Source organism: Cornus florida, unplaced genomic scaffold (assembly GCF_030987335.1).
Source record: "Cornus florida cultivar Cherokee Brave unplaced genomic scaffold, ASM3098733v1 CherokeeBrave_3.0.0_Hap2_Chr01, whole genome shotgun sequence".
NCBI classification, from domain to species: domain Eukaryota; kingdom Viridiplantae; phylum Streptophyta; class Magnoliopsida; order Cornales; family Cornaceae; genus Cornus; species Cornus florida.
In genome coordinates, this window is record NW_026775571.1 from 97335640 (window position 1) to 97407728 (window position 72089).

Consider the following 72089-nt stretch of genomic DNA (forward strand, 5'->3'; position numbering starts at 1 on the left):
AGGTTTCAATTCTATCATTATACAACCAGACACAAAATAAATTGAATTGACAAGAGTTGGAACAGACAAAATTATTCCAACTTTAATAAAGTAAAAGGATACCATATATTAGGTAATCATTTTTATCCCATGTTCTTGTTGCCCATCTATGAATGCCATTAGCACTTTTTTTTTTTTAAAAAAAAAAATTATGACAAGAATGTTTAGGTTTAGTTGTTTGCGGAAAGGAGTGATGGGAAGACTCGAAATCAGACTCTCATTGAGAGCAAGGAGCAACCTAACATGACAAAGACCTACAATAACATGGAACATGAACCTAAAGTCCAAATACAAATCCCTACATTAACATGGAACAAGAACATAAAGCCCAAAGACAAAGCCAAAATAACACGAAACATGTCCCTAAAGCCAAAAGTACCTAAAGCCCTACTAATACATGGAAACATGTACCTAAAGCCCAAAGGTAAACAATTGAACACTCGAGCCCAAAAGTATAATCAATTACAAAGACTAATTATTAAAGACCGTCAAGACACTTAGTAAGACCGAGTCGGAATGGAGCATGAGGACATAAAGTCACCATGATGGAGCGATTCGACCGTGATTCTTCTTTAGACTTTTCTTTTATCAGCAACAAAAAAAAATTTCTAGGGTTGGTGTGGAAGGCACTTTCTTTGACTCAGGAAAAAATATAAAATAAAACAGAAAAGTGGCGCATATTTCTTTAGGCAATGGTACTTTTTCTTCTTCAGATATACATTTTCTTCCTTAAGACAATATTTGTCTCCTCACGTGGGAGTAAAATTCTTCCTCATAATGTGTCACACGATGAAAAATGATATAAAAACAAAAAAAAAAAGGTCCGAATGTGTTTGAGTATCAATTTTTGTAATATTTTAATATTACGAAAGGTAAATATTATGATAGGAACACCTGATCTAATGATACCTTGACACATCACTTAGGAGGAGATTTTTATTGAAAATTTTGGTGTATGATTAAATTCTTATTTCTATTTAACTAAGAGCATTTCCCACTATTCTGTATATTTTTTATTTTTTGTAAATCTGATTTAACTCCAGCGGTTATTTTATAGTTTTTGTGTAAAAATATATCTTCTAATAACAACCAACTAGTGTCATGTCTGGACCCCATATAATTTTTACAAATTTACTTAATATAGAATTGATTCATTAATAAAATGATAAAGTTGGAGAAGAAAGAAAATATGCGTAAAATACACAAAAATTTTACATATTGGTAACGTTGCAGTGTATCTTAACAGGTCTAATGTAAATAAAAAAAAAAAATTACACATCATACGTGAGTAACGTGGTAATATATATTTTACACAAAAGAGTATTTTAACATACCACTGGAGATGCTCTAAGTAACCAAAATACTTATATATTATACTACCTCCGTCCCATATTAATTGTACTCTTTAAAAACTTTGGCTCACCATTTTTGTGAGTTAAAATTACAAAAGTAGACATCTAATATGGGATATAGGTAGTATATAAGTATATAAAAATAATATGACAACAATTGACATTAAATGACTCAAAAATAAAAAGTGGTAGTGAGTCAAAAGTTTTGCATTGGACAACTAATATGGGACGGAGGGAGTACTTTATATATCATTCATGAATCATATCACAATATAATTTATGTAATCGTATCATAACATAAATAATAAAAATATAGCAATATAAAATAATAGGCTATTAAATCATCAAATTAATAGAACATATTAAAGTAAAGTAAAAGAGGGTAAGAAACTTTTGGCGTGTTTAATGGAGAGACATGTAGCATGCGCTATCCTAAAGTCCTTACAACAGTCTCCCTACATATAAGGCGGCTCAATATAATTTGAGACCTTAGGCGAAAATTATAAAAGTGATCTCTTAATATATTAATAATATTATTTAAATAAAACTATTTGAAAATAGGACAACACAAATCTGAATAATATATATATATATATATATTCACTATTGTATTATTTTAAAATTATTTAAAAATTAATTTTTACAATTATTAATTAATTGTTCTAGCTTAACTTTATTAGTAAAATATATATTCAATAGGAACGTGGAAGATGGGAGGAGGAAAAAAAAATTAGATTAGGATATAATTGTGAATCTTGATAGAAAGTGAAATAAATTTTTTAAAATTAATCAAATTCCTTAGCTACAAGGAGTATAATAATATAATAAAATAAAGAAGTATATAATAACTATATATATTGTAAATAATAATAATAATAATATAACAATAATAATATATAGTAAGGAAGTAATAATTTTAGGGCCTTATAGTATGGAAATAGTTACAATTAGTTGGAATTAATAATATAATGAAAGAAAAATGTTAGGATCTTACAAAGATAAAATAATAATTAGGGGCTTTATAATATAAGGAAATAAATTTTTTAAGAAAGTAAGAAAATAATAATTTTAGAGGTCTTTTTATTGGCTCGTCTACCTAATAATGTAAGAAAATAAAAATGTTAATAAGTTGAAATAATAATTTTAGGGCCTAACTAATAAAGGAAACAAAAATTTTAAGAAGTCTAATACAATAAAGAAAGAATACTTTTAGGGCCTTCCTATTAGTTAGAGCCTTAGGTGACTGCCTAAATCACCTAAGGGTTGAGCAGTTCCTGCCTACAAGTAAGCTCCGACGGACTGTAAATGACTCTAAAATACAACACTAATGTTCTTTATGAGCACATTCACTAGGCCTTATAGTGTCATATTGCTCATAAATTCAAATATATATACACTAAAATATATTTAATATAGTGTTTTGGAAAAGAGATTGAAAGAGAACAAGTAAAAAAAAAAAAAAAAAATTCTCTATCATTTGTTGGTTAACTCTATTATGTTATCATGTACCTCTAGTCAATAAACCCAACATGTACATGTGTCAGTCACCCTCTCATTTTTACTCATATCCCTTCATTAATGAACTGTTACATGAAATTTTAGAAAATTTATAGACGTGTTTGGTTGCATAAAATTAGAATTAATGAAATTTGAGATAAATAATTAAAAAAATTGAACTATTTTTTCTTAAATTTTACAAATTCTAATTTCAAAACTTCAACTTCATGCAAACCAATGCACTCTATGCAAATTCCTCCTTAGATTATATTTGCACGAGGTCATTGCACACAATGTTCATCTTGCTGCTATTAAGAAATTTATATGATTAAAACCAGTGTGTATATATAAAATAATTTTTTTCAATATATATATATATAAAAGAAATTATCAACTCTTGTGAACCTCAAGAGTCAAGAGTCAAGAGTCAAGATTTTAATTTCCATGGTGGGGTGTCCATTACCAAAGAAATTAATAGATACAATAATCGTCCACTTCTGTGACCTGTATCACTTTCTAACGCATTATATTGACTACAGCAGCTCCACATATTTTACCATATTTCTATATTTGATGTTCAAGGTATGTGGATTCCACACAGCGATAAATACATTTTGTTTCATTGCCGCATGTCATTAATGACTACATCAGAGTCTTTATCACCATACTATTAACAAGCTGCCCATTTTTAAAAAATTCAATTTTTTATTTTTTATTTTTCAAAACATGTGCTTATGACTCTGGTCATCAAGTTGGTTCTAAAAAACATTTTCTTCTTCAAAATCTAAAATAAAATCCACTCTTGTTGAACTAAAGCAAATATATTAAAGATTTGTCTCAATTTGAAATAATAGGACACACCTTAATTGACATTATTATATAAGAAAAAAAGATAAGGATTTTTATGCGCGTGTGGTTGTCACAATTTGTACCAAGTCGTTTTCATTTTTGCCAAAAAAGGAATATGTGGTTTATTCTTTTATTTTTATTTATTTTTAAAAGTCATTTTTCATGTTTGCCAAAAAAGGAATATGTTGTTTATTCCTTTTTTTTTTTTTTTTTTTTTTTCCCGATATTTATTACTACTAGGGATAGCAACGGGCGGGGTGTGGCGGGGATTCCATTTTCCATCCCTATTCCCGATGCATTTTTCATTCTCCAATTCCACCCTTATCCCCGCTTAAAATTTTGCCAGAATCCCCATACTCGCCCCCGCCTTCGACACCTTATCCCCGTCCCTGCCCCGCCCCCGGCCCCTACCTCACAATTTTTTTTATTAAAAAAAAACATATTTTTTCTTATTTTCATATATATAATAAATCTAATTTAGTAATAAATTATTATATGTAAGAGTATATTAGTAACTTCACATTTAATTGGGGCGGGGCGGGTTTACCTTATCTCCGCCCCCGCCCACGGCGGGGATTCATAATTTGCCCTTATTTCCATCCTGATTTAGCTAAAAGGATCCCCATCCCCGTTATAAGTGGGGATGGCGAATTTGCTATCCCTAATTATTACTATAACAATTTTTATTTATTTTTTAAAGTCATTTTCATGTTTGTCAAAAAAGGAATATATTGTTTATTCCTTTTTTTTTCCCCGAAATTTATTACTACTGTAACAAAGCGTTATTAATTTAGTTGGACCACTCGAGGAGTTTGTATATTCACCACCACTACCGAAAATAGAGATATATATAAGATTTTTTATTTTTTTGTGATCCCACATATGTGTGGACGGACCATGCTAGAAGTGTTTGATGATTTGAGCCAAGAAAGGGAATAAAATTTGTAAATATATATATATATATTATGAAAATGAAGAAGTGTGTGGTAGGGTGCAACTTAAATGGGTTAAGGCGTCAATTTAGACTTAATTTAATATGATTTCGTCTTCAACCCCGTTTCGAGTTGATATTTTAGTATAGAAATCTTGGTAGAAATGATTTCCATATCAAATACAATAAATGATAATAATGATGATGACAAAGATGAGAATAATGATGATAACATTTTTGCAATATGAATGTAAATATATATATATATATATATATATATATATATATATATAAACAAATTATTAAGAAATTAATTGTCAAAAGAATAAATCTATATTTATATCTATATCTATATACTATTCTAAAAGTGTTAGGAATTACTTAACCTTTTTTTTTTATGTTTTAAAAAATAAAAAATATGATATTGAAAGTGACTATTTAATTTAGAATTTAAATTCACTTTAAATATGAAATTGAAAGAGAATAGTATTTAATATAGAAGTTGAAGGACCACTTTTCAATTTAAATTTTTACTTATTCTTTAAAGTTTCAATTTTTGTTCATTCTTTAAAGATAATACAAGTCACCATTTATGATAAAATTAAATCAAATCTCCCAATAAGAAGGTTGCTTGATCTATACATTATATATCCGTTAATGGATGGACCAAACCAAATTCAACTTTTTTTTGGTATTTTGTTTTCTTGTTTTTTCTAACGTATTTTATTTAGTCTTTTGTGATTTCAATTTTTTTTTTTTAAATAAAAAAATATATGAAATTAGAAAAATAGTATTTAATATAGAATAATTTCAGTTTTTATTCATTCTTTAAAGATGATACACCGATTGACCATTTTAATCATTGTACTAATTGTTGCTTCACTATCCAAATTCCCGTTATACTTGAAAATTTAATTAATTTTATGATTGTATTTTCCTTTTTAACTCATGCAATCTCATTGCAAACTTTCGCGTTGTCATTCATGGTTTGTTTCCTTGGATCTTATATTTAATTTGGATTCTCTTGGAAGCAAATGTTGTCTTTTTTTTTTTTTTTTCTCTCTCTCTTTTTTGGTGTTAATTCACGGATTTATCAAAAAATTAATTTTTTTAGTAAAATGTGGTGCAGTTTCATTGCAAGAGATAAAAATAACATGAGACAAGATTGAAGCAATACAAAAATTACAAGAACCTCTTGCAAAGAGTTGGAAAAGTTTAGTTTCCTTTACTTCTATTTTGATACAATAATTTTTTTTTTACCCCAAAAAAAAAAAAAAATTGAGTATCATTGTATTAAATTGTTTCGTTTGGTGGTGGTTGCAAATTTAGATGAAGATTTCTAACTCATGCAATCTTAATGCTAATTGTACATTTTTCTATTTTTATTTTTTTGAGTTATTTCCTTGAATTTTATATTTAATTTTGATTCTCTTGGATACAAATGTTGTCTCTTTTTTTTTTTTTTTTTCTTTTCTTCTTTCTCTTTATTTATTTATTTATTAATTCTCCGATTTATCAAAAAAATTAATCTTTTTAGTAAGTGGTGCAGTTTCGTTGCAAGAGACAAAAAAAATCATGAGACAAGATTGAAGCAATACAAAAATTATGAGAACCTCTTGCAAAAAGCTTGAAATGGTTAGTTTTTTTCCTTCTATTTTGATACAATAATTTTTATTCACCCAATTTTTTTTTGAGTATTATTTATTAAATTGTTTTGGTGGTTGCAAATTTAGATGAAGATAATATATCATCTCACTCCTTTGCTCAACAAGAGAGAGAAGAAAGGAAAAAAAGATAAAAAGAAAAATGGTTCCCTAATTTTTTCTAATACAAACACTAATTTTCACGATTGGTACTTTTAATCCTATCTATCTTGATGGTTTAGTTGTATCATCAAATATGGGTGTTTGATTTAAGTCTTAGAAGACACAAACAAAAATGAAAAATTTGTTTTGTGTTTTTCTTTCTTTATTAATTTTTCAGGAGCTTACATAATCACATTACATCAAGATTAGAGTGCCCTATTGTAATGAAATATTTTATGGGAGGTATTGTCATAACGAAATAAAGGTAATGCTAATTGTACATTTTTCTATTTTTATTTTTTGAGTTATTTCATGATGCATGTGAACTTTATAGACATTTCATGAATTAGTAATCATATCTTTTATTTTTTAGTACGATGCTTTGCTTTGATAGTTATTGTGATGAAAGATATATTTATGAAATTAATGCTCAAGTGAATTTAAAGAACTAACATTTTTATAATGATTATTTGTTATATTACAAAGATTGTGTATTTTTATTTTTTTAAATATTTTTTAATTCAAATTTTGAGTAGTAATATTGAACAATATTTATTTAAAAAATTGATTTAACTAATTTGAGGAATAACTAGAGGGCAAAGTTTAAACAATTTTTAACCCTTTGTTATTTGTTATATATATATTCATTCATATCTCTAATTTCTCTTCCAAAGAGTAACCAATTGAAATTTGATACAAAGATAAATATGATAACACACATGCTTTTTGCTAATATACATAAATAAAGAATCAAAAAAAGAAAAAAAAGAAGGAAATCTTGATTGTAAATATATATGATATTTAAAATTATGAATAAATAAAAATGATGATAAAGTTGTTGACAACCCAACTGCAGCAAATTCAAGTTAAGATTGTGCTGAGATTTTTTAATCCTAGTCTACTAGAACTGACTTTTTACTAATTGTAAAAATGGTTGCTCAATTTCTCAAAAATTATCAAATTGAGTCCGAATTAAATTCTGATTGACCTACCCAAATTATATCCTTGATGTGCAGTTGTTAATTTCTTTTTCTTTTTCTTCTTCTTCATTTTTTTTTATTTTTTTTTTTGTAAAAAAAAAATTAAGTTTTATCTTTCCACAAAATTCTAGTAATTTAAATAAGAGTGATTATTACGCCAAGATTGAAATGAAAGATAGATTTGGTTTTTTTCTAAGACTATTTTGTGAGAGTTCATTATCGTGACAATAATAATAATAATAATTATTAAACTATGAACAATTTGAATAATAATATTGTTTTTCTTAGGATCTTGTTTCTTTATTGTTTTTCTGTTTAAAATATATTGTTTTTCCTCGTATCTTGTTTCTTTATTCATTGAATCTAATGGAGTCTACATTCGACTAACCGAAAGGAAGGTCCCTAAATTAAGTAGTTGCTTTTTTTAAATGATAAGAAGTTCCATTGAAATTCCCGGAAAGTCGAAAGAAAGTTCACAAAAATTAAAAAAATTACTAAAAAGTCCAGTCAAACCGGTCTTTCTTTTTCTTCGGCTCGCCATGACGAAAGAGATGAGCGACGACGCCGAGCTACAGCCAATGGGCTCTCGCCACGTCACCGCAACACATGAGGGTGGGCTACGGACGTAAAAGAGTCCAGGTTCAATGAACCTAAACGGCCGCCCTCTCTCGGGCCAGTATTTAACCCCCTTCCGTTCTCTTCTCTGTTTAAAACACTCAAATTAACAACAAACGCAAACACAAAAGCTCACGGAAACTAATTATAGAGAGAGAAAGTAGAGAGAGAAAGTAGAGAGATTCATCAATCAATGGCATTCTCTGTAGCTTCTTCTTCTTCTTCCGCAGCAATCTCTGGTTCCATCTATTCCCGGTCCAGTCATTTCCATGAACAACCGCCCAAAGGTACTTAATTTGATAATTAATACACATTATTGTTGATTATTTGAATTGGATTTGTTATTTGTTATCTTGATTTTCATGTTTTGATTTTTTTGTGGTTTGAGAGTCTAATATGGTTGAATTTTGGGTTTTTCTTTTTCTTCTCTGTTTTCAGCTCTACAGTTCGGTTCTTTTCAGCCGTTGGATCGGCCTCATTTTCAATCGACGGCTGTGAGTTATTCTCGGAGGAAATCCTCCGTGAAGCCACTCAATGCCGAGTCGAAACGGAACGATTCCATTGTATCTCTCGCAGCCACCATTGCTTCTCCTGGTAAGCTTATTTTACTTAGATTATATCTCTTTAAATATAAATATAATATAACATGTATGTGTGTATATTAAATAGTAATATTTATATATGATAAAAGATAATTTTTTTTGATAGGTTTTTATAACCGACTGTTATGGCAATGCTCTATCTTAAAGACTCCTGTTTATTGGAGTCACCAAAAAAAAAAAAAAAAAAAAACCGATTCGGCATTGTAGTATTACTCATTTATGTGTGTGTGTGTGTGTGTGTGTATGTATGGAGAGAGATATAGAGTTGGAAAGATGTGAAATGACGGGTTTGGACCTTTTCTTGTGGTGTATTTGCAGAGGTGGTAGAGAGAGTAGAGGTGGAGGATTATGAGCAACTGGCTAAGGTCCTTGAAAAGGCTTCCCCTCTTGAAATTATTGACAAAGCCCTTGAGAAATTCGGAAATGACATAGCAATTGCTTTCAGGTATACTTTTGATGAATTAAATGTATGCTTTACAGTAGTTCTTTGATGAATTAAATTACCACATTTTGTTTTGCGCTGGTTGTTAGATGAAATTATGAATAAGTCACTGGCTTACTGAATATTCTTTGTTCTAAGGATCTAATTTGTATATTCTGTTACCTTCAAATGTATTGAGAATATTCGAGAATATGATATATTTAATAATTTACCTTTCTTTAATGGAAAAGTCATGAAAACCTATGTCATACCTTCACTCGTTGGACTATCTGTTTGCTGCTAGTAATTGTAGGTATTCGGAAGCGAAGTGATTTTTTAATTAGACTATCTTTCAAATTAATTGAAAGGATATTAAACATATTGGAAACAGAGATTAGGGATTGATCAACACTAATATTACAAAACAAATTTTTATTGATGGTAAGGGCTAGTTATTGTTTTGTTGTTATGTCATGTTTATGTAGGATGGTCTAATATATAACTAACCTCATTCATTTTAGCTGATGCTAATTTTGAATGAAATTGTTATTTTCTTTTTCGTTATAATTCAGTTTAAGACTAAAGGAACTCATGAATCATCCAATAGTCTATGCTGGGAGAGTTACTGTCAAAGTTGAACCAATTTCTTCTATTTGCGAGCTCTGAATATTTCTTCTGCTTGTTACTTTTCTTTCTCAAATGAAATTTGTGTTCATCTCTTTATTTTTTCGGAGTATCTGAGTAGAATATCTGAGTAGGTACTCTATAAGCTGAATTTTTGGCTTCCAGCCAGTTGATCTCACTTCTCACACATGTTCATTTCATATATGAAACATTGAGCATTATTCAATTTGTTGTCTGTTTTTGGTTTACTTTGTTACATAATGCTCGTGAGGTTAAGAAACAACCCTCTGTTTGGTTCTCGTTTCTGAAAATATATGCATCTTTTGCAGTGGTGCTGAAGATGTTGCCTTGATCGAGTATGCACATCTAACCGGTCGACCATTTAGGGTATTCAGCCTGGACACTGGGAGGCTGAACCCCGAAACATATAAATTATTTGACACAGTTGAGAAACATTATGGTATTCACATTGAATACATGTTTCCAGATGCTGTCGAAGTACAAGCCTTAGTAAGGAGCAAGGGATTATTCTCCTTCTACGAGGATGGCCACCAGGAATGCTGCCGTGTGAGGAAGGTGAGACCCCTTAGGAGGGCTCTCAAGGGCTTACGTGCATGGATCACCGGGCAAAGGAAAGATCAGTCCCCGGGTACTAGGTCTGAAATTCCCGTAGTACAGGTGGACCCTTCTTTTGAGGGACTGGACGGTGGGGCTGGTAGCCTGGTAAAGTGGAACCCAGTTGCAGACGTGGATGGCGCTGACATCTGGAACTTCCTCCGGACAATGAACGTGCCTGTTAACTCATTGCATTTGCAAGGATATGTCTCAATTGGGTGTGAGCCATGCACAAGGCCAGTCCTACCAGGACAACATGAGAGAGAGGGACGGTGGTGGTGGGAGGATGCCAAGGCCAAGGAGTGTGGCCTCCACAAAGGAAATATCGAAGGAAAAGTAGGCCAAGCCAATGGCAACGGGGCTGCCAATACAAATGGAACTGCCCCAATTGCTGATCTTTTTGACACCCAAAATGTTGTAACCTTGAATAGGACAGGGATGGAGAATTTGGTGAAGCTGGAGGACAGGAAAGAGCCTTGGCTTGTCGTCCTCTATGCACCTTGGTGCCAATTTTGCCAGGTAAATAATGTTTTGAACAAAATTGTTTTAGTAATCAGTTACCCCATGTAAAATTTGGATCTAACGAATTTCTGTTTAAATTATGAGCAGGCCATGGAAGGATCTTATGTTGAATTGGCAGAGAAATTGGCAGGGAGTGGTGTGAAGGTCGGAAAATTCAGGGCAGATGGTGAGCAGAAGGCATTTGCACAAAAAGAATTGCAGCTGGGAAGTTTCCCCACGATACTTTTCTTCCCTAAACACTCTTCGCAACCCATTAAGTACCCATCGGAGAAGAGAGATGTCGATTCATTGATGGCTTTCGTGAATGCCCTCAGATAAGAATAAAATTCACATAATTGTTTATGCAACCCTAGTTCAACTCATCCGTGGATATCCAAGGTTCTCATTGATTTTCTACATTGGAAAACAAACATTAGAGGAGTGCGCCTTGAGTCTCCCAAATTTTATTGCTTCTTTCTGTTCTGGGCTGGACAAACAGTACTGAACCTTGGGTTTTCTGGTATATTGTTGACATATTGCGTTTTATCTTTCAATTGATTAGAGTTCCCTCTGGGGGCAGTTTTTGGCTTTTATATAGATTTTGTAAGGCAGAAAACAGATGTTTTCTTGGATGTAATGCTTGTGTGAAATAATAAAAAGTTGTTGCGGTTATGTGAAATTAAAGTTGTCACATAATTTCTTCCACTTTTCCCCTTGTTTTTTGGGGCTTTGATACCATTCCTTTCTCCATCTTCCTTGGGTGTTGGATAATTGAGACACGTAATTTAGAATGCCTTACTTCTTTCACTAGAATATCAAACAAAACTAAATACAAATGTCTCATTTAAAATAAATTTTCAACAAAATTAACCTAATAATTCAACATAATTCTAGTGATAAAACAATTTTAATTAAAATAATTCAAAACAATTTTAGTTTTTTAGTGACAATTTTAGTTATGACAGACACCAAAAAAAAAATAAAAAATAAGTAAGATTATTCACAACAAAATTAACATAATTTTAATTATTGATGAAAACAATAATACTGAAACATCAATTTAAGTCATCTTAATTTTCAAATCCAAAGGCAATGGTGTTATTTCTAAATAACCGGTACATTTTGTTCAAATCCAAATGGAATGCAGTAAAAACATAATTCCCACTATAGAGTAAAAAATTTCTTTATCACACTCAAAATTGTTCAAATCCAAATGCAATGCAGTAAAACGTAATTACCAGTATGGAGTAAAAAAGTTATCATCAAAGTCATCAGTATTTGGTTGCTTGGTTGCCCTTTCTATAGGTGAAAGTTTAGAATGATGGGAAATGTATAGTAATTTAGAATTGAGTAGCAGGATGATCCAAAGAATATCCAAGACATCTCTCTAAAATGATTATATTATTTTAGAAAGTTTTATGCTTTGTATATAACTAGATAACTTCACACAAGGGTAAGAAGTTTAGAATGTTCTGGTCATGCAAATTATTCCGTCGTGAAATTATTATATGATCCGAGATTACATGATTCCGGCTAATTACAAGTCGACACAAAAATAAATGTGTTTACTTTATTCAAATTTTTACTTGTGTGTCAAATTGTGATTGGTCAGGATCATGTTAAAAAAATTTCATGTCATCATCCTATTATTTCTATGTGGCAATTGCATGACATAACATTCCACGACGGGACGTGACAACACTCTTCAAATAGTTGGCAAAAATGGAGGCAGGCTTCCATTCCTTCACCTTGGGGCAACAATTGGTTTCTATTTCTCCATGTATGTCACACTGTCAAAGTGAAAATAGCTGTCCAATTTGTGATTCAAGTGTTTTACTTTGGCTTTGTATTGAGAAAAAGAAGTAATATAATCCCAATTATATTTGAATAAATAAACTAATTAACAACTTCCACACAGATTGAGCAAATTCTGAATAAACAAAATAGATGATCAACTGAATCCCCTCCTTTCATACAAATATGATACAAACAACCGTTCCCAAAGTGCCCACCAATTTTTACAAAATTTTGTTTGTTGTTTTGATATATCAAACTCGAACTAATTGTATACTCAAAAGTTTGAATTTGGGTTGGTTCCTAAGAATTGACTGGAACTAGTGTTGGGCTCAGTCCTCAAGACTAATCATACATAACAGATTGGGTTGGCTAAGTGGGCTTGATATTGGCCCAACCTAGCCTGTAAAAATTACATCTGAACAATTTGGAAACTCCACAAATATTTGCTACATCAATTGTGGATACAAAAGGAAAAGTTCATTGAATCATGAAAAAAGTACATCTCATGGTGGAAAAGTGATGAACATCCACTAAAATTTTGAATATTGTGTTAAAAAGTTTATTTCCACGAGTAATTTGCATACTTTTCAAAAAATTTTGTTTCTTGCATCTTTAATATTTATCTCGACCTGCGGTTTTACTAGTCAAATTATTCATCCACAAGATTACGTCAAAGCTATGAGTATAGTCAAAGAGAAGAAATGTAGGACATTTTCATGATGAATTCGGATCCTCTCATGTGCCATTTCACCCTGTATTGTGTTTTACGTTATTACATTGTTTATACATACGTTACATCACTTATGCAGTAACAATTTTTTCTTGTATCTTTTGCACTAACGATGTACCAACAACACAGAACCAATGAGGGGATCCGGATTCGTCGGTGGTTGAGAAGTAACAGAAGAGTTGCAAAAAATGAGAAAAGATGGAGGAGGCAGGCAAGACCCTTCAGCAATGATCAAACCCTGTTTTTCTGAAAGTTGTTGCATCTGTTTCTTTCTCGTTATTGTTTTTTTAAAGCCTTTTAGGTTATACTAATAAACATATAAAATTATGCAGAATGCACTTTTTGCTATTATAGTAGAATATTTGCATTTAACTTGCTCACCGATACATCTAAGCCGTCAGTGGCATTAATGATACCAAATTTCTGTACCAATACTTTATTTTGTGACCACTTTAAATTAATCATCACAGGTCCTTTTAATTTTTTTAATAGGAAAACCTTTTAATTTAATCTAATTTCTTATCCCAGTTTAAAACAGACTAAATTTTTTTCTTACCCAACAGTAAATCAGTCTCCTTAAATTACTGATGCACTTTAGAATAGTGTTGTAACGTTAAACTTGCATTTCAATATATTCCCGATTTACTATTGTGCAGAAGAAATTTTTTATCCATTTAAAACACCCACCAAAGAGAAGAAGTTATAATGACACTGTACAAACTTTGGCTTCATATATATATATATATAGAGAGAGAGATACATATATATTGTAGTTGAGCAAACACTTAGGTAGTTGAACAGTATTTTACTTTTAAATATATATATGTGTATATATATATATAGATTCTGCAGCTACCCTTTAAAAATTCTCTGATCATTTCTATGTAAAAAAAGGATTTGAACCAAATCAGCAGCCTGCAAGAACCATCCCAGTAACCATCTTTAATACATACAATACATACATATTCGTATGGAAAATGATTGGAGTAATGCTTAAAAAATGCATTGGTTCTTTGTGCGACTCCAAATCTAATAAAGACTCTAGATAAAAATTCCGATTTTATTATTAAACTCATGTGACAATCATTGTTATAGATATTTTAAGAGGAGTGAGACTAATTATTAGAAACGCACAAAAGAGAAAAAAAAAAAAAAAAATGATTATTAGTATTATGATGATGTTATGAATTCATAGAATGAGATGTGTGGATGTTGGTTAGAAACTTACTTAGACTTTACACTAGTAGAAATGTGTCGGATGGGAAGAATTTTTTTTAAAACATACTAAATTAAGGAGAGTGAGACTCGATCACGGCCACTGGAGACAGGATGCTCTGTGATGGGCAGAATTTAAGTCCAAAATATGCCAACGGATAGAAACTTATGGGGTCCATTGTAGTGGCAGTGGTGGCTCACTTGTGATGCAAAAGTTTGAATAGTGTCCTCGTGACTCACTGAGCAGCTGATTGCAGTGCCCCGGGTCTTTACCATCTCTATGCTTCAAGCTTTAGGCTTCTTTTGGCTGGCACTGCCGGTGGAATTTACATTTTTGCCCATATGTTTTTCAAATTGGGTGTATTTATACAAGAAAGGTGGAAGGTATACTGAAAATGTAATAATATTAGGCAATATGAAAGTTGTACAAAAGAATACTAGTACTCTCCTTTCAATGGATACTATATAACTAATATATTCATTTTATTTTAAAAATAAATAAATGTTTTCAAACCCTGGAATTTCCTTTGGCCAAAATTTTCACTTTTCATCAAATGAAACTGTCAAAAAGTTATATATAAAAAAATAAATAAATTCATTTCCTTCCTAGTTGCTTCACATTGACAAAACGAACTGTGATAATAACACATTCAAACAAAAATAATAACACTCTTAGTTAGGTAGGGCGATAAACGAGTCAAATTGAACTGAGCTTCAGAGTGTTCGGGTTCGGCTTGTCACAGGCAAAGGGTTGCTCGAGCTCGGCTCAACAACTCGTTATGCGAAAAAAAAAAATTAATTCATTCATATTTAGTATTTTGTTAGTTTATCAATAGAAAAAAAATCAAGAAATTCAAATACTATATTTGATAATAAACTTAATAGTATATTCATCCAAAACTAATTAAGCAACTCTCTAAACCATCCAAACGAACCCTGACCTAGAGGACATTTCTTGAAGGGTGGTTGGGCTAATTACACACAAATTTTCATCTCTAACTTCAACTGCCAGCCTGGAATTCAAGAACCTCTCAAGTCAAGTATCCAGAAGAACTACATGCTACTCCCGACCACACCATAAAACTACCAAAAAGTCCCTCACAAATCGTACTTATTTCCTCCCAATCCTTTCCCACCCACCATCATGTAAAGCAAGAAACTCCAAACTCCACAAAGACGCTTTCATCTTTCAATGTCGGTCCAGGAGGTCATTATAGTCATTTAGACCCAAAATCATATATCCTTCTGGTCAGCAATAGGATCTAGTAACTCTGCAGTCTGCAACAACACTCTGATTCCTCTTATCACTGTCCTCTTCTTTCTTCTTCCAAACAGTACATCTTGTAATCAAGCAACAAAAACCCAATAAAGTAAAACAAATAATTTCCGAAGATAATGCAACAAAGCTTATCTGAACCACAAGCAGAGGATGAGAGAAGAAGTAGAGCTCAAGCTTCTCTTTAATGGCGAACTCTAAGCTCACCCTCTTCACTCTCCTCTTTATCATCTCCTTGTCTTCTATAACATCCACATTCTTACCAGGTAAAAACCCACATACCCACTTCAAAAAAATCAATCTTTAATAGATTGGTATACTAAAAAGTCAATCTTTACACACATATATGTATATGTATAGATTTGTATACTGAATTAGCATTGTTTCCACAAACCCATTTGAAAAAAATCAATCTTTACATATCCATTTATATATATATGTGCAGATTTGTATACTGAATTTGTATCGTTTGCAGAGATTAAAGCGCAACAAGATGAAGATGAGCCTTTTGTTGGAGTCAACATAGGTACAGATATATCCAATTTGCTGTCACCAGGGGACTTGGTTTTGTTTCTACAGAAGCAGAAGATAACACATGTTCGTCTCTACGATGCGGACGCAGACATTCTCAAAGCTCTGGCCAAAACCAAGATCCGGGTCGTCATCAGCGTACCCAACAACCAGCTCCTCGCAATTGGGTCCTCCAACGCCACCGCCGCCGCCTGGATCGGCCGCAACGTCGCCGCGTACTATCCTCAAACGCTCATCACCGCCGTCGCCGTTGGCGACGAGGTCCTGACCACCGTGCCCTCTTCCGCTCCCATGCTGATGCCGGCAATCGAGTCCCTCTACAGCGCTCTCGTCGCCGCCAATCTGCACACCCAGATCAAGATCTCGACGCCGCACGCGGCGTCGATTATTCTCGACCCATTCCCGCCGTCTCAGGCGTTCTTCAACCAAACCCTCGTCCCAATTATTCTCCCCATCCTCCAGTTCTTGTCGAAGACCCAATCGCCTCTGATGATGAATTTGTATCCGTACTATGTGTTTATGGAGAACAAAGGGGTTGTCCCTTTGGATAATTCCCTGTTTAAGCCCTTGACACCTTCCAAAGAAATGGTGGATCCAAACACTCTGCTTCACTACACCAATGTGCTCGACGCAATGCTTGACTCAGTTTATTTCTCTATGAAGAACCTCAACATCACTGATGTGGTCATTCTGGTCTCCGAATCGGGTTGGCCTTCGAAGGGTGACACCAAAGAGCCTTATGCAACCATTGACAATGCAGACACATACAATTCGAACTTGATCAAGCATGTGTTTGATCGAAGTGGCACTCCACTCCACCCGGAAATGACATCCAGCGTGTACTTATACGAGTTGTTCAATGAGGACATGAGGTCTCCACCGGTGTCCGAGGCGAATTGGGGGCTTTTCTATGGCAATTCGACACCGGTGTACTTGCTTCATGTGTCTGGAAGTGGGACTTTTCTGGCGAATGACACGACGAACCAGACATACTGTGTGGCCATGGATGGCATGGATACGAGGACGATGCAGGCGGCATTGGATTGGGCTTGTGGACCGGGACGGGCGAATTGTACAGAGATTCAGCCAGGGGAGGATTGTTACCAGCCTAATAATGTGAAGAACCATGCTTCTTTTGCTTTTGATAGTTATTACCAGAAGGAAGGGAAGTCTGCAGGGTCTTGTGACTTCAAGGGTGTGGCCACAATCACCACCACTGATCCAAGTGAGTTCTACATTACTAAATTTTTGCACATTTATTTCAAAATCAATCAATATAACACATTTGTTTCAAAATGAATCAATATAATTAGTATGAATTAAGTTGTTCTAGTGTTAAAAATGGCTGTTTTGGGGATAAATTTTGAGTTTTGGGGGTGGAAGGGGAACATGACACTGTGATCATTTTTATTAGTGTTGTGGACCTTTTGGCACAAAGTAGTAATGCTTTGAGGTTTTAATGGTAGTCTTAATTGGTAATGGTAGGCCACTGTTTTTTTTTTTTTTTTTTTTGGGTTAACTTGGTAGGCCCTGTTGTTAAAGAAAAGGGTACAGTTCACCACTCTCTAGTGGCATAGTGTCTTCTGATGTGGTATGGTCTGTGGCGCCCACTCGACACAAGCATATTGGCTCCTGTAAACTGGAAGGATAGTGTGGTAATAGCAATTCTAGTTATTCTGGTATGTTTTTTTTTTTTTTGGGCTAAAAATATGAAGAAAAAAAAGAAAAAGAAAAATGTCCTTGTAGTTTGTTTTTGCTTGCCTTGATTTTTGTAATATTACCATACTTAACAAAAAAGAAAAATATATATGAAAAAAAAAATTGATAGAAACAAAAGGAAAATGTCCGACCATGAAAAAAAGAAAAAGAAAAGAAATTGTCCAACTCAAATGAATAATTTTTGTTGGTTTGGTAAAATACTCACACGCATTGTCGGGCTCGAACTCTGGCCTCACTTTGAGGGGGAGAGGTTATACCATCTGCGACAAATGTCAGTGGCCCCGGTGGGAAGAGGTTTAAACTTCGCGTTTATAAATTGCGATTAAGTAAAAAGTTGTATTTATTTTATTCCCTTAGGGTGTAGGTTTGTTGGCTCTTCATTTTAACTTTGTGATTTTACGCGTACTTGAATTCTGAATTTTAGTGGGAATCTTTAACGAGGGGAAGAAACAGAGCACATTGAATCGAATCTATTCGGGAGATTGATTAGGAAAATGATGCGGTTTGTGTATTATTGCTGTGGCAAAAATGGGTCCATCAGTTTTTGTGTATTTTGTGCTGTCTAGCGTCTGCAGGTTTCCTCTGATGTTTGTTCTTTCTTTTTTCCTTTATTTGTTTAATTCATTTATTTTTGTGGGGTATATTTGCAGGTCACGGGAGTTGTATATTTCCTGGAAGGTAAGCAAAATTCAGAGTTTGTTAGTACTCAACACTACCTTCTTTGTCCCCATCGTTTGAATTTTCCCAGTATCAAAAATCCCTCAAGATTTGTAATGTGTTTCGATAAAACAATTTTGTAAAACAATGTGTGTGTGTTTTAATTTGTGAATGCAGCAAGAAAGTAAGCAATAAAACGAGGACGGTGGTGAACTCAGCTCAGGCGAGTGGCACCAACACAACAATAAGATTCATCACCCTCTGCAACACCAAAATCGTGGCGTTGGACAAGGTTTCATACATTCTCTTGGGTGTCACTCTTTCTCTGTTATTCGATTCATTCCTTCCATGACCACATTGTTTGATTGCAAGATCAGTCTTTTTTGTAAAAAATGTTGTAATTAATATAATTCCTGCAAAGGGTTGGTACCATATAGGGTTTTATTTTGTTGGTGTGATGATAAAATGGTACCATGTTGGGGAGTGCTACCACTAGGATAGAGGAGAATTGGAGGATTTTGAGGCTTAATAATGGGAAAATGAGGGAAAGTGAGAGAAAATCATATATTGGTGGGATGATAAAAGCTGGAGCTCCAAATTGTACCCTTTAAAGTTTTGGTTGCTTTATTCAATTCTTTTTCTTTCAGGACATGAAATTTCAAGAATGCACAATCACTCTTTTGTTGTCTTTTTCTTATTATTCCTTGTTTTGTTTTCATATGTACTTTTTCACTATCAATTTGTTTATTTATTTATGATATTATTAAACATTAATAATTATGAGGGAGACGGTTGCTTCCTCTTGATTGATTCTGGGGCCACTGGGAGATATAATAGACCCATCAAGTGGGGTGTGGTCTCAATTAAGGTCAAACGTGTGGGAGAGAAATTGAGTCCACATTTAGGGTAACAATGGTGTCCCTGTCCTATTTGCACTGTAACGTATGAAGAGCCTATTATGTGTCAATTTATTTTTTTATTTGCCACAAAATCAGAAAAATAGGAGGGCATTCGAAATAAGAAAACTATATCTTCGTTTGCCAAAGTAAAGACTCCGGATTTCAAAGCCTCGCATGCTAAGTTTGCCCTTTTAAACTTCGATTTTTTTCTCTTCCTCATAAGCAAAGAAGCAAATGTTCATTTTTCTCATCTCAATTACAACTTGTTGGAATTTTTTTTTTTCAAAATCAGTTACGTTAATGATGTGTATTGTATATATATGTATTATTATTAATAAACAATTAAACATCAATTTATTGATAAAAAAAATATATATAAAAAATAGATAGACTAGGAGGGTTCAATAAATTAGACGCAATAAAAAGCTTTTTATGAAAAACGTCATCTTGGAAATGTGAACTATTTTTATGCTTAAAATGGTTGCTCTCCCCCGACATGGTTTGCATAAATAAAAAATGACACATGCTACAAAAGAGGTACGTTTGTGCATAACAGTGGTACTTACATGCACATAATTAACATATTAAACATTATTTTCAACAAACGAACATTATTTAGATTTTGATCAACTTTATTTTTTAAAAACATCATGACTTACTCATAAATAATAAATAAGGGTGCACAAAAATAAAAAAAATAAAAGCGCTAATGACAATTGTCATGGATAGCATTACTATATATAATACCATATCCTTCTACTTATATTTATTTGTTTCTTTTTCTCTCTCTTTTCTTATTATTATTATTATTATTATTCAAACACAATACATTGTGGGGGTTCTTTAATATAAGAGATTAATACAAGTAAAAGTGGGTGATATCTAAATACAAGGTATGATGAATTATGAACAAGAGCCTAAAACATAGAAGCTGGAAGCTAGCTAAAAATCTCAACTCCTGTCCTTGTGCATGGAGGTCTCTATTTATAGTCTTTGCCATGAGCTTGTTTCTAGAGAGGGAAGCCCTGAGGCGACCCACCTTAGTAGGTTAGTCATCATGACCCTATTAGACTTGATAGGGTTAACTCGGTATTTTAGCTCCAGGGTGAGTACCGATACATTTAATGTACATCCTTTCACAAAGCGGCGGTAGATGAGGCTCATTAATGTGATATCAGTCGAGGCACATGGCTTTATCATATCTTTGGTTAGGCCTATAGAATAGGAGGTCATAGGTTAAAGGCCCCCTTTTCGGCCCATCCATGATCCGTATCCTCGTGTGAGCAAGAGAGACACTCGAGCCTGGCTTGGGTGAGCTCAAGGTAATTATCGCAAGAAGGCTTGAGCTTGGAATCACAGGGGTGTGTGACGTGGCTGTGTGTGGGTTACATCCCCTACATACATATATATTGAATTAGGAGTTACTGGTATTTATAAACAAACAATTATAATAACACTCACTCCCTATAAATGTCTATTAATTTGTCGAGGAGTTGCTCATATTTATAAACCGCAGCCACCATGATAATGACTATTCTCTAAGAGCAACTTTAATAAGAGCATCTCCAACAGACTCTCTAAAATTAGGCTATCCAAATTTGCCACATCAGCATTTTTCAATAGCCACATAAGCATTTCTCATAGTCACGTCAGCATTTTAGAATCTCCAAATTTTAGCTATCGCATGTACTTCAATAGTGCATTTTCGTTCTTCAAAAATATTAATATTTTAATATTTTTAAAATTTAAAATATAATTATTTTATTAAAAAAAATTAAAAAATAGGTTTTTGTGTCAATATAGCCGTTAAGGCACTATTTGGGTCAGCCAAACAGTGCCTAAAACGGCTATATATGAGTAGGGTTGCAACTTGGGCGAGCTAAACCAGCCCAACCCAAAACCCAAAATAATAATAAATAAAAAAATTCATTTTTTTTTTCTCCTTTCTCTTTCCTCTCTCTTCTTTCTCTTTCTCCCTCTGCCGCTGTCCCCATACATACAAGTTAGTAGAGAGAGAGGAGGGCAAGCTTGAGAGTTGAGAGACATCGACTGAAGCTTGCGAACGGCGAACCCGAACTGGAACAGCGGACGATGGAAACTGAAAGATCTGGGTTTTGATTTTTTGAACAATCTGAAATGATATGCCAATATGGGTTTTGAACTTTTGATTCTTGCAGACAGATAGATAAAACTGAAATATATGGGTTTTGAACTTCTGATTCTTGTAGATTTTGTAGTTTGCAATTGCAGAGAGAGAGAGAGGGCAAATTCAGAGAGAATAGAGATGGAGGCGATTAGGGAGGCTAAAATGATTTGTGATAGGGAAAAATAAACCTAACCTATCTTGACCTAACGATAAAGGCAACTAAGTGTTGACCAGCCGCCAGACCTCTTCGACTTTCAAACGATGATATTTCCATTGGATAAGAATGATAATATTTCATTATCAAGGATAATGAAAGATGACATGGTTCCACAAGGTAAGGATAACCTTAGCACAATTTGAGAAAGTCAAAGGGGTAAATCATATCTCCGACAAATCTGGCAACAAACGAATCTCCTCTGATCTCGCACAAGCGGATCTCCTCGGATCCCGCAAATAAACTGAGGGAGAACGACTATAAGAATGAGATCCTACCTATAACGACCCAAAAATATACCAAAATAATAATAATAAAACAAATAAAATTTCGACATGACCTTCGCAGAAAAAGTCCCTCTACGACCTGTTGAAATACACAAAATGCAATGGCCTCACTGGGCCTTAAAACTAATCTATCATGTCCCAACGCACAATACAGATATTATATCACATTCCCAAATGTTTACATACATAAAAAAAAATTCCGTTCCTCCATCTTATCTAAATAAGGAACACACCTTAGTTACATCAAGTTACAGTCCATAATTTGTAGCTAAAATTTAAAAGTCCATAACTTACAACATCATACTAATTAAACTAAAGTTTCACAAAATAGTTAAGATTACATTTACAAAATATTAGAATTCTAATACAAAAGATAGCAAAATAAAATAGGTTGCCAATCTCATCTAAATTTGTGGTGGATCGTCGTCCGTCACCTCTTATCCGTGTCCTGAAAAATGTTAAAAAAAATGGGGTGAGCATAATGTCACGAAGTGATTCCTAAGACGCTTGGAGGATGGAAGACACGCATGCTGGTTGGCAAAGAGCAGAGTTTGACTGGGAATGGTTCCAGGGAAGGGGCGTGCAGGAGCACAGGATGGTACCTCTTCAGAGTTCAGGCAGGTCGACTCGGTTCAGTTCGAGGTGCTTGTCGCTGGTCGTGGACTTGACTATGAAGAAGGGAGTTGGCCATCCCTGCACAAACTGGTCGGGAGCTGGAGCCGTTCCCCTGACGAGGCCATGGTAGGCCGAAACCAGTCAGCATGTATCTTTGGGAGGGCAGGTCGTTGTGGCTGACCAGGGCGCTTGCGCGAGCTGAAGCAACGCCTTGGTGCCGCACGGGCCGTGCCGTTGCGCCAAATCTCTAGGCCCGTGACAAATGGTATCAGAGCAGGACTTGGGGTAAAGCACGGTGGGGTGCCCCCTTGTCGGTCCGGGAGGGGTCAGAGAATGAAGACGGTGCATTGAAGTTGCGTCGATGTGGAGGAATCAATGCAGTTGGGGGGGGAGAGCCTCCATCTCCCCAGGAAGAGGCGTCCGTTGAAGTTGCGCATTGAAGGGCAGGAGGGCCGCGCGCACCAAAGTTCGTGCTTAGTCCTTGGGTGATGCAAACCATGGTGAAGGGCGAGCATCAAGTCGGCAGAAGGCCATTGCTTGCTCGGGATGTCGCGGAGGCGGCATGACGGAGAAGAGTCACGTCCTTGAGGAGTGGACGTCCCCTTGGTCCGAGGCCTATCATTGGGCGAGTGCAGTGCAGGGAGCTGCACAAGGAAGCGATGGTGGGAAGGCGAGCATACCGCATAGAGGCAGACTTTGGAAGGGAGTGGACGCAGTAGTGAAGCGCCGCACTGCGACAAGGACGTCGCAGGATTTGGGTGGGGGAGAATGTCACGAAGTGATTCCTAAGACGCTTGGAGGATGGAAGACACGCATGCTGGTTGGCAAATAGCAGAGTTTGACTGGGAATGGTTCCAGGGAAGGGGCGTGCAGGAGCACAGGATGGTACCTCTTCAGAGTTCAGGCAGGTCGACTCGGTTCAGTTCGAGGTGCTTGTCGCTGGTCGTGGACTTGACTATGAAGAAGGGAGTTGGCCATCCCTGCACAAACTGGTCGGGAGCTGGAGCCGTTCCCTTGACGAGGCCATGGCAGGCCGAAACCAGTCAGCATGTATCCTTGGGAGGGCAGGTCGTTGTAGCTGACCAGGGCGCTTGCGCGAGCTGAAGCAACGCCTTGGTGCCGTACGGGCCGTGCCGCTGCGCCAAATCTCTAGGCCCGTGACAATAAGCTCAGTAGGAAGCGTCTAAGATACACTTCTTATATCCCCGTGAATTTCACACAAAGAATAGGCAAAAAGGAGCGGGGTCATACCATGGGAAATACATATTCTCAATCACAATAACAAGTATGTAGCAAATGTCAACTAATCACAAATTTCCCACAATGTCATGAAGTGCAATGTTATGCAAATGTCACTCCCCGTTTTCGAAACAATTCCGTTTCAACAACCAAACCGTTAGTATAATCCGACCCAAGGCACCTCCAAGGCATCACAAAAGGAAAGTTGGTTAACTATCCACGACTACAAGGTACCTCCAAGGCGTCGCATCCGGCCTAATTAACTCAACTACATTACTTTCTAGACTACACCAATATCACGGACCACTAGGCACTTCTTAGGCATCTGGTTTTCGCAACACTTTTACAAAATATTTTTCCCAAAACAATTTCGTTTGTTCTAAAAATATATATTTTTTTCCTTTTCTCTTTCCCAATGAATGCATGAATGCTTTATACTTTTAAATGCCAATTTAATACTAAAATTTACACACATTCCATCTACATCATCATGACATTCTTGATAAGAAGCTCCAGACATTTATTTCCATAATTATAACATAAATTTTCATAATAATTAAAATCATAAAACAAACCAACACTAAGCATGATTCATTACAAATTGAAAATCATCATACTAATAAGCCTAATTAACACATAACACACATTTATCACCATAAATACAAATAACCCTAACAAACACAATAAAAAAAATTAAAAATTAAGCATGCTTAAAGTCAAATTAAAGGGGAAAATTTATAAGAAATCCAAAAAATAGTGGATTAGAGCACCCCTTCCTCAATCGGAGAGCAAAGACACAAAAGCCCCAATTTAAGCACAAGAATCCTAGAATTTTGAAATCCCTAGAGTGTACCAAATGATGAATTGCTTGTACTCACAAGTAGATCTCGCTGAGCTTTTCGATTTGCCGCAAACGGCACCCAAAAATTTCAAGTGGTTGAAGAGTAATCAAAGATAAAAGTTGTAAAAGAAGAAATAAAGAATTTTTTTTTTTTTTTTTTTGTTCCAGCGAGAGAGAGATTTGGTCTGATTCTGCCGAAAGGTAATGGCATTACCTTTGTTATAATAGGAGGTGGGTCCCACTATTATTTTATTTTCTTTTATAATAAACTTTAATAACATAAACACACACACACACACACACACACACACACACACACACACACACACACATATAAAACAACTCACAACATTACATTCTCTCTAACTTTAAAAGATTTCGTCCCCGAAATCAAGTCATACCTGAGGGAGAAAACAATTCTAGATACTTAGAGCGAACTTCCCGTTCAAGCTTCCAAGTAGCCTTCTCAATTCCGTGATGCCTCCAAAGAACCTTTACCAAAAGTATCGTCTTGTTCCTCAACACCTTCTGCCGTGTGTCAAAGATCTGAACTGGTCTCTCTTTGTAAGAAATATCCTTATCAATGTCAACCTCAACCTAACTCAAAACGTGAGATAGATTAGGCTTGTACTTCCGTAGCATCGATACATGAAAGACATTGTGGACTCTGTCCATCTATGGTGGCAATGCTAGTCTGTAAGCAACCTCTTTTACACGGTCCAAGATCTTAAAAGGTCCAATGAATCGTGGCAATAACTTGCCACTGTTCCTGAACCTCATCAACCCCTTCCGTGGAGAAACCCGAAGAAAAATGTGATTTCCCACCTCAAAGGATAACGATCGTCTCTGCCTATCCGCATAACTCTTCTGTCAGCTCTGAGCTGTAAGCAATCTCTGTTTTATCAACTTAATCTTCTCTGTAGTCTCGAGTATAATGTCGGGTCCTAAAACGGCTATCTCGCCTACCTTAGTCCAACAAATAGGAGACCTACAAGGTCTACCATACAACGCCTCAAATGGAGCGATCTGAATACTCGTCTAATAACTGTTGTTGTTGGCAAACTCAATAAGTGGAAGGTGATCCTCCCAACTACCTCTCAAATCAAGAACACAAGCCCGAAGCATATCCTTTAAGATCTGGATGGTACGCTCCAACTGGCCATCCGACTGTGGATGGAATGTCGTACTAAAGTGCAACGATGAACCAAACGCTGCTTGAAGTCCTTCCCAGAACTTCAAAGTGAACTTGGCATCCCTATCTGAAACAATAGCCGTTGGAACCCCGTGTAATCTTACAATCTCTTTCACATAAAGTACAACAAGTGCTTCCGCGTCATCTATTTCCTTAATAAGCAAGACCTGTCACAAAATGCATTGCAATCTCCTCCCATTTCCGCTACGCTACCGGCAATGGTTGTAATAAACCAGCTGGTCTCTAGTACTCGGCCTTCACCTGCTGACAGGTAAGGCACTTAGACACAAACTGTGCAATGTCCTTCTTCATTCCATTCCGCCAATACTGACGTCTCAGATTATGATACATTTTGGTACCACCTGGATGAACTGCAAAGCGGGAAGTGTGAAATTCCCGTAAAACGTCCTCACAACAAACTGTGGGAACAACCAACAAACCCCTAAACCGTAGACCTCTATCTACATGTAAGGTCCAATCCTTCACTGTTTCATCACCAGAAATCAGAGTGTGAATAGCATCCAAATCCGGATCCTGTCTCTGTGACTCAATCACTCGTCCGATAAGAGTAGGCTGAGCTACTAGACTAAACAAGAATTCTGATTCACTGCCATTGTCAACATCAAAGCGATATAATCCCATCTCTGCCAAATTTTCAAGCATCTTCCACTTCCGAATAGCTAAATTAGCCAAAGTTCCATGAGATTTCTGGCTTAAGGCATCAGCTACCACATTTTCCTTACCCGGATGATATTGCAAATCCAAGTTGTAGTCTTCCAAAAACTCAACCCATTGCCTCTATCTGTTGTTCAGGTCCTTTTGTGAGAAAAGGTACTTGAGACTCTTGTGGTCCGAGAACACCTCAAATTTCTCATCATACAAATAGTGTCTCCAACACTTTAAGGCAAAAATGACTGCCACTAGCTTTACGTCATGAGTAGTGTAGTTATACTCGTGAGTCTTCAACTGTCGAGACCCATAAGCCACTACTCTACCATCCTGCATCAGTATACAACCTAAACCATCACGTGAGGTGTCACAATAGATCACGTAACCCAAGCCACGCTAGAGTATCACCAACACTGGAGCCGTAGTTGACCTTATTTTCAACTCTTGAAAGGATGACTCACAGGCCTTATTCCATGCAAACTTGATCCCTTTCCGGGTCAATCTGGTCATAGGAGCTGCCAAACGGGAAAAATCTTTCACAAATCTCCGATTATAACTCGCTAGGCCAAGGAAACTCTAGATCTTAAAAACATTCTTGGGTTGCTCCCAATTCAGAACTGTCTCAATCTTTGATAGATCAACTGACACTCTCCACCTTCCGAGACGACATGTCCCAAAAATTTCACCTCATGTAGCCAAAACTCACACTTCTCATATTTAACGTATAAACGGTGCTCCCATAAAATCTGTAACACTATACTCAAATGGGTCTCGTGCTCCTCCCGAGTCTATGAATACACAAGAATGTCATCCACAAAAACTACCACAAACTGGTCCAGGTAATCGTGAAAGACACGGTTCATTAGGTCCATGAATGCCATCGGTGTATTAGTTAAACCAAAAGGCATGATAAAAAACTCATAATGTCTATACCACGTACGGAAATCGGTCTTTGGAATATCTTCCTCTTTAACCCACAACTGATAATAACCTGATCTCAAGTCAATCTTCGAAAAACAACTGGCTCCCCTCAATTGATCAAATAAATCATCTATCCTTGGCAAATGATACTTGTTCTTGATGGTGGCATGATTCAACTTCCAGTAATCAATGCACAACCTCAAAGAACCATCTTTCTTCTTAGTGAACAAGACCAGTGTACCACACGGTGACACATTCGGTCGGATGAAACCTTTTACTCTCAAATCATCAAGTTGCTTCTTCAATTCTTCTAATTTAATCGGTGCCATATGATACGCTGCCATAGAGATTGGTGCGGTACTAAGCATCAAATCAATAACAAATTCTACATCTCGGTGTGGGGATAACTCTGTCAAATCCTCCATAAACACATCCAGAAAATCATGCAAAAACAACGGATAATCAACCCCACAAATCTCAACATTATCATTAGCTAAGAGACTAGCCAAACAGAATGTCTGCTGATCTCGACCTCTAACACCATAGAATGAAAGAGTGAGAGGATCACACCAATCTACTACAAAATAAAAACAATCCCCATCCGAGGTACACACTGAAACTTTACGCCTAAAACAATCAATAATAGCTCTGAAGGATGACAACCAATCCATCCCAAGAATGATGTCGAACCCTGTCATCTCAAGAAGAATGAGATCAAACTCAAGAACACGTCCGGCAATCGTGATGGAACAACTCCTACAAACTCTACTAGGAGCAATTGAACCCCCGATAGGTGTGTCAACACAAAGCGGTCCATCTAACTGACAGACCTCCAACCTCAATGCCCGTGCAAATGATGAAGTGATGAAAGAACAGGAAGCACCAGAATCAAACAACACACGAACCCAAGAATGGGATACAAGAAACATACCCCTGACAACTGAAGGACTGGATGATGGCTTGGTTGGAGTGAGTGTAAACACACGACCCTGAGTCCTCTGCCTCTGAGAAACACCTGTCTGATAACCAGACTGCTGAGTGGGTGCACTCGAAGAAATCCCTCTGCCTGGTCGTGAACTCTGTTAACTGAGATGGCTGAGGTGGTAGTGGCGGTTGAAATCCTGCCTGGACTGTGGTAGACTGCATCTGCCTCTGTTGTGAACCTCCACTGCTGCCTGAACCACTGCCCCGCTGTGGACAATCCTTCATCCTATGACCCTGCTGGCCACACCCAAAACACCCACCAGACGCCACCTGAATCTAAGTACACTAGGACTTATGATGCCCTAACTGCCCACACTTGAAACAAATCACCTGAGTTACCTGAGTCTGAATGCATTGGGACTTGTAATGTCCCAACTGCCCGCATCTAAAACAAGTAACATTTGGTCTAAAAGACCCCATGGACACTGAAATTGTGGGTACGAATCTGGCTGACTGCTGTCTCCTGAACCCTGACTGCTCATGCTTCTGCTTCTTACTTGATTGACCCTCGGAGAAACACTCATACCCTTGTAGTGCTTGTAGGACTCCTTAATAGCCTTGTTGTCTTTGCTCTCAGCCTCAACCACTAAGGCCTTTCGCACTACTTTTGCAAACTATGTCGGTTACGAGGCAGCTACAATTGGTCTGATGGTAAGATCAAGGCCATCAATAAATTTCTCTATCTTTCCTTCCTCATCATTAGCAATCCCAAGTGCAAACCTCAAAAGCGACGTAAACTTGTTCTCGTACTCAGTGACAGTCATATTTCCCTGCTTCAACCCATCAAACTCTTTCTTTATTTCTCTCCGCTTAGGTGCCGGAAAGTACTTCTCGTAGTACAACTTCTTGAATGTAACATAGGTCATTGTGTCCAGATTGTGGGTGTGAGAAACAGTCTTCCACCAAATCTCAGCATCCCCAACAAAGTTATAAATTGCCAACGTGATCTTCAACCTGTTCGTTGCCAAATTCATAGCACTGAGATGCTTCTCCACTCTATCCATGAAACTATCTGCAACAAGCGGATCAGGACCACCCTCAAATAGAGTTGGCATCAATTTCACAAACTTTGCAATGTGGTAAAGAGTATCATCTGACTTATTTGTCTTTAGAGGTGGTGGTGGTGCTGGTGGTGGCACAACCTGTGATGATGATGCTCCTGCCGGCCGAAATGCATCGAAAAGAGCTGTCTGAATGACCAACTTCAACTACTCCTCATGGTGGGACAAAATCACGCTTGTCCCCCTCTTGGTGGAACAAAATCACGCAACAAGATATCTTCCTCAACTTGCTCCTGATCTCTTTCCACGGGATTGGAGTTAGAACTTTCCCCGGGATCCCTTCGTGGTGGCACGACGCTATAAGAAAAAAGAAAAACGAATCAAAAACGATGACACTAATAAACGCACGAGAATGAAGTCCTCACACAAATGACTTAACAAGAATGGAAACACATAAACACCTTCCATACTCCCAGAATACCCAACTAATGATAAACATGATCATTTTAATAATATACAATAACACTAAGCACTTAGCACGTAATCATATAAACAGTTAAACAATTAAGCATGCCTTTCAAATAATTAAACACCTTAACACATAAACATATAAGTATGCAATCACATAAGCAATTAATTAAGTAAACAAATAATTCAACTCCTTATGCAATCATAGGTAGGCCTCTACCCGTCGTCCTAATGGTATTCGAACCATTACTCTGATACCAAATTTGTAATGTGTAATACCCCGATATTTTAAAGGATTAATTAATTGGAATTAATTACTATTATTTTATTTTTTTCAAATGATTTGTTCGATTAAATCGTGATTAATTTATTTTATTTTATTTTTTTAAAATGATTTTTATTTTATTTAAATAAGTGTGTCGATTAGTTGTCTTGTTTTAATTAAATTATATTTTTGTAATTATATTTGTTGAATTGATATGGTGTTTGATTTGTGGAAAGTTAGGAGTTAATTGTTTATTTAATTTGTGTGTATTTAAACTTGTGTGATTTATTGTGAGTTATTTGTATTTAATATGTTTAATTTAATTATTTTAATTATTTAAGTTGATTGGTTTGGGCTTAAAAGGAGTGGAACCAATGGATGGGGTCTTGGGCTTGAATGAAGTCTTATTGGGTTAATTAATAAAGGCCCATGAATATGAAGATATTTAAAATAATTATCTTTCTATAATTATATATATATATAATTATATGTATATAAATATAATTAATTTATAATCATTATGGAAGGATATATATATTTATTGATATAGATATAGGTATATATATGATTTATTTATCTAATGATTTTTATGGAAGAAATATATATATACTATATAATGTATATGTGTATATATATATTTAATATTTAAAGATTATTATATTTATTATTTTATTTGGTAGTCATAATTGGAAAAGGATTGGGAGTTTTAATGCGCATAAGTATATGTATAAGACTTTAGGGTTAAGAGTTTTTTTTACACATTAGAAAAATAAGAGAGTTAGGGAGAGAAGAAGAAGGGCAGACAATAAGGAGGCCGGATCAGAGACATAGGACGTCAGATTTGGAAGAAACAGGCGAGTTCTTCTCCATTTCTTCTCTTAGAACTCATAAGCTTATCACCTTGATAATCAAAATAATAATTTTATTTTATTAAATTAAATTATTAATCGGATTAGATGAACATGTTTATTCTTTACAAAAATAGGTGAATATATGTATGAATTGTTCTGATAATTTAAATATTGTATGTGAGCTTAGACTAATTAAACTTTATTTCTAAAATTTTTATAGTTGCTTTAACTTTGTGTAGCATGATTAATTAGGTTAAATGGATCAAAATATAATTATATATATTCATTTATGGCCAAAATTAATAAATTAAACTTTTGATTTTTTTTTTTTCTATAATTTTCTGGACTGATTCTATATTTTTAGAGTAATTTTTGGATTTTTAGAATTATATATATATATATATATATATATTGTTTATGTGTATATGCAGTGGGAGTCTGTAGCGCATCAAAAGGGCGAGATTCCAGTGTGGTGTGGTCTATGTTAAAAGTGTGTACATGTGAATCTGGGGCATTGAATTGTGTAAGATATAATAGATTAATTCGGTGCATTACGGTGTATAATATATTGATGTACACGTTGATCTGGAACGTTGGATGAAGTGGATGATGATGGATTGATTCAGTACAGCGCAGGACATGGGGAATTGGTGTGCCCACAGATCTGAGGCGTTGATGGAGGAGAAGTGATTCGGCGCGGCTGATTACACTGCAGCGCATAACATCAACCAATGGTGCAGCGCGTGCAGGCACGTGAGAGAAAGTGAGGATAGCTGCCAAGGAGTGGAGGCGCGTGTAGCAAGGTTAGGGGCGTGTGGAGGCGCGTGGGGGCGCGTGCAGTGGTGTTTGAGGTCCTGAAAAGCTCTTGTGGGATCCAGCGAATTCCCAGAGTTTGTTTTTACACTGTTAGGATTGAAAACAACCATCAACGAATGCGTTTGTGGTGTTTTGAGAGCCATAGAGTGTCGCTTTGATATATAATGTGTGTATATATTTTTAATTAGAAGTTGGGGATGGAAGGAAGTGGGTATAACTATATATATATATATATATATATATATATATATATATATATATATAATTTTAGTAATTAAGGATTATTATGGAGGGTGGTACATATATATTTATATTAAGCATTATCTATATATATATATATATATATATAATTTTAGTAATTAAGGATTATTATGGAGGGTGGTACATATATATTTATATTAAGCATTATCTATGTATGTGTATATACATTTAAGATGATTAAATTATTTTTCTTAATAGGTATATCTTAATAGGCCAGTTGTTAAATTAAATGGTATGCTTATAATATGCATAGAATGCTTAGGTATGGTTTGGTTTATGATTAAATTAGTTTTAAGATTTGGTATAGGTTGAATTGCCATTGCATAATTAAACTATTATGTATTAGATGATTTAAAAATTCATCTATGGATATCGTATGTGTAAGTTGGATTAGGATTGGATATTCTTATTAGAATAATCTAGTAACTACAGGATAATTATTATTTTATCATATCAATTAAATAATATTGGTGGAGATATGGATGATTTGTCAAAGCCTAGATTAGTTGTGTGATTTAATTAATTAAAGAAAATCATTATTGGGTTTTGGATTAGTTATAATATTCCTTTAGTTATATTTTATTATTTAAATGATTAAATAATTATCTATGATGGAGTTAAGATTCAAAGAGTTTCTTTTTAAAAGAAATATATATTGGTGAATTGGTTTAGGTATGATTAAAAATTTATCATTGGTTAACGGTTTAACAATTTAATGAACCATTAATGGATAGGATTATTGTATTATATACATATGTGTATCAACGTACATTAAAGTTTAAACTTGTGATACCCCTAAATTTTTGCGCGTGGGTTGATCAAGTCCACACCCAAAAATATGGGGATATAAAAAATAATTGATAATAAATAAGCACATAATACAACATAAATAGAAACTGAATGAATAAATTAAACAGAAGGGAAGTCTAAGTGATAATAGGATTACAGTTATACGATACAAACTAAAAGTTCCAAATTACAACTTGGGAATCTCATAAAGAAGACCCCTAAATTCGAAACCAACTACATAACTGAAATAGACAAGTCTAATATCTAAATGGATAAAACTCCTACCCTGGAGTAAATAGTAAGAGTAGATGCAACGTAGATGCAACGAACAGCTAAAACCTTAGCCCTGTGGATGAAACTGACGAAGGCCTGAAATGTTTCAACAAAAGGTAGGTTAGACCCACAAGCAAGTCCTCTCTACTACATCCCAACAGAGAATCGATAAAATAATCATCTCAAATCAAAAACCATACCAGTAATGATATCTATTAATATAGAAATATACAACACCAAAATATAAATTATTAATCACTGATATGCAATAAAAGGGGTAATGAATTCCACAAATGATAAGTGTAAAAACACAATAGAAAGAAACTCAATAATAATCAACCACGTACCCAATAGCCATAAAATCTGTCCCGGTAAAGTGAGTCTAAACTTATTAGCTAGCTCACGTGGTTCCATACATGCATATAAATAACCAACCACATACCCAACAGCCATAAAATCTGTCCTGGTAAAGTGAGTCTAAACTTATTAGCCAGCTCACGTGATTCCACATAGGCATATAAAAGTAATAATGATTGTAATTTAAATGACATAATAATTTCCATAAGATGCACACATCATAAAACATGTTAATGATTAATATCGTCAATGACTTATAAGCTAATTAAATTTCAAATAACATTCGTTATATTTTAATATATAAAAACTATAGCATGATTAGTATAAAAAAAAAAAAATTACAATTTTTAAAAATAATCCATTATAAAAATATCCGAATACTTATAGTGATTAAAATCACTTAATAAAATACTAACAATGTTTTATATCATTAATTAAAATAATGCTACATTTATGATTAAATAATAATCACAAAGATCATAAAACTACTTAACACTTAATAGTATTTACCAAGCAAAACATCACCCAATTAATTTTAAATACCAACATTAACATAATAAAATATTTTCCATAAATAATTCATCTCAGTTTAACTAATTTTCACGACGCTATCTCACTAAAATAGAAATATCTCCTAGTAGGATAAGAATCTGAAGATGAAATTCATACCATTGGAAAGCTAACGAAAAATCCTTAAATTTCAACTCAAGAATGACCTAATTTGGAGTTAAAACGACTAAGTTATGACCGTTTCAATTTCGTGTCACAAAACAGGCAAAATAATAGGTTGGGCTCAAACGCTACTGTGAGCGCGCCCACACTGGATTAAAAGCTAAGCTCCTGACACATGGTGTATTCTGATTCACTACTATATCAACTCTGGTAGTGCGCGTCGTACCAGATCATTTCTCACGGCTGCATGGGTATATTCATGCGCATGCACCGCACCTTATCGAAGCCTTATAAATCATCAAGATTGATGGTCTGGATCCGCACGCACATGGTGTTTCATGTAGCCGCGCCGTACTGGATCACAACCCCTTCTTCTCTACCAATTGTCGCCGCCGGTGGCCGGAAAACTTCGCCGGAAGTTGCAGAATGCATAAAATGGCCGGAAAATACAAAAAAATCTAAAAAAAATTCCAGAATAATCTATAAAATTCCTAAAAAATTATAGAAGCCTTATTTAACCATTTTTAAATCATAAATGCAATAATTGGTCCCATAAAAATTATAAAACACCTTAAACTCATTTTAATTCTAAAATTCATCATAAAAATAAAAATATAATTAATCACCTAAACTAGCATGATTCTTGATCATAAAATTGCATACGCACAGAGGTGAAAACTTTATAAATTCAAAGGGGAAGAGAAGAGCTTGGACTTGCCTGTTATTTTCGTATTTAAATCAATCTGCAAGTTCCCTCCAGCCTGTTCCTCCAAACTTCTTCTCCAAATCCTACAGTCCTCTCTAGTTCTCTCCTTCCTCACTCTCCGAACCAAGGTAAGCATAACATATATATATATACCAACTCTCTCTCCCTCTTCATAAACACTCATTCTCTCTCTAATAAATTCTTTGGAGTCTTTCTCATGAAGTCTTTGAAGTAGGCCGGCTATGTACAATACACTAAAGTCCTCCATCCATTAACTATCGGAGCAGATATCAGCCCATTTGTCTTCTGTTTTACCAACCCCAACATAAGATAGTCAAAAGCAATTCAGAAGCTATTTTATTTTATTTTATTTTTTGCTGACAATACCTAGTGCTACACAATCTCCCTTAAAGATACGAAACTTACCAAAATCAAACTATTAAATGTAGTTTCCAACCCACCAATAAATACTAACTTAAAGTTCTAAAAAAAATCATTAAATAATTCTTAACAATAAATAATTTAAATGCACATAAATAACTAAATAACGATAAATAATTAAAAGCACAAAATAATAATAATAATATATATATATCGAATTTAATTTAATCCAATTTAATCAAATAAAACTCATTTAATAATTTCCTTCAAATTACGGGGTATTACAAAACTTTATTATGGTTGGTTTTGTTATAGATGATTTGTTTATTGGTTTTCAGATATTTGGTAGAGAGAATTTACTCGTAGGGTTTAACCCGCGATTTGTTTTTCAGATTATTACAAGTTCAAATATCGAGGTTGATGATCCGCAGCTGGAGGACTTATCTATTCTTTCGGTTTATTTAAAAGTAGGATATTATTATTAGTTTTTTTCATTTGACATTAGTATTTATTTCTAAAATTCTGGATAATAACTTTTGGTTAAGGGTTCCTTGAGTTACAAGATTCTCGAGTTGTAACTATTTGAGAGTTGTTAATGGATTTACTACTTATTAGTTTCCTTTAGCGTTTAATTTTATTCTTTATTTTATTTTGTAATTTGTGCTTGTTTAAATACTTTAATTATTTTGATATCCATTAATTTTGTACGTGAATTTGATCAACCCGTATTCCAAAATTAGGGGGTAGCACATAATGACCCAAAAAGATACCAAAATAATAATAATAAAAAAAATAAAATTTCGACATGACCTTCGCAGAAAAAGTCCCTCTACGACCTGTTGAAATACATAAAATGCAATGGCTTCACTGGGCCTTTGTCCCAACACACAATACAAATATTATATCACATTCCCAAAATGTTTACATACATAAAAAAAAAATCCCGTTTCTTCATCTTATCCAAACAAGGAACACACCTTAGTTACATCAAGTTACAGTTCATAATATGTAGCTAAAATTTAAAAGTCTATAACTTTCAACATCATACAAATTAAACTATAATTTTACAAAATAGTTAAGATTACATTTACAAAATATTAGAATTCTAATACAAAAGATAGCAAAATGAAATAGGTCGCCAATCTTGTCTAAATTTGTGGTGGATCGTCGTTCGCCACCTCTTTTCCGTGTCCTGAAAAATGTTAAAAATAATGGGGTGAGCATAAACTCAGTAGGAAACGTCTAAGACGCACTTCTTATATCCCCGTGAATTTCACACAAAGAATGGGCAAAAAGGAACGGGGTCATACTATGGGGAATACATATTCTCAACCACAACAACAAGTATGTAGCAAATGTCAACCAATCATAAATTTCCCACAATGTCATGAAGTGCAATGTTATGCAAATGTCGCTCCCCGTTTCCAAAACAATTCCGTTTCAACAACTAAACCGTTAGTGTAATCCGACCCAAGGCACCTCCAAGGTGTTACGAAACGAAGGTTGGTTAACTATCCACGACCACAAGGCATCTCCAAGGCGTCGCATCCGGCCTAGTTAACTCAATTACATTACTTTCTAGACTACACCAACATCACGGACCACTAGGCACTTCCTAGGCGTCAGGTTTTCGCAACACTTTTAGAAAAAAAATTTCCCAAAACAATTTCGTTTGTTCTAAAAATATTTTATTTTTTTCTTTTCTTTTTCCCAATGAATACATAAATGCTTCATGCTTTTAAATGTTAATTCAATACTAAAATTTACACACATTCCATCTACATCATCATGACATTCTTGATAAGAAGCTCTAGACATTTATTTCCATAATTATAACATAAATTTCCATAGTAATTAAAATCATGAAACAAACCAACACTAAGCATGCTTCTTTACAAATTGAAAATCATCATATTAATAAGCCCAATTAGCACATAACACATATTTATCACCATAAATACAAATAACCCTAACAAACACAATCAAAAGAAATTAAAATTAAGCATGCTTAAAGTCAAATTAAAGGAAAAAATTCACAAGAAATTCAAGAAATAGTAGATTAGAATACCCCTACCTCAATCAGAGAGTAAAGACATAAAAGCCCCAATTGAAGCCCAAGAACCCGAGAATTTTGAAATCTCTAGAGTGCACTAAATGATGAATTACTTGTACTCACACGTAGATCTCGTTGAGCTCTTCGATTTGCCACAAACGGTACCTGAAAATTCCAAGTGGTTGAAGAGTAATCATTGATAAAAGTTGTAAAAGAAGAAAGAAAGAAATTTTTTTTTTTTTTGGTTCCAGCACGAGAGAGATTTGGTCTGATTCTGCCAAAAGGTAATGGCATTACCTTTGTTATAATAGGAGGTAGGTCCCACCATTTATTTTATTTTCTTTTATAATAAACTTTAATAACATAATCATATATATATATATATATAACAACTCACAACATTACACTAACAGTCAATAAAGGTACAATAAAAAATGATTATTAAATTCCTGCCTTTCTTTTAGACATCCGACAACTGACTTGATCGTCGGAGAGCTCTTGGTAGGCACCACATCAGTGCCGTCAAGATTCATCGATTTTCTACTCCCTTCTTTGTAGGAAAACGATGTCGTATCGGACCGTGTAGATTTCTCCCCTAACAGTTGGCGCCGTCTGTGGGAAACGCCAATTCCCTTAAATCAATAAATTACTCGGTTGGGTATATACACTTGCGTTCCGGTATGGTAACTGGAAAAGAAACATCATTGCAGGGATCCAGTCAAAGAGAAGGGTCGGGTGAACACCCAGACGTCCCGAATGACCAGGAACGGCTTGCAGCGTTAGAATTATAGGTCCAAACTCTGAATCAGGGTATAGACCAGTTGATCCAGCAAAATGCAAGATCCTGCAACATCTTATCCCAGCGGAACCACCACCTCAATAAGAATTGTCTGACCCATATCCTCCCAATCTGAATAATGGGGGAGAACACGAGAAGGACCGAGAAAACGATCTTCCTCATAAGTTTGAGGCAGAACAAAGCCAAGTCGGAAACCGACATAGAAAACCTCCTTCTCCGCCTCCGCAGAATCCCCAGCCTCAAACAGGCACAACCTTCTGTGTTAAGGAAAAAACAGAGAAAGTTACTTATCTCGACATACAAATCGAGAATCTCAAGGTGAAAATGGAAGATGTAATGCAGGCTATGAAAGGGAAAGGTCCTGCCGTCATAGATGACCCGGTGCAAAGGACCAACTTGCCGTTCAGCCCCGCAATTATGAAATGCCCCCTGCCTAGCAAGTTCATGATGCCCTCATCGAAAGCTTCAATGGGACCAAAGATCCCCTTGATCACCTGAAGACCTTTCAAGCTCTTATGCATTTACATGCCGTATCAAATGAAATCATGTGTCGAGCTTTTCCCACTACACTTAAGGGATTGACAAGAGTTTGGTTCAACAAGCTGAAGCCAGAAACCATCAACACTTTCGAAGAACTGAGTAAGCAATTTGTAAGCCACTTCATTGCAGGTCAGAGGCATAGGAGGCCGGCCACTTACCTGCTTACCGTGAAGCAACAGAAGAGAAAGTCGATCCGGGAATACATCACCCGATTCAACACAGAGATGTTGCAGGTAGAAGAGGTGGACGACAAGGTGGCTTTGATCGCTTTCATATGAGGACTCCAAACCTCCAGATTCTTGTTCTCCTTATCAAAAGAACCTCCAACCAGTATGGCAGAGTTGTTGATCAGAACGCAAAAACACATGAACGCTGAAGATGCCATGAATGCACAGAAGGGAAAGGAAGGAAATGACAAGAAGAGGTCAGCCCCTCTCCCCAGGGATGAAAAGGATACCAACTATAAAAGATCATTCTTCAGCCAAAGTGATAGGACATATCGTGAGAATGACTCAGATAAGTATACCGACTAACAATTGTCTCACAGCTGGAATTAGCCTTATCAAGTCATTCAAAATAAAGACCGGGGGCATCCTAGTTCATCATTTTAAATGGAGGGTAGCTCCCTCACGTGTTATTTTGTTTTCCAATAAACTCACCATCACCAATGAGATGGATGACCCTCATTTTTTAAGCAATAAAATATTATATTTTCAGTTACCTACCTACGTGGTAATTAATGCTCTACAGAAAGCTAATAGAAAACCTAATTCCCTTACTAAATGGACGAACTGAGTAAAGCTCGCAAAACATAATTCCCTTACTAAAGGGATGAGGTGAGTGAAGTTCGTAAAACCTAATTCCCTTACTAAAGGGATGAATTAAGTGAAGCCCGTAAAACATAATTCCTTTACTAAAGGGAAAAGCTGAATAAAGCTCGTAAAACAAAAATCCCTTATTAAAGGGATGAGCAGTGAAGCTCGTAAAACCTAATTCCCTTACTAAAGGGATGAACTGAGTAAAACTCGTAAAACCTAATTCCCTTACTAAAGGGACGAGTTGAGTAAAGCTCGTAAAATTTAATTCTCTTACTAAAGGGACGAGCTGAGTGAAGCTCGTTCTCTTATTAAAGGAGTGACGAGCTAAGTGAAGCTTGTAAAATTTATTCCCTTGCCAAAGGGATGGACTGACTGAAACCTATAAAGTTTACTCAAAAGAAAAATCCAGTTTTACATCACTAAGAGTCATTGACCATGGGTTTGAATCCATGCCCTTCCAAAACAAAACCTTGATTTGGTATCTGTATTAATTCCACCATTGGGAATAGTACCCATGGGAATAGTACCCAAGGGAAGATTACCCAAGGAACATTACCCAAAAAAAAGATTACCCAAGGATACCCAAAAAAAAAATTAAAAAAAAAAATTTACTGTTCAAGTGAACAGTACCTGCAACACGATTCCCGAGGGAACAGTGCCAAGGGCAAAAAAAAAAAAAATTCACATTCCCAAAGTTAGACGAGCAAGTTTGGGAATGGGGGTCAATTGATAGGGAAAAATAAACCTAACCTATCTTGATCTAACGATAAAGGTAACTAAGTGTTGACCAACCGCCAGACCTCTTCGACTTTCGAACGATGATATTTCCATTGGATAAAAATGATAATATTTCATTATCAAGGTTATAATGAAAGATGACGTGGTTCCATAGGGTAAAGATAACCTTGGCATAATTTGAGAAAGTCAAGGGGTAAATCATATCCCCGACAAATCTGGCAACAAACGATCTCCTTTGATCTCGCACAAGCGAATCTCCTCTGATTCCGCAAATGAACTGAGGGCAAACGACTATAAGAATGAGATCTTACCAACCAATAAAGGTACAACAAAAAACGATTATTAAATCTATGCCTTTCTTTTAGACCTCTGGTAACTGACTTGATCATCGGAGAGCTCTTGGCAGACACCACGCCGGTGCCGTTAAGATTCATCGATCTTTTACTCTCTTCTTTACAGGAAAACGGTGTCTTATCGGACCGCGTGTATTTCTCCCCCAACAATTTGCCCTAAAAATAATCAAATATAATATATATATAATTTATTTTTTAATAATAATATAATCAAATATATATAAATTTCTTGAAAAAAAAAAATTTTTAAAAAAAACTCAACCCCGTCAACCCGACCGAAATATTCGGGCTGGGTTATGACCATAACCCATGTTGGATACAATTCGGACTGGCCCTAACCCAACCCGATTTAGATTGAGGTTGGGTTGGGACTGGGCTGGGTTGGGCTAGCCCAACTTGCAGCCCTATATGCGAGTAGGAATATTTTAAAAAATAATTTTTTTTAAAAAAAAAAAAACATTTTTCTCTATTTTTTTAGAACTTTTTTTTGCTTAAAAAAGCCTTTAAGGCACTGTTTGGGTTAACAGTGCCTTAACGGTTCTTTGATTCAATTATTTTGAGTAAAAAAAAAAAAACAAAAAGAAGCCAAAAATCTTTTTTTTTTTCAGGCAAATATGCCTTTAGGTTTTGGGCTAAAACACTATTTAGGCTAGAATTTAAAAAATAAAAGAAAATTGATGCGGGCCCGTATGGTAGGCCCGCGAATCGCCAATGGGGTCGCTGTTTTCAGTGATCCATTTCCCGACCCAATGGGTGGAGCCTAATTTCTGGCGAGTCCATTGGAGGAGTCCAATTGTGGAATTTGGCCCAAAATCGTTGAATTTTGGACCATTGGACTTGCTCTAACATCTTAAAAATTTGGCAACTCAAATTTGTCACATCCATTTTTCAAGAGCCATGTTAACATTTTTAAAAGTCACGTCAACGTTTTGTAGTCTCCAAATTTTAGTTATGGCATTTAATCCAATGGTGTGTTTACACTCTCCAAAAATAATAATATTTTGATATTTATTTATTTTTCCAATATCTATATTTAAAATAGTTAAATTACAAAAATTAAAAAAAAAATATTTTTTTGGGCCAATATAGCCGTTAAGGCATGGTTTGTGTTAGCCAAAAAAGTGCCTTAACGGATATAATATCAATATTGTGTTAAACAAAAAAATTTAAATTTTGTTTATATATATATATATATTTTCAAGAAACCATCTTGTCACTGTTTTTGTCAGCCAAATAGTATCTTTAGCATTCTTAATCTGAGTATTATTGAGAAAAACAAAAGAAATAAAAATAAAAAGTTAAAAAATTGATATTTTACATTTTTCTCAAACCAGCGTTTCAGTCTTTTAACTCTGATATGCATATGTTTCTTTCATTTTTTAAGGAAAAAATAACCTAAATTGGAGTTGAGAGAAAAACACACAACAGTTTGAAAGCTGAAATGGATGATACTCTAAATAACTATTAACTTCCGCCTATTAACTTCTTGATAATTTGGAGATTGAGATTACTATTAGACATAATTTATTTTACGCAATCTAATATAGGATTTATCAATATAGACATTCTGTTAAAATTATTGGAGGAAAAAGGTAGGTTAGTGAAAAGTAGAGCTACGAGAGTGAAGGAAAGGTTAAAAAGATCCCATCTATTTATAAGCATAGCTTTACATTGAATGGGTTGAATCTGTAAATATATAAAGTTAAGAGTATTTTAAAATGTTCTTAAAAAAATTGAATATTTAAGATATCTCTGTATAATGCTAGATCACTCGTGAAAAAAAAAAAAAAAAATGCTAGATCACTCTAAGATTTCTGTACAGATATATATATATATATATACACACAATTTTACATAACTCTACATAAGTGTAAGAGCAAAAATTTAATAATTAATAATAATATTGTTGCCATGAAAGGTTCATGTGTAAAAAGTTAAAAACGAGAGAAAAATTTAATAATTAATAATAATATTGTTGCCGTGAAAGGTTCGGGTGTAAAAAGTTCAAAACCAAACAAAAATTAATAATTAATAATCTTATTGATTATTTTAAATAATCATAATATTATTGGGATATCTCTTATACTATTATTGATTAATAATTTCCTAGTACCCCAGGATACCTATAGTATTTATTTAGGACACTAGCTTTAACTTCATTTGCCATATGAAAACATTTTCTTCTTTTCTTCAGTCTTGGTAATAAAATAAGCCATATTGAATCTTCTATTCATGCCCTGCTTAAGTGTTGATTGAAAATTGAAGATAAGCCATATTGAATCTTTGTTTTACAGCTGCTCAGTTATCTGAGGAGTTGCTGGAGCTTCTAGCCTTATATAATCATAGAGGACTCCACAAAGTGCATCACCACCTCTGGCCTGTGTGAGAAATATGGTGTTGTCTCCTTCAATCAACAACGACGACGAAATATCAATGTTAAAAAGCCGGTAGAGTCCATGTATTCCATGGCGACAAACCGTGTTATCTGTCCCTAAATTCATCACTTGGAACACCAGGTGCTGTGCATCTATATAGTTGACATAGATCTGTAACAAAGTATTAGGAATAAGTTTCAAGTAATTTGGAGTCAAAGAGAAAACTTAGATGCAATATTTGTGATGGTTCTTACCTCAAGATCGGAGCGAGTTGCTGATGCGGTAGCCAACCTCAGCTTGTAAGTTCCACTGGTTACTGAAGTGAGATTAAACTTGATTGTCCATGTTGATGGAAGATACTTAGCAGCTCCCCTTCTGTGAAGGTTTGAGCATTTTAGTATAGACTAGACTTAAATGTTGTGTTCGAATTTGAAATGATCAAACAAAATGTAGAGGTGCGTGTAGTTCTGATGATCTTTCACTAGGATGGAAAAGGAGAGAAATGGAAAGACCTGTCCACATGAGCAAAGAACCAATCTTTCTTTGGATCATTGATGCCTGTAGTGAAAGCTTGATCAACTTCAGGGTGTATGTCTGTGTATCTGTCCCACAAGCCATATTGCCTGTATCTGTGTTTGGTACAAATGATTAAGAAGAGTTTAAACATATAAGATTGATTTAAATGGGGTCAGATTAAAGGAAATGGAACATGTATTAAATGCAAAACTGCTTTATTGTATGTATAGGAGTCGGAGAACCAGATTAGAATGAAGTTAGTATTGTACTTCGCCATATATGTTAGTCTAAACACAAGTCGTTATTCAGAGTCGGATTCAGACGAGGGTGTTAGGCGTCTTTAGGGTTCGATTCACACGAGGGTCTTGAGGGCTCTATTCAGAGGATGGTCTTGAGGGTTCGATTCAGAGGATGGTCTTGAGGGTTTGATTTAGATGATGATCTTGAGGGTTCAATCCAGATAAGAATTTTGAGGGTTCTATGTATAGTTTTTGGGTAAAAATTCATAAATCCACTATATTTAACTTATTTCTGTACCAATTATCACATTCAGAGTGACTAGTAATGTAAATAATTGTATAAGATTGTTAGTTATGATTGGTATTTTTTGGAATATCTACTCTAATTTTTTATTAAATTGATTTTAATAAATAATTAAAAATACTTTGATAAAATGTATTTATGCTAATCATTTGTGCTCTTAATTTTGTTTTTTACAGGTACTCTAAAGGTATATTATGTATTTGGTTAATTACCCCCACCTTTCTTAAGCATAACATAATTACATCAGTTTCTCCGGCTGATTAAAAAGTTACTTAGGTCTCTCCTATTGTTGGTATCTCTTCTACATTAGCATACTACAAATTATTAAGGGCAAAAACGTAAAACCGCACTTGCAAATTTCCATTGGGAATGTTGATAGTGGCAGCTGTAGTATTTGAATCAATAAGGAAGTTCTAATGTAATTTATTTTTTATATTGTTTCACATTTTATGTATTGTACCATGCATTATTTAAACAAATTTCTCTTCATATTTAAGACTAGTATAGCATGAATGGTTTTACAAAAATAAATAGTGACATGGCGTATTAAACTTACCAATATATATATATATATATATATATATATATATATATATATATATATATGTTGATCTAAAATGGACGAGTTTTTCAAGCAATTTGAAGTTGATACACAGAGAAGATAAGAGTTGCTTACTTTTCAGGGCTGTTGAGAAACAACCTGTTAACATACATAGGATTCACATCAGGAACATAATAACCAATAGCCGTTCGATCCGCAAAGCCGATTTCCCACACAGTTGGACCATCTCTGAGGGGTACATAAGTCAAATTACCAAGTTGTGTTTGTGATCCTGATGAAGTTCAAGAATCAGTTGTCTGAAAACCATGCTTTGATGGTCATGAACATATTGTTCCTGTATATCTTCTCAAGTCAAAAGGAGGAGTGATATAATTGTACCTGAAGAGATGGTGACAAGTTCCTTGTCAAGATAATCACCGATGAATCCGGGAACCCAACCATGGAGTCCATAGACTCCTGGAATGACATTGTTGATGGTAAAGTTTCCATTTGCATCTGTTTGCACCCAAAATTGATAATCCTACGTGGACCAGAAATATTTTGTATCTTAGAAATGTAGTACTTGTATCACCAGGAAGGACTAATAGAGCTTCAAAGAGTGTAAACACATTATTACCTTGCTCTCTGTTTGCCAGGATCCTTCGGTTCTTGCGGCCGATAGACCGACATATGCATATTTAGCAGGGATGAGAGAACCAGAAACAAACCTGGAGTTTATGTTGAATACAAATAGTTAACCAACGCGGTAATCCTAGGTTAGTGGAACTGATTTGACATTGACAATGAGGTTTGAAGAATGCATGACAGCAACAAACAAATATATTGAGGAAAAATTTAGATTAATAGTGCTACAAAATCTATAGAATTGAGCTAGGAAGAAGTCTAATTGGAGAAATGACAATTAGAAAGCTTCTGTCACAAAATTATTATTATTTTTAATTATTATTATTATATATTTTTTGGAAGGTGTCACAAAATTAACTTGTTTCAACCTTCAAACCAAATCTGCAGCCTAAATTATCAGACCATCCTTTTAGGCTCAGCATTAAACTTTGACACTGTCACTGGACTGATGACATTCATATGAACTTTGGTTTTGAGGAAATGGAATTTAATTACTTAAACATGATTGTTTGTTAGTGCATTCTTGAATAATCTTCACTCTAGAGAAGAAATTGTTACCTGTCTTGGACAACCAGTCGTCCTGAAGCTGAACCGCGTTCCTTAGCAGTAAGAAAATAAGGCGACGAAACAAAATCATATGGCCATAGTGTCTCTTCAAATGACCTCTAGGATCAGTCAAGCATGAAACAAATCGTTTAGGAAAAGCTGCAGGTTATTATAGTTTTTAATATGTACTATACTGTAATTATATTTCAGAAGATCATCCAAAAATAGAGTAAGAAATTATTCTGCAGAAAGAAGAAAACTGAAAATTGTTGTTAAAATATATGCTTCATGTGACATTTAAGATATAACAAACCTTATACTAATATGTCATGAGATAATTAACAATATGCTAAGAAATTATTAATTAAATATGCAACTCTATATTTAATTAAATATGCAAGATAAATTAATAAAATAATAATAATAAATAAAGAACCTAGACCGAGGTTAGTATTGGATACTATATCTATAAGACAGATTCGCCCCGCTATGGTGCTAACGGACTTAGTGACGTCTATCTCCCAAGATACAACGGTGTACATCTATCAGTAGCAACACTACAAACTCGTGGATTTGGCGAACCTCCTTTGTGTAATACTCTCTCTGACTCAAAAATACATCTATACTATATAAATACTGAATTTGGTGTAATCCGAACCAAATAGTTCGAACTAATCTTAATATGGCTCGATAAAATTGGATTAGAGTCTAAGTGGTTCGGACCACTTAACCTATGGTTTGAACCCACTTGGGTTGGGTTCAAGTCTAGAGAGGGAGAAAGAAGAAAATGAAAATGAACCACTTGCAAATGATCCAAAGGGGGGTATTTATATAAACAGAAATGTCTTTTCGGATTGGGTGTATCTCTTCATTATTGGACACAATCATTGCAATAGGTTGCAATGGTTTACATGGTGTCTGTTCACCACTAGACACATCTATTCCAATAGGTTGCAATGGTTTACATGGTGTCTGTTAACCAATAGACACATTCATTCTAATATGTTGCAATGTGCCTTTTCAAGTGGGTACAACCATGGGTTATGATGGTTCGAAAAAATGTGTAACCCTTTAAAAAAAACTAAAAAGTGGTTTTTTAATTTAAAAGGTATAACCCTTTAGAAAAACTAAAATATGGTTTTTTTAATTTAAAAGGTATAACCTTTTAGAAAAACTAAAATATGATTTTTTAATTTAAAAAGTGTAACTTTTTAGAAAAACTAAAAAGTAATTTTTTTAATTCAAAAAACCAACCACCCAAAAAACCCACCCATTTGTGAAACCCATTTAAATAAGCCCAACCCAAAATTAGGCCCAATCCAAAATTCCAAAAAAGAATAATCTGGACTTTACAATTAGGCCCAAGCCCAAATCCTAAACTCAACTTGTTTAAATTTTAATTTGTTTTAATATTTTTCCTATGTGGGACAGACACTTCCCACATTTTGCATACCCATTTAGGCTTATCAAAATACCATACTTTAGAGCTAATTTCTCATTCACCCCGAAACGGATTTAAGAAAGTAAATATACCACGTTCATCTCCTTGCGGAGAGAAACACGCTCGTCTGAAGATCCGCAAAAAATTCTTAGCGGAATCTATTTCAAATCTCATCCAAAGTTTATGTTTTTAATGCCCCCATTTCCAACAATCCCCCACATGAATGGAAATTTGCGTAAAATGCAACAGATGATCATGCAGACACTAGAGAGAGTATAGTCGAAAATTTACTGCATCAGGATAGGTAGCTTTTAGCTTTGAACCTCCCCTAGTGTATTGCTATCGGATTTACTAGCTAACCAGTGAACGCGATGTCTTGAACTGTTCAGCCGTTTGTGTAAACCAAGACAATAACAAACACATAGTACCTTTCCTCACAAAGTTGGTTCTCATTGTTGTGTTCATTTTGGGCCTGAACAAGTCCTGGTATTCAATGAGTGCTCCAGAAAACTTAACCTTTATAGTTCTCATAGAAGCGGCCCCACTTCACACTCATATAGGTGACTTCTTGTTAAAAGAATCCTACCATATTCCATTTGAATTTTCAAGGTATAAGAGTCATTAAAAGCGTAGCTTATCCTAATCCTCGCTGTAGGTAGCACTGTCTCACCATAGAAATGGGCAGAAGATTTATATCTTCCCAGTGCTTCTGGTGAGTCACTTAGAATTTTTGTTGTCCCTTTAAACCTAGATCTTGGGATCTCCGGTCAACTAGGTTGGGTTTCCATTAAGGTGACTCATTAGCTTTCGGCTTTTAATCCCATTCCGCTCGATGATCTGTACAATTGCTCTCTAGTACAACCTTCAATTTTATATGTGGCCACAAGGTTGTGTTTAGAAATATTACACTCTACAGAGATTTCTCCAGGTGAGAGCAACTGTATACTTTGTGTCCTAAAATTGCTTATTGTTAGCAATATCATTTTCTTTAGTGGCACAGGTGTAGACTTACTTTGAATTGTCCTTTAGGTGAAGTCTATTGACTTCCCTATTTGATTTATTCAAAGTTTCTAACTTTGAGTTATATTAAGAACATAGAACTACACATTTAATATAAAAGACATATCCACTATTGAATTTGAAATCTTTAATATCCCATATCCAGATTGTATTACTGTTACACCTCCAATTTAATTAGATACCTCAATCTATGCAATATTGGATTTAGGGTGTATCTCAACTACCCAATTTATTGTTTTTCAGTGATCCGATCCTGGATTGAAAATGTGCAATTAAACACAGTTATTAAGATGCCTTGCAATCTCAACCAATGATATACTTTGGCTAGTATTTATATTTGAGATTTACATTTACAAAAGTTAGCTAGGCTTTTGTTATCATAACTAGTATTATCTCAATCTCACTTATACTATTTTATTAGATGTTAAATCTTTCATATCAAATATACTAATTAGTATATCATTAATTTTTTTAAGGCATACAATGACTTATACATCACATTTATGTCATTGTCTTGGTACTAGCTTTAATCCACTAAAGGATTTATAAGCTTGCACACTTTACTCTTCAACTAGAACAAATAACTCAGCTCTTCAGCTGGAAAAAGAACTTTTCTAGTTGTTCCATAATATTTTCCTCATAGGAAACAACATGCACTATTGTTATAATACTATAAATAATTTTTGGTTCGATCCAAAAAATTTTAGGATTAAGAATCCTACATTTAAAAGTATTTCTTATTTGGTGAGGTAACTCATAACAAATTTTATCTATGGACAATATCCCCCCACAACTTTGGGATAATCCTGAAATTTTATATATGATATATTTCTTATGATTTTCCAACTCTTGAAATACCATATATTAAATATTTCACCCCATCTACCTTTCCAAGGTTCTATATTTGTTTTTCAACAAGCATGTCTAACAGTCTCTAGTGCATATGTATTCACTTTATCTCTAACTTGTTTTTATAATATGTCACTGACGTTACTGTGAATTAATGCTAGAGATATGGGATTTAATTAATATTTACTTCTACATCTTTTGTATTTATGAATTGAGTTATTCATGTTAAGTTAGTTATATTAACATGTCATAACCCTTCATGTGTCACACATCACATAACTCAATCATTTAAGCAAATAATTATCTTATTATTTAAGTTTTGGATACAATCAGCACAGAGTGAGCACTCACTTCTCAAGTATTATTACACACTCTTCTCATATCTCACTATTAAGTTATGATGAGCACCCATTTTTCAGTTATTACCGCTCGCTTGAAGTTAAATTTGTTTAGCTAGCAATTCTAGTAACTCATAACTTTAGTACACACTTATCTAAGTGGTCTATCTTGGTAGTAGAGTAATTTATTTTGAAGAATATTCTTCAAAAACTACTACTTTTCAAGATGTATTATTCCCTCCTTCATGAGCAGATATGATGTATAGCTCAAATAGCTTATGACTACAATGGCTACTCATTACCCTTATGTTTTTTACTATCAAGTTAAGAGTTAGAACCAACTGACAGTTTTTCATCTTCATCTTAGGTTCTGTGCACCTCATTAATTATTTTAGCTTATACCTAAGCTAACTAATTTGCAACTCAATAACATTTTAGCTTTTAGTTAAATTGTATATTAGTGCTAACTAGCTTGATTTAACTTGTCTAGGTGTACTTGCTTAGTGTATCTATAATATTTTCCATTAAATTCTTTCGAGTTATTGGAAAATTTTCTCTGATTCAGCCCATTTACAGCTATACGTGTCTTAAACACTAGTATAGATCGTTTTCCTTTGACTATCAGAAAAGTTGACATAGTTGGACTAGTCCATTCATACAAAATTCAATAATATCACATATTAAATAAATTATGTTGTAAATTTGAATTACAACACACATTAAGTAATTCAATTACATAGTTCAATATTATAGTATCAAATGAAAGTAAACATTTATAAAAATAATATTAAACTTGCATAACAATATAGTTTTATGTTATATCACATGATTAATTATATCACATAATTAATATAAGAAATAATAATAATCAAGAGAAGAATTTGCTTCCCTAAAGCTTTGTGGCTTATTTTCCAATAAACATGCTAGAAAATCAGGAATAAAAGATTTAGACGTTCTAGCCTTCTTACTACCTCTAAGTTCATCTTTATTTTCATTGTATGATTTATGCACAAGGAAATGATATGTAATACTGTTATGAGCATAACCTATCAAAGGTTTTATGTGTAGGGACTGTGCACTTGTAGCTCGCCTAGTGTGGTAGCCTATTAGTGCCTCTTGCACCCGTCCACGACACACTCACCTAAAAGGTTGTCACATTTTAGGTCCACTCTAACCTTCCATAGGAGTAGGATTTGCAACCTTAAATAGACATCCCCACACTTTTAAGAATTTATAAAAAGGTTTTTAACCTTTCTATAATTCATATGATGTCACATTAGTTTAAGGTATTTTATTGATAACATAATTTATGGAAAGCAAAACTTCCCCCCACAAATTCTAAGCTAAACCAGAATTCATCAATATAGCATTTATCATGATATCATGTTTAAAGTAATATCATATACTTCATAATATCATATTACAAAATTAAAATAATTCAACCAATATTGAATTATATAATTTATATAATCTACTTATATAACATGCTTCAATTTCACATTATATTGAACACATTAATATTTAACATATTATCATATAATAATGTATATAACATTATTTTATTATATCTCAACTATTAGTATAATATCTACTTGTTTATATTTTAAATAGAAGCATATGATAAAATTTACGCAAGGAATGAATCTATCTTAAGATTGTTGTTAAAATATATGCTTCATGTGACATTTAAGATATAACAAACCTTATACTAATATGTCATGAGATTATTAACAATATGCTAAGAAATCATTAATTAAATATGCAACTCTATATTTAATTAAATATGCAAGATAAATTAATAAAATAATAATAATAAATAAAGAACTTGAACCAAAACTAGTATTGGATATTATGTCCTTAAGACAGATTCGCCCCGATATGGTGCTAACGGACTCAGTGACGTCTATCTCCCAGGATACAACAGTTTACATCCACCAGTAGTAGCACTACAAACTCGTGGATACGGCGAACCTCCTCCGTGTAATATTCTCTTTGACTCAAAAATGCATCTATACTATATAAATACTGAATTTGGTGCAATCCGAACCAAATGGTTCGGACTAATCTTAATATGGCTCGATAAAATTGGATTAGTGTAATACCCCTAATTTTAAAAGGAATATCCCGGGGATTTTAATTTAGTAGTTAATTGCATTTTATTTGATTATGTGTGATTAGTTGAATTAATTTGATTATTTAATTGTTTAAGTGTTTTAATTAGTAAATTGATTTAATTGTTTTAATTTATTTGAGTTAATTGTTTTGATTTAATTTATTTAATTCTAGTTAATTATTTAAGTGGTAGTAAATTGATTTAATTGTTTTAATTTATTTGAGTTATTTGTTTTGTTTAATTTGGTTTTCACGGGACTGTATGGGACACATATAGTTATATTAGGGTTTCAGTTATAGCCGGCAATGTATATATCATAGGTCGGTTTATGGACCAAGGAGGGCTCTGTCTCTATTAAACAAGGATTAGGGTTTGGGATTTGTACGCCTATATATATACATGCTTCTTGGTATTAAGGATTGGAAAAAAGACTCTACTCGCGTAACATAAAAACAGAGAGATACAGAGTGAGGTTTTGAGAGAACAGCTTTTGTTTGGTGTGGGATTCGACGGGGATTTCAGGGTTGGACCTAGGAGAAGGGAAGGGCAGAGGTATTAGGAGGCTAGACAGTGTTGCGGTGGTTACCAGACGTTGGGAAGACGGCGACAAGTTTTGAGTCCAAAACTTCAGGCAAGTTCTTTTCTTCCTCCTTCCCGTTGGCCTGTGTTCTGTGCACCTAGACATACTCTAGGGTTCTAATGGATCAATAATTAAATTAAGCATGTTTTTATATGTCAATTTAACCTTATCTTTGCCTTGAATAAATTCGGTGATGGTTTTTTAAAGTTCATTACAGTAGTGTTTTCCTAAGTATGATTTGTCTGTGGAACTTGTAGTTTTTGTTTTTGATTTCAACTGTTGTAAACACTCCATGGGGATTATACTGGACATAGTTAGGACCCTTGGGAACAGTCTAAAACTAAATAAAACGGATGGGAAGCGGCCGGCGTTGAAGACGAAGGTCGCAGAAGTCACAGACGGACAGACGGCTCTCAGAGAGGGAGAGAGCCGGCTCCATGGAGGAGGGAGCCGGCTCCCCCCTAGTGTAGAGCCGGCTCTAGGAGGTGTAGAGCCGGCTCTACCCAAACAGAGCAGGCTCCAATAAAAATTGGAGCCGGCTCCCCTTTTGTTCATAACCTGTTCTCGCTCAGTTTGCTTCCGGAAGGTGTTTAATGCACTGTTTGAAGCTGTTGTGTGTTGGAACTATTTAAAAAAAAATATTGGGACTTGCCATGGTGATTAAGAAGTTAACTTTGGGTATTAAGAGGTCTTTTAATTGATTAAAGTTTACCTCTAAATTAACGGAACAAACTGTATAAAATTTATGCACATTGTACACGATTAAGGGATGGAAGAAGACTTAATTGCTCAAGCTTATTTTTGAGCATTCCAGTGGGATCTAATATGTTTATAAATTGTTCTAAATACATTATAGGGTCATTGATGTATTGAAGTTGACCTATGCATGCTTTGGAGGCTAATTGTTGAAATAGTAAATACTTTCTGCAATGATATGGATTATCGTTTGGATTTTTAATTGCTAGAACATCAAATATCTTTCTGCAATTATTTGGATAATGTTTTGGAATGTAATTTACTAAATTATGATTTCTATATTGTAATTGGCATTGATATGGAGGATTATATGCACCGGTATGGGACGGTGGCATACTAGGGATGGTTTAGCTTCAAAACGCTAAGACCTAACCTAATGGATTAATGGAATGGATTGTAAGATATCGAATCCTAATTGTGACTAAGTCAGATCAGCTGTAACCAAGTTGGATGACTTCCTGGATTAACGGATGGTAGTTAAGTCATATCCACTGAATAAGTTGAGTGACTAACTAGTTGGTTTATTGTAGGTCAGTTTAATAAATTGTTAAACTGCTTACCTTGGATTTGGACGGACTTTATATATATGTTTATGGTACCACGAGTTGAGCTTGAGTCTCAGACTCGTTGGTTAGGGTGCGTATATGCAGTGGATGCATAGCTGGTTATAATAGGTTGAGGTGTACCCTGTTAGGTCTAGGTACTCATGCCCACCTTTGGGTGCGTATTCGCATGTTGCCTTCTATTCAGGTTGAGACCCCTATTATAGACTAGTGAATGTCCCTTAGTGTGGATATATTTATATGTATGGACTAGATAGATATTGTGAGATGTCTACGGTGTATCTGCATATCGGGTCACTGTATGGATTGCAGTTAGATTAGAACTTGCTCGTGGGTCTGACCCACTCCTTTATTATTCTTTTCAGGTACAGGACGGTTCCAGCCTTAGAGCTTGATCGTGCTTGTCTAGAACAGTCTCACTTTCACCAGATTACGTAGGACTTTCCCCGATGTTTCTAGTATTATCTATTTTCAGTTTCAGTCTCAGTTGAATTTTTAGTTAGGGGTCCATCAGCGGATTCCCAAGTTGTAACTTTGAAGTTTTGAAGGATTGGAGTTTCAATTTTCAGTTACACATGGAGGATTTTATAATTATTATTTCTTGCAGTTTTATTCTATCTTTATTGTTCTTTTTGTCATCTGTGTTCATTTTAAAATACTTTAATTGTTTGATATTCCCTCGGGTTTGGGCCTGGGCCTGATCAACCCGTGTCTCGGATCCGAGGGGTATCACAATTAGGGTCTAAGTGGTTCGGACCACTTAATCTATGGTTTGAACCCACTTGGGTTGGGTTCAAGTCTAGAGAGGGAGAAAGAAGAAAATGAAAATGAACCACTTGCAAATGATCCAAAGGGGGGAATTTATAGAAACATAAATGTCTTTTCGGATTGGGTGTATCTCTTCATTATTGGACACAACCATTGCAATAGGTTGCAATGGTTCACATGGTGTCTGTTCACCACTAGACACATCTATTCCAATAGGTTGCAATGGTTCATATGGTGTCTGTTCACCAATAGACACATTCATTCTAATAGGTTATAATGTGCCTTTTCGAGTGGATGCTACCATGGGTTATGATGGTTCGAAAAAAGGTGTAACCCTTTAAAAAAAACTAAAAAGTGGTTTTTTAATTTTAAAGGTATAACCCTTTAGAAAAATTAAAATATGATTTTTTTAATTTAAAAGGTGTAACCTTTTAGAAAAACTAAAAAGTAGTTTTTTTAATTCAAAAAACCAACCACCCAAAAAATCCACCCATTTGTGAAACCCATTTAAATAAGTCCAACCCAAAATTAGGCCCAATCCAAAATTCCAAAAAAGAATAATCTGGACTTTACAATTAGGCCCAAGCCCAAGCCCAAATCCTAAACTCAGCTTGTTTAAATTTTAATTTGTTTCAACATATTTTTCATGCGAGACGAACACTTCCCACATTTTGCATACCCATTTAAGCTTATCAAAACACCATACTCTGGAACTAATTTCTCATTCACCCCGAAACGGATTTAAGAAAGTAAATATACCACGTTCATCTCCTTGCAGAGAGAAACACGCTCGTTTAGAGATCCGCAAAAAATTCTTAGCGGAATCTATTCCAAATCTCATCCAAAGTTTATGTTTTTAATGCCCGTTTCCAACAAAAATTTCATGGAAATAAGATAGTTCACATCTTTAAATTGTCATGTTCTTGCAAGTCCTTATTAAACTTTTAATGTTTATTTAACAGTCTCATTGAAGAATTGAGCCTTTTACCTGCTTTTTGGCATCAAACCACAAATTGTGGGCTTTTGTTGCATCCGCAGTCGCATTAAGGTATACAAAGACCGGGCCAAATACCTTCCTCCATGTCTCTCCCTCTTCAAAATGAGCTAATATGTCAATCCCAATGTAATGAGTTCCATGAAACATCTATCAGACGAGAAAAACCGAGAATTTTAATCAGAATATTAAGTTAGCTTGTTTAACATTGTTCATACATGTTAAGTTGTTCCAAATAATTTGCAGTGATAAAAAGTCTTAGAATGGGAAGTCACAGCAAGGCAGTTTGGACCAGTGTGGACTGTGAGATTTTGCTTAGTAGGTCCACCATTGCGGAACTCATGACTGGGAAAGATGATCCAGAATCCAACGTTGGGACCAGAACTTATCCAGCCGTGAACTCCACCATCTTTGTTGTCCATTGAATACATATACTTATCATCAACCTGCATTCAATTCCATACAAGATATCCAACTTCCTAGTTATACATGTATTTCGGATTTTCAGTTCACAAACATTGTAGCTCATAGTTTTGAGTGCACTCACCTCGCCTTTGAGAGCCGGATTAATGGGATTTACAAGTAAAACTGATTCAGGTACAATCAGCTGTTTGCCTCTATCTGGGAGTAGATCGTCTGGCATTGGCATTACCCTTTGCTTCTCATCCGTGATTGCCATATAGTGAAAACTGTTTCAGTTTTCATGTGAAAGTCCATAAAAATTCAAATTTCTAATGAATTAGTAAGCAAAAATCACTTAAGAATCATGAATTTTACTTTTCTCGTCGCAACTTGAATGCCATTCTTGTTTGAGCAAGATCAAAGGCGCGGCATCCGGGAGGAATCTCATATATTGCATAGCAATAGAAGCCAGAATCACCACTCCTCAAAATGTACCTAAATAGTAGTGAAATATATATAACTCAAAGTCGAATTTTTGCAGCATTGTATTGACTGAAGCAAGAAGCTTTTATGAATATTGACCTTAAGTCAATACTGAGTGGCAATCTGACACCAGGAGTTGAAGGATCATATGTGCTCCTGAATGAAACCTCCAACTGATTGTTACTCAGATGAATTACACTATACTCAGATCCTTTGAGCCTGTTTCACACACACACACACACACTGTTTTAGATCATTGTTAATAGGTCATAGTTTTGTTGTTTTTCAGTGCCAAATGAAAAATAATAATTGGAACTTTTTCCTGTGAAAAGAAAAGCATACAATTGATATCTGTCCTGACCCCCTGGCAAACTCCAGTTGATGTCCCAATATCTGCATATTTTTACACAATAAGATCGTAAAATAGTGGTCTTTTTGAAATCTTGGATCGAATCTGATTACATGCAAGTCTTCTTGATTGATGCTTCAATCAGAAGCTATTATTCATATATTCTTAATAATAGTCTTGAAAGATTGACTATGAAGTGGATTTGGCTTTCAATGTTTTGAAAAAGCTTATTGTAACATATAAGTGGAATGAAATTAAGACAACCTGATTTATGAAATTAGAGTTGCAATAACTTCTAATATACATATAACTTTTACATTTTTTGAAAGTTACCCTCTGCTTGATTCACTGGACTTGAGGTCTAGAAGGTTGTCCATCCCTCCATACTTTATGCCAGTTAAAAATCCTTGTGGTTTCAATATTGTGAGCCTTACCAATCCATTGTCCAGTATAACCTGCAACAAATACCACTTGTAAAACACACACACACACACACACACATATAGAGAGAGAGAGTGTGTGCTCACATAGGAGCCTTGGGTGATCAAGGTCACATTCTTCTTTGCCATAACAAGAAATGGATTGGCTCCTCTGTTGATGATTAGTGGATGGGTTGCTTGTTGAAGAGTTCCAGGTAATGAAGAGCTGGTGGTCGTTGGTTACTATGGCAAGATTGCATATTATTTCTCGTCTTGTAACTGTCATTTATTTGTTAAAACATGTTTTGCACATAATTTCTTGTTTACATCACCAATAGGAATTGGAGTTCTATGAGCCTTGCTCAATTTATTTATTTTTCTTTGTTGAAGTATTATTATTCTTTTCTCATGAGTTCGTCGGCTGCTTAGGAATTGGTATACCGGAAAACATTTCTGCAAAAGGGAATTGTTACCCATCTATTTTTTTTATTTATTTATTTTTTTTTGTTGTCTGCAAGTTAGTAATTTGATGGCTTTGTCATCCACGTCTGTAATTAGTAACACAGCTACCAATTTGGAAGTTTTGGGTTATTTTTTAGGTTTTTTTCCCACTTCATCCTTTTATAACTGTAGTTAGGCTCAAAATTTCCAACTATCTAGTATAATCTATTCTTCTGAAGATATTATTGCTTTAAAATGTGAGTGATCCCCTTCTACTCAAATAATTATATGTTTATTCTAAATTTGTATAAATCAATTTGCTTTAAATGTAATTAATTTTTTTCTCTTTTAAAACACATTTTTCATAGAATTGCATTAAACAATTTGAATTTTCTTTTGTCAAATGAAAAAATTTTGCAAAATTTTTGCAATATATTCTTATAATATCACTACAGTTATGATTTATATTTAATTAAAAAAAAAAAAATTTACATGTTGTCGAAGAAATAACCTAAACTACATTACAATAAGATTGGTAAGCATCCTTATTTCTAAAATGTTAGGCAGAATAATTTTAATTACTTATTTTTTCCAACTAAGTCTATTGTATCCATTATACGATTATGTGAGCAAAGCTGACTTAGCTAGCTTGCCATTGAAACGCCATGGGACCAAATGAGCTCCCAACCTTTTATATAGTGACAGGGCAATAGGCTACCAGATTGTGTTATGGATTCTATTGGTTAGGACAATTATAAACTGACATTCTAAAACATTCATAGAATATCTAATAACTACCAATTAAATTACTATAGAATTCTAGATAATTTTATGCAATTTTATCAAATTTTGTGAAAGTGTGGAATACTCTATTACTAAAAAATTCTAGAGAATTTTATGCAATTCTACGAAATTTTGTATGAGTGACTTTGCAGTCAATATCATTCTGCTTCATCCAAAGTTAAATTAGGGTATATGAAGTACGGACAAATACTCCACATCTCTTGTTCTCCCTCTTTAGAGTGAGCTAATGTGCATATGTAATAATAAGGTGCTTAAATTCAATAAAATGTGATCAATTTATATTTCCTCCCATAGGATACATGAATTTAGACCATTGAAGTATTAATTTTAGTTAACAGTTCTTGAGATAGATTATTAGATCATTTAATTAAGTTAGCTTGTTGGATTTTATTGTTCATACATGTTGATATTGTGAGCAATTTGGAATAATAATAAGAAAAATATTTGTAGTCGGATTGTACACATTATTTTTATAATTTTTCTATGAATGATGTAAAGATGTGTTCAACTTTTGAGCCTTGTATCACGACTCTAAGAATAAAGGCCATTTTAAACATTGAACTTGGGCTAAGTCATTGTAATTGTTTGGTCCTAAATCAGTGGGCCTCCTTTACCTAGTTATACTCATGTAATGGGCTTATTGCTTATTTTTCTATCTTGTTCATTGCATTTCCAATATTAAACACGATCCATATAAAAATTAACATGGAAATGAACATCTTTTATATACCTTTGCGTTAATCACAACAATCCACATTAATTTGAATGTCACCATGTTTTTATTTAGATACCACTATGAAGGACCGAAATGAATATATAGTTGTGATTAGAAGATAAAAGAAAAATGTCCATTATATCTTTCACAAAAGAGAAATCCGATCTTCTTACAACACATTAGAAAATACTTAACTAATAAAATGATTGTTTCATTGTGAAGGTAACAATCTCCGTGCATGCATGAGAAGATTAAGCTTCTTACATTCAATGATGGACCATAGAATTGTATGAGAATGAGCGGCCTTGAACAACAGTAATATTTAGTGAGGTATTCTTAAAAATTGAGTGGGGGATTTTAAAGGATTTTTACAAAAAAATAAGGACATTTTTAAGATTTTCAAAAAAATTATAGGTAATTTTGTAAATAAATAAATAAAACAGTAGGGGCGGCTTTCCTCACTAAGCACTTATTGGGCCGTGCCTATATACATTTGACCCACTCATCATTCGCAATGGCGAACACCTTATGCACTAAATTAGCCTTTTTTAATATAAATTTTTAATTACATTTATAGTCCGTTTAAATAATAAGAAGAGAAAAATAAAATAATAGTAATAATTAGACGAAAAGAAAAAAATATATATAGGGAAGGGATGTTCACAAAAAAATAAAAATAAAAATAAAAAACTGTATTAGTAATCCAACTGTCTTGTTTAATAATAAATGCTTTTTTTCATGTGACTAGATAGAAAATGTATTTGGACATTGGCAAAAAAAAAAATGGAAGTACAAGAGAAATTAGTTGGATGATTCAAAATTACTCAATGAATTGCGCCAATTAAAAGTTTTGGCGCCAAGTAGAGCTTCTAGAAAAAGAGCAATCATTGTCTGAGTTTGACCACTAATGCCAGAGAGAATTGTACTGTCTCAGAAAAAGATATACTCCATAAAACAGAAATGTTATGTTATTTTTGTAGTCGGTGATTAATTTAGCATATTACTAAGTTGGCAACATAAAGCCATTAAATAGGGGTGTCTCAAAATCAGAAACACCATATTTTTATGTGTACGGTTGAGAGTTGATTCAAGCCAACCCATGATGTAGTGTTGTGTTCGGATTTCTTGCATCACTTAATTTCACCAATTTAGTTAAATGTGTCAACGTTGACAAGAATATATATATATATGACCTGTATAAAAAGTATATATATATATATATATAATGGTATTCAATTGCCCCTGAAATAAGAAATTATATACTCACTTTTAATTGTAACTTTAGAATCTAATCCTACGGTAATGAGTTAATTAACTTTTCTTTTCTTTATTTTAAGAAACTTACTTTTTCTTTCCATACCATTAAATATAGAGATAATAGAACTACACAATTTATTAAAGGAAATAAGAGTAAATAATTTGGCTACTTTTGCCAAATTCGCAAATAGGCCACTCACACAATAAAATTAATCTAGAAATTAAAAGTCATCATTTTTAGTTTCTTCCTACACTTTTATCAATAGAATAAATTATGAAATAAATCAAGAAAACATGTACCTAAATGATTTTAAATAAATAGAGAACATAGTTCTCCATTAGAATCTTGTAAATTAAGGACCTGGACACTAAGAACATTTAGATGGACATATAATAATATATTAAGAGTTGTTTTGAAAGATCGTTCTAAAAAATTTATGAAGCCAATAGTCGTCTCTTAATTCTAAATTAGTTGTTGAACAAATTTACAATCTTTAATTAAGCTGAGTATAAAACATGGATCAATCTTAAAATTTGAGTTTAGATTATAATCGATACTTCTCAAGCAATCTTTATTTCATGGCCATTTGATATACCTCTTTTGATTAATTTTATTTGGTTTCGATTGTTGCTTACAAATTTGTTTAACAAACAACCGATAATGATGGAAGGGGTTTTTTTATAGGACAGAGAAACACAGACAAAGAGTAGCCAAATTATTTTATTCTTATTTCCTTTAATAAATTGTGTAGTTCTATTATTTCCCTTTAACGATATTTAATGGTATGGAAAGAAAGAGTAAGTTTATTAAAATAAAGAAAAGAAAAGTTAATTAACTAATTGTTGTAGGATCAGATCCTAAGGCTACAATTAAAAGTGAGTATATAATTTTTTATTCCCAGAGAGCAATTGAACACTACGGTATATATATACCATAAAAATCCAAATTTTTTCCCCCTATAAATACCTATTTCATGCATCCAGCCTTCTATCTCTTCAATTCTTATCTATTTATATAACAAAATATTAAAAGTAAAATAGTTGTTGCATGATTAATTAGACATTCTACTTGCATTTTTTGTTTCTCAATCACGCATTGCATGGCAAATTTTGTTATTACAAGATCCTGATTTATGGCGTCCCCGTCATAATTGAACATGAAAGTAATTATGTCAAAAATATATAAGTTTCCTTCAACTTTTTACTTGCGTGGGATGGTTATATGCAGAGACCAGTAATTCACGACCACTTAAAAATTTCTTGCCTATTTACTTATATATATATATATATATATAAGAAAGAGTGATATTTTAGAAGTAGTTGAAAAAGTGTTTCTTTTTTAAAGAATAAAAAAATATAAAAAATATAAAAAAGAAGAATAGATCTTTACTTTTTCCTTTCCATTTTGAAAAGACAAAGATAGTACAATGGTAAGAGAAAAAAGAATTCCTTTCTTTCAACTTCTCTCGAGGAAAGGAAAGGCCTTTCATCTCTCTCATTCCAATCTCATGATCATCCCAAGTCCAAACTTTCAGATCAGCAAGTTTTCTTAATTTGAATCAAATTAATCCTAATCATTAGCGACACCTTCTTATAAACTAACAAAGGAATAAACAATTTTTGAATGATTGGCACCAAGAATACCAGGGTTAATCATTGTCATTTGCATGCATGTGCCTTTCCAGAAATTAAATACATTAATAAATTAATCAACACTTGAATGAACACCATTCACATCAATCAATAAATCCTAAAAAAAAAAAAAAATCATTGATGGAAGATTATTAATTGGTGTCGCCCCAAAACCGAAGAATTCTCGCAGGATTATTATTATTATTTTATTGGGATGGTTAAGCTTTTGGTTTACTATTTTGTGATGTCAAAATTTCACTTAACATCAATTTTATTTTTTATTTTTTGTTTGACAAACCACAAAACACCATTTGACATGAGTATTTAAATTGAAAACTCAATATTTATTTATTTATTTATTTATTTATAAATACTATAAAACCATGAAGATGAAGAATGAGACATGAGTGAAGAAAGCATAAGTTAACAATTAAAATTATAATAAAATCAGTTAAATTATTCAGATTGTTCAATCAGAGTGACAATCATTTTTCAAAAAAGAGAAGAAAAAGAAAAAAGAACTTAATGTGCTCCGGCACCGCAGGGGATAACTTCCAACAGATTCACCAATCACCAGTAGCAGCAGTAAATGATAAAAAAAAAAAATCAGTGACGAATATTACGTGTACTGCCTGTTATAATCGCACGTGAAAGGGGTAATTCCGTAATTCACATTCTGCTAAACTCATTGAAGTAATATAGTATTCACTTGTACACAGCTCACAGACCACTTCACTTTCACTTGAGCAGAGACAGCTCCTCCTCTGCTCTTCTTGTTAGAGCTCCATTCCAAAAAAAAGAAGTATAATATATATATAAAGAGAAATATTAATATATACTACTATATAAGTACATATAGAGAGAGAAAGAGAGAAAACCAGTCATTTGAGCTTTGATAGAGGGACGAAATGAGAGATTTCAGAGCTCTTTCGTCTCTCTTCATCTCTACAGTACTACTTGTGCTCATTCATAGCGTTAATGGTGAAGACCCTTATAGGTTCTACACTTGGAAAGTCACTTCTGGCAACATTTATCCTCTGGGTGCCCAACAACAGGTACGTGCTTTTTTTCAATTTATCTTCCTATAATATATATATATATGTAAATGTTTAAATTCTTGGATTTTGATGAATATTGTGATTGAATGTGAGAAATTAATGTTACAGGGGATCTTGATAAATGGGCAATTTCCTGGGCCTCAGATCGATTGTGTTACGAATGATAACTTGATTATCACTGTTTACAACTACTTGAGTGAACCATTTCTCATTTCTTGGTAAGATTATTAACCCCATTTTCTAAATTAAATTCTTGAATATATATATATATATATATATATATATAGGCCATCAAAGAACTAGTCTTTCTGTTATTGGAAAAAATGAGATTGGCATCTAGTGTTATCATTACTAGCTTTAAGACATGTATTGGATGCCACCAGATCTACTTTGGCTTCTTTATTTCTCTAAAAAGACAAAAATGCCCCTGAACATTGAACAACCAAGAATGTTTGGGGGGTTTTGGTCAGTTTTCTCTTTGTCAAGTTCGAGCAAATATTTTACCAAAAAAAATAAATAAAGAAAGGAAGTTCGAGCAAATACACCCTTACTTTATATATATTTTTTCTAGGCTAGAACCCATTGATTTGTTTAGCTCAACCTTCCTTGTTTTTTTTTTTTTTCTTTTTTTTTAAGAATAGTTTAATGATTTTTAATTTTTTGAAAATTAGAGAGCTTTACAAAATGTCTTTAGTTGACAGTTTCTTTTTAAGACTATTTTAGTAGAACTGACTTTTATAATTATATAAAAATAATTTTTTATTTTTTAAGTTCTTCAATTTTTTTTAAAAAAAAACTAAATTTATTTTTATTGCATGGTCCTGTGACTAGTAACAAAACAATACAAAACAATACGTAAAGTTAGTTTTATATCATTTCAATCAATTTTTTTTTCATGTGTCCTTTCTTGATTAAGTGAAACCAATGATTCAAGAATCATGTAATAATTTATCACCAAATAGAGCTTAACTTTTTAGCATTAAAGGTTTTGTTTTTAAGTGCCAAAAAGATTAGGGGTACTTTTATAAAATTTTGTATGGTTTAGGGCACTTTTGTGTGGTTAAGGCATAGTGCCACGCCCCAAAAGTGATTGTGTGTTAGTGCGGGTATGGGATAATGGGACTTCTGTCTCTTGTGGTTACTGGTTAGTACTGTAGTATGATGGATGGTCCTTGTGGGTTAGGTTGATCAATTTGAGTCACGGGTGTTTGGTTATTGCACCAAATAGCCCTAATGGAGCTTGTGACAAGATATTTCGCAGGACATAATATTAAAATGTGAAGGGCACTACTTTTATGGATCTCACAAGTTAGATATGTGAATGAATAGATCTCTGACATCTACAATTATGTCAGACCAAACATGGTCTCACTCACAATAAGGAGAAGACAGGCTGGTAGTGTCTTGGGCTTCTTAGCTTTGTCGAGGTCCTGGACCCATCTTTTAGTATGTACAGAATTGGGAAAATGTCTTGAAAGCCTTTGGGCCCACATGGCTGATCTATTCCTAGTAAAGGTATTAATGGTGAGTTGGCCCATAACCATATTTCATGGCTTCTTATTTCTTTATGAATGGCTGCCATTAAAAATTCAAATTTAGTTATATATAAAAAAATAAAAATAAAAAGTGTCCACCAACCATGTCATTAATCCATTGTGTGTGTGTGTGTGTGTGTCTCAATACTCCATTCATATCACTAGTTTGCCCTCCAAATATTACTAGCTTCATCCTTTCTTTAGATATTATTTTCTTGTGGTTGGCTATGCGGACTCAGTCTATGGAACACATTCTATATATATATATATATATAGATATATATATTAAAATAGAGAAATTATTAGATAATCAGATTATGTAATCCGGACCATCACAACAATGCAACTAAATGTGTCACTTTGATTCAGCTTTATGATTGCATAACTTCTTATGATTAGTCCGGACTACCTAATAATTTATCATAAAAATATGAGTTGGATGATCCGAATTACAAATGAGGTTTGATAGTTGTGACTGTTCTTCGTTATTTCTTCTCAAACTCAACTTGCAATCTACTTATAATGTCTTAATCTTAAAAAATAAGTCCTAGGTGCACAATGGTATTAATTTGTTCCATATGTATATATATCTCATTTTCTTTAATACATTTGTTCCATATGTATATAGATCTCCTTTTCTTTAATACATTTGATGTTTGGGACAAACAATTTTCTTGATATGTTGTCCAGAAGAACAAGTATACTCTTTTGTATTGCCTCTTACCATATTATGTTTGTCATAGAAATACTGTGTCTTCTACTTTCAGAACTACTATCAAGTTGTGCATTTAAGCCAAATAATTAGACTTGGAGAGCCTTAGTTCATGTACATTTATAACTATGAGTGTCGTCCTGCTATTCGGCTGCAGGAATGGTTTGCAGCACAGGAGGAACTCGTGGCAAGACGGGACCTATGGCACGAACTGTCCAATCCCGCCAGGCAAGAACTTCACATACATGATCCAGGCAAAGGACCAGATTGGAAGCTTTTTCTACTTCCCATCACTTGGTTTCCACAAGGCTGCTGGAGGCTTTGGTGCCATCAAAATCTTGAGCCGTCCTAAGATTCCAGTGCCTTTCCCTCCTCCTGCTGGAGACTACTCCATATTGGCTGGTGACTGGTTCAAAAGAAGTCACAGAGTAAGCATTCTATATCACTATGCGGTATCACTTGCTTAGACCTATGTTCCATGGACTCGGATATATGTGTCGGGATTTTCAAATAAAATGACACATGAACACTGCTAAATATTCGTATTATTTGATAATTTTAGAAATAAAAATAAAAAATAAAAAAAAAAATCTCTTTATGCAACATAGCACTCAATAATCAATATAGGCATTTCACTCATTTTAAGCTATAAAATAACAAAATTAAACTGTTAGATATCTTTTTAAGGTGAGTGTCCAACTATAAGAGTCTGTATCCCATATTCATGTCCGGTATTTCACCTACATTTGAAGAATCCATGTAACATACGTTTAGAATAACGAAAATTTCAGTTGTGTTTTCTCTGTCATGGCTTATTTTCTATTTTTTATTTTTCGTTTCATAGCAATTAAAATTGAGGCTGGATAGAGGTCACAACCTTCCCTTCCCTGATGGCCTTCTCATCAATGGTCGTGGCTGGAACGGATACACATTCAATGTTGATCAAGGTGTTTGTCAACAACAATCCTAATATAGGCCTTCTCATTGACACTACTGGTTAATTGTGTGTGTGTTTGTAACCTCATTTGCTTCAAAATTTTGATTCCAGGCAAGACATATAGGTTCAGGATATCGAATGTGGGCCTTACAACATCAATTAACTTCAGAATTCAGGGGCATACAATGAAACTTGTAGAGGTAGAAGGATCACACACACTCCAAAACACATACTCTTCTCTTGATATCCATCTGGGACAATCCTATTCGGTTTTGGTCACAGCTAACCAGCCTGCAAAAGATTACTACATGGTTGTTTCTTCGCGCTTCACTTCTCGAATGCTCATGACTACATCCATTCTTCACTACAGCAATTCATTCGCAAGAGTTTCCGGTCCCCCTCCTGGTGGACCTACTATTCAGATTGCTCCATCCCTCAGCCAGGCCAGATCAATCCGGTAATTAACTAACTTTCAAATTTTCAAATTTCTACATATCATCAACATGCCTTTGGAAATTGGCCTAACCAAAACACAGCAAAGTTAAATATAAGCATAAATGTTTACTTATAAGAATATCTTATATAATGGGCATAAGCAGATGGTATAATCCTTTTTTTTTTTACAAAAGGAAGTTGAGTCTTCGTGTCATGTTAGACGCAATATTGTGTGGGTGGGAGATATCTTATATTTTTTATTTTCCAGATGGAATCTGACTGCGAGTGGGCCCAGACCTAATCCACAAGGCTCCTACCATTACGGGATGATCAAGACCTCCCGGACAATCATGGTTGCCAACTCTGCGCCTTATATCAATGGCAAGCAGAGGTATGCTGTCAACAGTGTCTCATTTGTTCCTGCAGACACTCCCTTAAAACTTGCTGATTACTTCAAGATTTGGGGAGTGTTCAATCTTGGAAGCATCCCGGACAGACCCACCTGGGGAAATGGTTACCTTGCAACCTCTGTCATGAATGCTGATTTCCGGTCTTTTGTAGAGATTGTGTTCCAAAATTGGGAGGACACAGTGCAGTCATGGCACATTGATGGCTATGCTTTCTTTGTTGTGGGGTAAGCCTATAATTTAGCTCAAGTGTAATTTGATATTGTTAATGCCAAATATGTTACTATAATTCTTGATTTGTAAACAATTTTTGGGTGAGCAGAATGGATGGAGGGCAGTGGACTGAGGGAAGTAGATCAAGATACAATTTGAGAGACACAGTTGCTCGTTCAACGGTTCAGGTATGGCGAAAGATTGACATTTCTGCAGTGTGATGTGAGTGGATTGTTGGGGAGGTTTTAGCTGTTTGGTTCAGTTTTTTAAAAATAGTTCTCAAGAATTCAAAAGACAGAAAATTGTTTTCAAAAAAAACATAAAATAAATAAATAATTAAAAAGAAGCCTTTTTTTAACTGAGTTTTTAGTAACCGTTAATTATTTGTACAATTATTTTATTTTCAGTTCTAAAAAAACATAAAACTGTTTTTAGAAAACCGAACCAAGCTGGCATTAATTTTGAGCTTATTTTGATGGTTTTGAGTGGTGCAGGTGTATCCTAGGTCATGGACTGCAGTCTACATGGCCTTGGACAATGTTGGAATGTGGAACATAAGGTCTGAGAACTGGGAAAGGCAGTACTTGGGTCAGCAGTTCTATCTCAGGGTCAACTCTCCTTCAAATTCATGGAGAGATGAATATCCAATACCCAAGAATGCTCTTCTCTGCGGCCGAGCATCCGGTCGCCATACTCGGCCTTTTTGAACCAGCAGGACCTAGATTTTGCCACGAGGGGGTGACAAAATTTCTGGGTCGATAAATTTACTTCCATGTAATCAATTCTTCATGAAGAAGATATTGCAAGAGCTCTACTTGAGCATTGAGTTAATATTCCCTTCTTTTTTCTTTTTCTCTTTTTTTTTTACCATGTAGTAGCTATTACAATGCTATATTTTACTCTATCCTCACTATTTGTAGTCTAGAGTTAGGAACATCATATTACTGTGGGACAACTTTTGATTCAAGTGCGCGACTACTTATCAATTATACGAAAGAGTTGTGTTTAGTGCTAGCTGTTGCAAGTTGCATGGTATTTGGCATTCTCGGTACAAATATTGTATTTGGGAGTTCCGAATCCATATCTTGGATTTGGAATTTAAAAAAAATTAGTTTAAACTTTGAACTAATTTTTTAAAAATTTCAAATTCAAGCCGTTTATGCTTATAATGCAAATGTATTCCATTTGCTTTTCGGCATGAATCTACTTTGGTTATAAACTAGCATCGATATGGGCTATTGTCTTCCCTAGATTACTATGTAAGAAAAATAATGAAGTCCATTGATGTTGCCAAACGATCACATAGTACAAAAGATCACATACCTTCAGCCATGAAGTCAGTTCTGCAAAACAAAATGAGAAAACCTCGAGATGTTCACGGTTCATAATTTTTAATCGTATACTGATGGAAAGAACACAAACATTTATTTACTTGTTAGGCATGGGACCTCTTTAAAAAGAATGTATGAATAAAAACAGAGAATGCATTCCATCATGAAAATTCCTATTTATTCAAATCCAAAACGCGTAACTTCCCAAAACTGCAACTGTGTGTCAGTCAATATATTATGTCATAACGCATATAGTGTGGCAATATAAGTCACATCACGTTTAATGAATAAATATATCTAACATTCTCCCGTTTGGCCAATATTGACACACTAATTTTCCTTATAGTTTTAACAACTAAGATTTTATCCGGAGAATTTCAATGTATAAAATCATGGCGGAAATTACACTCTACATATGAGTATTACCTTCCATGTATCATTATATCACCATCTTTCTTATATGAGTGATAACATCTTTATGTGATGAATAGTTATTTCAAAACTATTCAATTAAGCAATGAAGCCAATTTTATTATCCAAATGGACTATCTGTGTGAATAAGCTCCCAAAAGCCTATTCTAAGGTCCTACTTTATTATTCAAAAGGATAATTTGTCATTTATAAACTTTATGTATACTAGCCTTAAAATGACAAATAAATACTAAGAATCATCAGAACATAAATACAAATGCAAACTAGCTTTAAAGTGTCTCAATATCAATAAGTCACATATGTCCTACACATTCCTTATACAATTTGGGTGGAAAACCTTTTGTCATAGGATCTGCTACCATTGACCTTGTTCTAATGTCATGTACCAATAATTGATGATTCTGAACTCGTTCTTTAACAATAAGGAACTTTATGTCAATCCACTTGTTTGAACTCCCCCACTTGCATTATTGTTATAAAAATAAACTGCAGTGGAATTATCACAATAGATTCTCAATAGTCTAGAGATAGAATTCACAACTTTAAGGTCTGTGATAAAATTAAACAACCATAAGGCCTGTGTTGTAGCCTCATGACATGCTACGTATTCCACTTCCATAGTAGAGGAAGTGATTGGTTTTTGTTTTGAACTTTTCCACAAGATAACTCCTCCAACAAAAAAGAATACATATCCTAATGTTAACCCCAATAGTTAGCTCAAGTGGGTGAGAACTTGACCCTGGTGCCTCAGAAAGCATCAGGTCTAAGGTTCGAATCCTTTTGTGTGCAAACAATTCATTGAGGGTGTGTGTGAGTACCAACTAGGAAAAAATAATGTTTTGATGTTGACTTTCTAGAGTCGATGCATCCTCCAAAATCAAAATCAGAATATCCATAAAAAAATATTACATACTAGAGAAACAGAACGACAATATAGCCGCCAAAAAATGTTATAGATCACTAGAGAAATATAATGACAACATAGCATAAAGGAATCGCTCTGATACCAAATGTAAGAAAAATAATAAAATTCATAAATCATGCTAAATGATCAAATAGCCCAAAAGATCACACATCTCCATCTATGAAGTCAGTTCTGCAAAACAAAATGAGAAAATCTTAAGATGTTCACGCCTATAAATCCTTATTTATTCATCATGCAATCTGTTATATGAATAAAAAGAGAGAATGCAATCCATCATGCAAATCCTGATTTATTCAAATCCAAAATGTTGGTTATAAAATCACCATAACTTTTCAAAACCACACAATTGTAACTTTCCAAAACTGTAACGGTGTGTTAGTCAATGTGTTATGTCAAAATACCAATATAGTGTGACAATATAAGCAACATCATGTTTAATGAATAAACGTGTCTAACATACTATACCAACTAAAGAACATTAATTAGCTAACTCAAATTATTTTAACTAGCTAGTTACATAGTCGTACATAGAAAAAATAATAATAATAATAATAATAATTTCAATATTAAATACTCAAATTCTAAGAGCTAAATTTTAAGTATGGAAAATTTTAAATGGTAATTGAAAATTAAGATTTTTTATAATTTTTTAAAATTTAAGAGTTCAACATTGATAAGTGAAGTCGATCGCTATCACTTTAAATTTGATCCATTTTCAAATGATATCCAAATTGCATTATAAATATACTAAGTTGGATAATTTGATATCTAAATTATGTTATCAAAACTACTTAATTGGAAGAATACTTAATTCGTTCAAAATTATGTATTGAATTGGATTATCAATTTTTTCCTCTCAAATTCCATAATTCCATGTCTTCCTTAGATGAGGCTAAAGTACTCAATCCCTATACTTTTTTAGATAAGTAAATCCCTGTATAAATATTTGGGCAGTCTTCCCTAAGCATTTATAAAAAGAATATAAATTCACAATTATATAATTTTCTCTTTCCCTATAGTCTATACACACACACATGTGTGTGTGTGTGTATACGTAGATGTGTATGTGTGTGTATTCAATGGCCAAAATGTCCTATGCTGGCCATGTTACCTTATTCTCACCCTAGTTATCTACCACTTCACATCTTTAGAGATGATTAATGACATGTCCTCAAGCTCATGAGAGTTGAAATTCATCTAATTAACCACTAATCTCCCCATACTACAATACAACCAAAAAAGTTTGTTGATAACAATGAATATGACAACACTTCTAACCATAACTCACTGAAGACCATGTAGCCCCTGCCTGTCAAGAAACGGATGAAACAATTCTTCTTCTGGAGTATGTTGACAAAACCCTATATTATATGTCTACATACATTCATCTGATCCAACTCTCTTTGTCCTCATTCCACCAAATACCTTTCAATGTCGTTATTCATGCTTACCATATCATCAACATCCTGTTAAGAATATTAACTCCTTCCAACCCATTCTATGGTTGGTTGTTATTGAAAATTAAATCTCTCTTCTATCTTACGTAGCGAAAACATCATTATTACATCATCACACAAACATATATGAAGATAACAATAATTCTTACAGCATCCAAAATATAATATTTTACATAATTCACCCACCTCTAGAGTTACGTCCACGGAGAGAGAAATTACATATACTTTATCATCTCCTCCCAACACTCATCCTTAAACCCTTACATAATTCCCCTCTCTCTCTTTATCCAAACCCGTCTTTATTTATAGAGTTTTCAATTACCAATTCTTTGTTGAACAAGAATTTCACAAATTACCTACAAGGAGTCACCATATCAATCTCAACTCTAAAATAGCAATAGAATAAGCCACAACTTCCTTTCCAAAACTTCAGCCTTGCTCCTAAGTCTTCGGGCTTCCAAAATAAAAAAGAAATTCTCTCTCGCACATATCAAGCACGTTGTACCAATCCGTTAAAGTTGGACCGATTTAACATTTCCAGAACCTTAGTCTTCATTTTCTAGCCATGTTGGACCGTTCCGCATAAGTTGAACCGGTCCACCTCTTTCAGAATGACATCCTACATTAGATTTTGAGACACAAAACCCAACGAT

General features: G+C 34.1%; 4 protein-coding genes across 4 annotated transcripts; 3 read left to right on the plus strand and 1 right to left on the minus strand.

Annotated features, from left to right (window-relative positions):
- The first annotated feature begins 8154 nt into the window (after window positions 1-8154).
- On the plus strand, window positions 8155-11515 carry LOC132308342 (5'-adenylylsulfate reductase 3, chloroplastic-like). Its single transcript, XM_059806403.1, has 5 exons — window positions 8155-8355; window positions 8507-8662; window positions 8989-9115; window positions 10045-10849; window positions 10940-11515. The coding sequence occupies exons 1-5, from the start codon at window positions 8262-8264 to the stop codon at window positions 11168-11170; spliced, it is 1413 nt and encodes a 470-aa protein (XP_059662386.1). The 5' UTR covers window positions 8155-8261; the 3' UTR covers window positions 11171-11515.
- A 4159-nt stretch (window positions 11516-15674) lies between these two features.
- On the plus strand, window positions 15675-19456 carry LOC132308351 (glucan endo-1,3-beta-glucosidase 1). Its single transcript, XM_059806415.1, has 4 exons — window positions 15675-16115; window positions 16325-17605; window positions 18750-18777; window positions 18934-19456. Exons 1-4 carry the CDS (start codon window positions 16037-16039, stop codon window positions 19106-19108), a joined length of 1563 nt encoding a protein of 520 aa, XP_059662398.1. The 5' UTR covers window positions 15675-16036; the 3' UTR covers window positions 19109-19456.
- Window positions 19457-43192: 23736 nt separating this feature from the next.
- On the minus strand, window positions 43193-57103 carry LOC132278366 (probable rhamnogalacturonate lyase B). Its single transcript, XM_059780162.1, has 14 exons — window positions 57060-57103; window positions 56720-56770; window positions 56477-56596; window positions 56270-56389; window positions 56040-56181; window positions 55768-55938; window positions 55487-55642; window positions 46083-46189; window positions 45517-45607; window positions 45279-45420; window positions 45015-45171; window positions 43792-43908; window positions 43534-43654; window positions 43193-43450 (listed from the first exon to the last, which is right to left on the minus strand). Exons 1-14 carry the CDS (start codon window positions 57101-57103, stop codon window positions 43193-43195), a joined length of 1797 nt encoding a protein of 598 aa, XP_059636145.1.
- Window positions 57104-62711: 5608 nt separating this feature from the next.
- Window positions 62712-68299, plus strand: LOC132308361 (L-ascorbate oxidase homolog). Its single transcript, XM_059806426.1, has 8 exons — window positions 62712-63049; window positions 63161-63270; window positions 65457-65727; window positions 66144-66246; window positions 66348-66693; window positions 66940-67305; window positions 67401-67479; window positions 67786-68299. The coding sequence occupies exons 1-8, from the start codon at window positions 62903-62905 to the stop codon at window positions 67996-67998; spliced, it is 1635 nt and encodes a 544-aa protein (XP_059662409.1). The 5' UTR covers window positions 62712-62902; the 3' UTR covers window positions 67999-68299.
- Window positions 68300-72089: the final 3790 nt, after the last annotated feature.

Bases quoted from the DNA above. Each gene is read 5' to 3' on its own strand.
- LOC132308342 (XM_059806403.1), top strand. From the start codon at position 8,262: ATGGCATTCTCTGTAGCTTCTTCTTCTTCTTCCGCAGCAATCTCTGGT. The intron at 8,356-8,506 runs GTACTTAATTTG...CTCTGTTTTCAG, and splicing joins CCATGAACAACCGCCCAAAG to CTCTACAGTTCGGTTCTTTT. The intron at 8,663-8,988 runs GTAAGCTTATTT...GTGTATTTGCAG, and splicing joins AGCCACCATTGCTTCTCCTG to AGGTGGTAGAGAGAGTAGAG.
- LOC132308351 (XM_059806415.1), top strand. From the start codon at position 16,037: ATGGCGAACTCTAAGCTCACCCTCTTCACTCTCCTCTTTATCATCTCC. The intron at 17,606-18,749 runs GTGAGTTCTACA...GTATATTTGCAG, and splicing joins AATCACCACCACTGATCCAA to GTCACGGGAGTTGTATATTT. The intron at 18,778-18,933 runs GTAAGCAAAATT...TTGTGAATGCAG, and splicing joins AGTTGTATATTTCCTGGAAG to CAAGAAAGTAAGCAATAAAA.
- LOC132278366 (XM_059780162.1), bottom strand. From the start codon at position 57,103: ATGGACAACCTTCTAGACCTCAAGTCCAGTGAATCAAGCAGAGG. The intron at 55,939-56,039 runs GTGAGTGCACTC...AATTGAATGCAG, and splicing joins ATCCGGCTCTCAAAGGCGAG to GTTGATGATAAGTATATGTA. The intron at 45,608-46,082 runs GTAACAATTTCT...CATAAACTCCAG, and splicing joins CGACTGGTTGTCCAAGACAG to GTTTGTTTCTGGTTCTCTCA.
- LOC132308361 (XM_059806426.1), top strand. From the start codon at position 62,903: ATGAGAGATTTCAGAGCTCTTTCGTCTCTCTTCATCTCTACAGTACTA. The intron at 63,271-65,456 runs GTAAGATTATTA...ATTCGGCTGCAG, and splicing joins GAACCATTTCTCATTTCTTG to GAATGGTTTGCAGCACAGGA. The intron at 67,306-67,400 runs GTAAGCCTATAA...TTGGGTGAGCAG, and splicing joins TATGCTTTCTTTGTTGTGGG to AATGGATGGAGGGCAGTGGA.